The sequence below is a fragment of the Thunnus maccoyii genome, chromosome 15 (genome assembly GCF_910596095.1).
Source record: "Thunnus maccoyii chromosome 15, fThuMac1.1, whole genome shotgun sequence".
Classification (NCBI taxonomy): Eukaryota; Metazoa; Chordata; class Actinopteri; order Scombriformes; family Scombridae; genus Thunnus; species Thunnus maccoyii.
In genome coordinates, this window is record NC_056547.1 from 11,855,336 (window position 1) to 11,918,157 (window position 62,822).

General features: G+C 38.6%; 5 protein-coding genes across 6 annotated transcripts; 2 read left to right on the forward strand and 3 right to left on the reverse strand.

Moving 5' to 3' along the window:
* Window positions 1-2,754: 2,754 nt before the first annotated feature.
* cdcp1b (CUB domain containing protein 1b) lies at window positions 2,755-19,746 on the forward strand. The gene is made up of 13 exons (XM_042436214.1): window positions 2,755-3,091; window positions 5,556-5,780; window positions 6,679-7,020; window positions 7,501-7,716; window positions 8,404-8,754; window positions 9,748-9,963; window positions 10,982-11,338; window positions 11,911-12,270; window positions 13,618-13,815; window positions 13,913-14,269; window positions 16,819-17,172; window positions 17,263-17,344; window positions 18,817-19,746. Exons 1-13 carry the CDS (start codon window positions 3,031-3,033, stop codon window positions 19,328-19,330), a joined length of 3,633 nt encoding a protein of 1,210 aa, XP_042292148.1. The 5' UTR covers window positions 2,755-3,030; the 3' UTR covers window positions 19,331-19,746.
* A 1,012-nt stretch (window positions 19,747-20,758) lies between these two features.
* Window positions 20,759-22,445, reverse strand: LOC121913561 (tetranectin-like). The gene is made up of 3 exons (XM_042436215.1): window positions 22,313-22,445; window positions 21,996-22,097; window positions 20,759-21,229 (listed from the first exon to the last, which is right to left on the reverse strand). The coding sequence occupies exons 1-3, from the start codon at window positions 22,407-22,409 to the stop codon at window positions 20,823-20,825; spliced, it is 606 nt and encodes a 201-aa protein (XP_042292149.1). The 5' UTR covers window positions 22,410-22,445; the 3' UTR covers window positions 20,759-20,822.
* Window positions 22,446-24,133: 1,688 nt separating this feature from the next.
* Window positions 24,134-30,041, reverse strand: exosc7 (exosome component 7). Its single transcript, XM_042435965.1, has 9 exons — window positions 29,950-30,041; window positions 29,526-29,767; window positions 29,267-29,368; window positions 28,308-28,402; window positions 27,302-27,467; window positions 25,967-26,037; window positions 25,717-25,840; window positions 25,485-25,640; window positions 24,134-24,311 (listed from the first exon to the last, which is right to left on the reverse strand). The coding sequence occupies exons 2-9, from the start codon at window positions 29,580-29,582 to the stop codon at window positions 24,207-24,209; spliced, it is 876 nt and encodes a 291-aa protein (XP_042291899.1). The 5' UTR covers window positions 29,583-29,767; window positions 29,950-30,041; the 3' UTR covers window positions 24,134-24,206.
* A 1,007-nt stretch (window positions 30,042-31,048) lies between these two features.
* LOC121913286 (palmitoyltransferase ZDHHC3-like) lies at window positions 31,049-45,200 on the forward strand. Of its 2 annotated transcripts, none has more exons than XM_042435963.1 (7): window positions 31,049-31,956; window positions 37,880-38,211; window positions 39,224-39,348; window positions 40,306-40,402; window positions 40,652-40,733; window positions 40,961-41,091; window positions 42,546-45,200. In XM_042435963.1, the coding sequence occupies exons 2-7, from the start codon at window positions 37,909-37,911 to the stop codon at window positions 42,702-42,704; spliced, it is 897 nt and encodes a 298-aa protein (XP_042291897.1). In that variant the 5' UTR covers window positions 31,049-31,956; window positions 37,880-37,908; the 3' UTR covers window positions 42,705-45,200. The 2 variants fall into 2 exon arrangements, with proteins under 2 accessions (XP_042291897.1, XP_042291898.1); XM_042435964.1 differs by lacking the exon at window positions 31,049-31,956 and adding an exon at window positions 34,884-34,948.
* A 1,387-nt stretch (window positions 45,201-46,587) lies between these two features.
* LOC121912383 (transmembrane protein 42) lies at window positions 46,588-53,613 on the reverse strand. The gene is made up of 3 exons (XM_042434487.1): window positions 53,117-53,613; window positions 50,946-51,092; window positions 46,588-50,640 (listed from the first exon to the last, which is right to left on the reverse strand). The coding sequence occupies exons 1-3, from the start codon at window positions 53,291-53,293 to the stop codon at window positions 50,494-50,496; spliced, it is 471 nt and encodes a 156-aa protein (XP_042290421.1). The 5' UTR covers window positions 53,294-53,613; the 3' UTR covers window positions 46,588-50,493.
* Between the last annotated feature and the right edge of the window lie 9,209 nt (window positions 53,614-62,822).

Below are 62,822 nucleotides of genomic sequence, written 5' to 3' on the forward strand. Positions count from 1 at the left end.
TGTCTATGATTCCAGGAACATTTTTCGATAGAGATGCATGAAACAAATTACATTCATATGTGACTGTCCAATCGAAATCTGACCTGCTTTCAGTGGAGGGTTTCCCAAGTTTTTTTTTTCTGGCATGTGAACTAATAAGGGGAAGAAGATACAAACAGCTTCACATTGATAGAAATGTAGCTACAGCGGAACCCCCCCCACTAAAATGGGTTTCATTGAGTTTTAAGTTGAATAAAGGACACGTTTTAAGCATTGGCTATTAATCTCTGTAAACACAAAGTTCACTTTACTAGTCACTGGGAGCACTACTCAGCCTGTGAAAACTGCTGTACAATGTCCTCTGAGGCTCATGTCTGAAAAAAAATAGCCCCCAATGATGTCATAGTAATGTAATCAGGGTTATTTTAGCTTGAGACAGAAAGCCTGAGGGCGTAGAGTTTGAAAGACATCAACATTTACCAGGCAGAGAGGGTTTAATGAAAGGCACTATTGAGTTGTGTTTTGGGAAATGTAGCATCCAATGTTTTTGTAGTTTGACACGTATTAGGGATTAAAGCTGCATTAACAGCTGCATTTTTCTGTCCACTTGAGGGCAGCCAAAACAAAACATCTGAATGCAACACTGACATCTAATAATCTTTAAAGTTGATGTGGCAAACTTCTTAGCAAGCAGCTGCTTATTTGCACGGAGCAACATTATCATTCATTTGGAGTCGTGTTTCTGTCCTCCTAATGAATGTAGGTCATTCTCTCTCTTTTGGCTCTGTTTTTAGTCTCTATCAACTCCTGAGGGGAAATTTCTGGTTTTTAGCTGCTAAATGCTCCACTAATGTTCACCAGCTGGTCACTATTTGTGTCTGTTTGTTGTTTGGTGCTGAGCAGGTGGTTTACAGTGGGTTTTTTAGAGCTTTGCTCTTTGTTTTGATGAAAACAGCTGCCTGCTGTGACCAAAAACAATGCTATGAGAGCGGTAAGAGTCAATCAAAACAGTAAATACATTGTTAATAAAAAAAAATATTGATTATAGGTTCCTTTTTTAAAAAAAAAAAATCTGTCACACCAGCTTTATGGATGTGCAACACTAATTTGTTGAGGGACATCAGGTTTGATCCCCAGAACCAACAGTGTCCAGGATGAACAGATAAAATCAGTACAACCCTGGCATCAGCTGGTGTTATTTTATGCTTTATTACAATCATCAGTACTGCTCAAGAGTCCTGCATTACTGCCCTCATGTGGACTGTTCAGGCCCTTCATTTTAAAACTCATGACCCAGAATCAGACCCGCCCAAATAACAGTCAGAAATGAATTTCATATCTTGAGTAAACTGACTGTAATTCACTGTAAAACAACTCAGAAAGTCTGTACTTTGATCTGTATTATTATTTTTATCCTGGGTTTTTATTATTCTGTGAATTTGTGACGTGTAATCTTTCTTATTTTCTTAATTCATTGTCCACATTTCTATTGATCTCTCTCATTATTATTTAATGTGTAGAACTACAAGGAGATCATGAAAAAAAACTCAAAATGACTGAACACAGATATACTGTCCACCTATCCAACACCTCAACAGTCTACGGTTTTTATGCCAAGTAAGAGGTGATTGTCTGTTTTAAAAAAAAAAAACTCATTAACTCTCCTCACAACTTTCACAAAAGAAGCATTTGAAACTCTAGTCCTTGGTATGAAAACCAGCAGCCTCATGGCCGTCTGCAGCACATGTTTGTCTGTCCTGGCTGTACAGTAACATGGGAGGGGAGGGGAATTCTGACAGCTGCTGGTTCTTCACTGAGGTCCCTTGTTAGGAGACACTGAAGCTGTCTATAGTCACCATTACGCCCACACTGCATGCTGTCAGACTGGTTTCACACACACAAAAAAACCCTCATTGTCACTAGTATTTGACTGTATAGGTGTGTGTGTGAGTGCTTGAGTTTTGGGGATTAAAAAGACCTCACAAAGAGAGACAAGTGAGAACATTTTTCACTCTTTTAGCTGTATTAGTTTTGTATTAGGATTTGAGTTTCAGGTTTATATGAAAATGATTGTGTTGAAACTAGGCTAAGGGTTCAAGTAAGGTCAGAGCTATATAGTCTAGGATTCACTCACAAAATTCAGTTTGGATCAGATCAGATATTGGATCAATATATCATAAGCCTTCACAAACATAACACAGGTGTCAGTGTGTTTGTGTGTGTGTGTGTGTGTGCTCAGTGGTCTTGCCCTCAGGTATGTTTCTGTTCAGGAATGTCAGCGTCATGAGACATGTGGAGGCAGGAGGGAGCATCTGCAACACTGGGAGTGTTATTCACAGTATAGAGCCGCAACCAGGCATCAACCAGTTAGTCACATCCTAATAATCATTTTACAGCAGCGGACCATGCATGACCTGTGAACATATTGCCCATTTAATGTGTCATCACACATATTTCTTCAGAGACTTTGCCTTTGGTGCTCAATGATTGTGAATTTTAATGAATTTAACCAGCAATTTCTGTATTTTATCTCTATATTATTAGTACTATTTCATTAGGGACAAACAGTTTTGGCGGCATACATACTTTCCTGAATTCAACATCAATATTAGGCATTAAAACAGAAAGAAATCACTAATTCAATCTCTATCTACACCCTTCCCCTGCGTCATTTTGGAGATATACACCACGATGCCAACAATCCCTGGCATGTTCGGATGTTTATAAATAGGGCAACCATTGTGCCACACGAGGGAAGTCACACAAGGACTCCACGAAAATCCTATCAGAGCTGTGTTTTTTCGGCTCAAGGGTACAACGGCAGGGCCTGTCCCTCCTCACCCGTCAGGTTTGGACAGGTAACCGTAACCTGCCTGAGGTCCACGCCCTCCGCTGTGCCGCTGCGCACAGGTAGCGTGAAGCAGGAAGTGACTGTCAACGCCGTCGCTGATGTTGTAATGTGGATGTATTGAAAATGCAAAGACTGTGTGTTTGAGCTTCAGATTTTTAAAAACTTTTTTAAATAGGAAAATCCGCCCTTTAAAAGTGAACATGCGGCTCAAAACCTGCGCGCTTCTGGGACTTCTGTTTTTGACAACACTCGACTTATCAGGTAAGACAATCATGTCAGAAAAAAAACATATGTTCATGTATTGTTTAGTGAAGCTTTCTTTACTTGTTTTTCCTCTTACGTTGTTATTTTAGCAGGCTACACTTTCCAAAAAATGTATTTTATATGCCTATCACGAAACACCCTCATATTAAATCGTGGTTTCCTTTCAAATTTGCGCCAATTAAGTCCAACAAGAAGAAGTGCATGCTCTCTGGTGTGATAAAGCGTGCTCAGGCGAGACCTAATGTAAAGCTGCAGTGCTTTAAAGCGCTATGAAGCCTTAAAGTGAGCCGTGTTTAAAGTGCCGTGTCAATAAATGAAGAGATAATAGAGGACATTAAGGCAACATCACATATGATTGATCGACTTGACAGCGGAGATGAAAGGCTGAATCACATTTTCAGCCTGAGTGGAAGTGCAGCCCTGACTTCTAGACCTCCATTTTTCAAAGCTTTATGAGGCATTTATGGAGCTTCCTGGAGGCATGAATTCATCATAGCTTCATTAATGATTGACCAGCAATCTGCCGCTGAACTTTGAATTTGCTACTGACGTTTTATTAAGCAGAATCATTTTTTTCCACTGGCTTTATTTAATATTTTTGTTGGAGAAGTAATCAGCAGCATTATGAATGTATTCTCAGTAAGTGTTTGTGGAAATGAACATGTCAACTTCTCATTTGTCGCTAAATATCACTCTTTTGAACCCTGTGACACGCTTGTTTACTCTCACAAGAAGCCCTCTAGCCCCACATCTTTATGTAAATGCTGTAAATATTGTTCTGTGTTGCTTTCAAGTCCTCGCAAGTTCAGGTTGAGAATTCCTGGTTTGTTTATATCTGTTTGAACCCCTACAGCTTACACATCACACACACACATGCTCTTAAAACATTACAGTGTCTTTGCATCACTGCAGCAAGAAAACTGCCGTCAGAAACTGCAATGATATCTCAGACACCTCTTTTGAACATAACTCCTTCACTCCTAATCCTCTTTTGATGGAAATGGAGTGAAATTATAAAAGTTTTGTCTGACCAACAGCCCAAAACCCAAGAATATAACATGGAAGAGGGAAGAGCTGCAACTCCTCACATTTGAGAGGCTTCACTCAGCAAATATTTGATATTTTACCTTGAAAAAATGACTAAAAGTAATACTTGAGTATCAACATAGTTGATGATTCATTTTATGTCAGTCAATTACCTGCTTAATTGCTTCAGCAGTAGAAAAGACCATGTTTTAAGCCAGTCAGACCGTACTGGATCAGAACCACAATTTGTAGGTCAAGTGAAACCAAAGCTATGATGTAACTTTACATCATAGCTTGCTGATGTATAAAATGACAAACGAAACTGTTTTGTTTCCACCCACCGCATAAGATGTCTGATATCACAGATAAAACAGTCACTCATGCTTTTTAAAACTGGTTCACCTCTTTACTCGGCGCACAGATGACTCATTTTAAAGAGAGTTAAATGACTTTACTTTGGTCTGCCACCCCAGGACACGGAGATAAAGTAGGTGTGCCTGTTTGCTCAAATATCAACAGTAAACTGACTGAACATTTGTGTTCGTGTTTTGTTCCTTTTGTTGCTAAGTTGATGCTTTAAATTGTTAATTGTTAATTGATAATATTCTGCTTAATGTGGACAAACTTATGCCCAGTCGTATGATTTCTTCCTTCCCTCTGATGTTTTGATCAGAGCTGCAATGATTGATTAGTCGACTGACAGAATATTAACCATTTTGGTAACTATTTTGATAATTGATGAAGCGTTTCGGTCATTTTCTAAGTAAAAATGGTAAAAGTTAACTCGTTACAGCTTCACAAATGTGAGGATATGCCGCTTGTCATTGTAAACTGAAGATCTTTTATCTGACTGTAAAACATTTGAAAACTGGACATTATTATGAGCGATTACATCATTTTGTGCCATTTTGTAGACAAAACAATCAATGACTTGAGAAAATAACAGGCCGATTAACTGACAATAAAAATAATACATACAGCCAATACAAACAATATATTCATGAAGATTAATATTTTTGCTTCTAAGAGTGTGTGTCATTGCAATATCCAAAAACTTAATGTCCAAATATGGGAATGTGTCTAAGCATGCTCTTGCAAGCAGCTGATGTGCAGTTGAAACAGGACAACACATGTAATAATGGTCCTTTCTCTCATTTTGCATCACTTTGGCATTTTTTTTTTTTATTTAACACCAACCAAATCAAAAATCAGTTAGTTAGTTTACACGCTGAAAAGTTTCCATCTTTTAAAATTCAGTTGCACCAGATTCCACCACCCTGTCTGTAAAATGTCCTAAAAGTTAAAGTTCATTTCCAAGAAATTAGTATAAAATGAAGAGACCTGTAAGATAAAGCATTACCAAAATCAGATCTTTGGATCTCAGTTTGCGACATCTTTACGTTACTGACAGCAGAGACTCTCTGATCTGTTTCAGACTGCTTACAGACGACTCTCCGACCAGACAAAGGCTCGACGGTGACGGTGTCCACTGAGCTACCTCCAGATCAATGTGCTGTGTGTACGGTCAGCGGGGTTAATGACACAGAGACTTCCTGCCACTCCTCTGTTTCTCTGGTCCCTGAAGTGGAGGTCAAACTGCTGTTTAATTGCTCCCAGCCGATTGAGCAGGCTTACAAGGTCACAATAACTCGGACCATCGGTGAGTTTACACATGGCCTGATGATGTCTGCTTTTGTAAGATACATACAGTAAACCACTCTATTGTTTGGCTTAACAGAATCTATTGTTTTTAGTTTTAAAATATACTGTTGTTTGGCTCATGACAAAAAAAACTAATGTTCTTCATGGTGCCTTGCAGTGCCAGACCCTAAATAGTCAACAGCACTCAGCTCAAATTCAGTTCAAGTGCTTCAAACTCATTTTAAGTTGTTCAGGAATAGATTTTTTTTAAGGGAGCCAATCAAGAATCAACAACCAAGAATATGTGTAGTGCCCCCACTGGCTTTACTAAATTTAAAATGCCTGCAAAAAAAAAAAAAAAAAAAAAAATATTTTTGACTTTAAAGCCCTTGAGGAGCACTGCTTATTTGTGCACAATCCTGAACTCAAGCCCAAATAAGGGGAATTCTTGTGCAGATGCCTGAAAATGTCGTAATCGCAGTAAGATGGTTGCTATTCTTACATCCTTAAACAGAAGCACAAACATGATGAAAAATATATTTGCTCTTCTACACATATTTAATTTTTAATTACTCTTTCAGTGTTCTGTATTATACACGCTACTGTTACAAAATAAGCATCTATTGTCATGGTGATACTGGGATCATAAAATGGTTTACACAAAGAGAATAACAAGGCTTTGTGCTTTAAAAAGATGTATAGCTTGTCAAAGCTGAGTGAGGGTTAAACCAGATGCCATCCCGGCCCTCATTCAGGTCACTTCTTGTTTTAAATTTGCTTTTTCATCACATATGAACAAAACATGTGTTGAATTCCTGATGACTTTTAGGTTAAAGCAGTCAAATTCACGTCATATGCACCTTCCTTAACTCTTAAACCAATCTATGCATCTTTTCTTGTCTTTAATTGTAATCCAGAATGCACAAAGGACACCTGCAGCCCTGCAACAGTAGAAACTCAACCCTCCATCCTCACAGAGTTCACCAGAACCTTCAACTGGGAGCTGAAGGCACCTGAAAAGATCGTTGTGGGTCTGAACATCCTTGGAGAGGGACTGATAGAGACGACACAACCGTGTCCAGATGGATATCAGTATTCAGTGGCCACATCCAAAACGAACAGCAAGAGCCAGACTCAGTACTGTCGAGGTGGCTCTGTGACTCATTTAGACCTGCCCAATCAGGCTGAGGTGTCTCTGCGAGTTAAACCAAACACACAAGTGAAATCTGTGTTGTTTCAGGCCTCTGCTGGACCACTAAGTAAGAAAAAATAATGAATACAGACTCATATTTTTGTAGAAAACCCAGAGTGACACTGTTGATTTTAGGTGGAGCCTGTTGCACCAACTGTTAAGTTAAAACTTAGCCTACTTATTTTGTTGTTGTTTGTTTTGTTATATTTACATGTCACCAAATTATAAGAAGTTGTACCACTCAAACTAGTTCTTACATAGAGATTAGTTTTTAGAAATATTAACACCCGGTCACTGCCAGGTGTAACTATTACGTAGATAACTGGACTAACTTCATTAGCGTGCTCATATATGGCCCGTTTAGATTGATGAGTAGAAGAAGACACATCTGACCTGACTTTTGATTGAAATGCTGTTTACAAATAATAAAAACTGTAAATGAGAGCTGCAGTGAACATTGATTAATTGATTGGTTGATGTATTTACAAATACCTGATACAATCCTATTCTGGCTTCTCTCTCACTCTCTCCATTTTACCTTGTTTAGAGGGCCGAACGATGGTTATAACCGTTGATTCCACCACGACTGTGGTCATCACCAGGAGCCCGGAGGAACCCGAATGTGAGGTGTGCTCTCCTGATGGCTCCGCTCCCAACTGTAGCCCGACAGAAAAGACCCTGACAAATGTTGAAAGCCTTCCGCTGAATTTCAGCTGCCCAAAACCTCAAGATGTGTATAGTATGAAGATGAAGAAGACGATAGGTGAGGACTGTGGAGGCTATGTCTCAAAATGTACTTCAGTTGCCACCAGAATTTCGGATTTGTAATTTTGGATTAACTACACATTAAATGCTCCTGTATGGAGGATGAAAAATGACAAATCATCAACAAATAAATTAATAAATACTTAATAAGTGCAGAAATAGATGAATAAATAAAACCATAAATAAATGAATAAATAAGTATTTCAGTGAACTAAAACAAGTAAATAAATAAATACTTAAATGCATAACTAAATGAGTACATAAACGTTGGCAATTACTTGGGAAACAAATAAATGTCTTTTTACATTTTTACTATATACAGTCATTTATTTCTGTATTTCTACATTCTAATTTTTTTCCTAATTTTATTTATGTATTTTTTTCAAAAATACAGAAATAAGTAAAAATTTGAAATACAGAAATAAAGTAGAAAAGTGAAAATACAGAAATAAATTTTGATTTGTAGAAATGTAGAAATAAATTAAATATATGTATGTATTTGTGTCCCAATTAATTACACTTATTTATTTAGTAAGTTGATTTATTGATTTTATAGGTGCATAAGTCATATTTTGTCCTCCACAGCATGATGCTGGAGGTCTAGTCTCTTTATTTTTCTGTGAATACTTTCTCGAATACTCGTTAATTGTGTAAAATTCAAACATTTATCGTTTTCATTACTCAGAATGTACCAAGAGCTCCTGCACCCCTGCCGCAGGAGAAATTGATCCTGACCTCTTCAAGGACTTCAAAAGATCCCTAACATGGGACATTAGTGTCCCAGAGAGGACTGTCTTAACTTTGGACATCGCAGGTGATGGACTGAAGGAGATGTCTGCACCAGATCAATGCCAAGATGGCTACCAGTACTCAGTGAGGACAACTAAAAGTGACGGAACGGCCAAAACTAATAGCTACTGCAGAGGTGGGACAGTGTCTCATCTGAAAATGCTTGGAGTAACGACTGTGACTGTGGAGGTGCCCAAAGGAGAAGAACTGGACAAGACAATATTTACAGTCAAAGCATCACGAAGAGGCAAGTGCTCGATCCTACGTTTTGTTCACACAAGAAAGAAAGAGAAGTAACTGTTTTGTCTGTTTTTACAGAACAATGCATCAAAGACATATTCCTAAAAACTGATGCTATATCTGATGCTATAAATGACACAAATATTCCTAACAGTTTAATTTTTCACAGAAATGCAGCATTACCATTGGGTAACAAAGCAAAGTTTATGACTTGCTTAATTTTAGTTTTTAGTTTTATTTGACAAGGAATGCTCATTGATCAAGAGAAAAAAGAACTGTAAATGTTAGCTACAGTTAGCATAGAAAGCTAACTTTCATCTGTTGTCAATGGCCAGATTTTAAAACCTAAAAACAGAATAAAATACAAAATGCTAACATGCTGATGTTTAGTAGGTATGATGTTGACCATGTTTACCATCTTAGTTTAGCATGTCATTATTTTTCCAGGCATTTGGTCATGAACAATGACCTGATGATGGTGCTAGATGAAGATTTAAGGGATCACTAAAGTTATTCCACTTCACCCTGAGGGGAATATGAATTTCTGTGCCAACATTAATGGCAATCCACCCAATAGTTATTGAGACATTTCACTCAAAACCAGAAATGTCAACCTTTTTGTGGTGCTAGAGGAAAAGTCAGGGGATCACTGAAGTCATTAGGGTTCATCCTTTGGGAACCATGAATGTCTTTGCGAAATTCCATAGAAATTCATCCAATAGTTGATGAGATATTTCTTTCTCAACCAAAGTTGTGGACTGACTAACTGCTAGTGTGGCTAAAAAGTCACTTCTTCCACAAAAGATTTGTCCAGTTACCGTGACACATACCATTAACTAAAACAATCTCTGATGTTTGTGAAATTATGAAATTATCTATTGACATATATAATCTGTGTGATTGAGAATCTGTCTTTATACATTTTATTTGAGAAGTCTTTGTTGAGAAGTCTTGGCTCTTTGGTCTGACCAATATCTTATTGTACTACTTTTCTCTTTAGCTGGCAGAATGATGTCGGTAACCCCTGATCCAGCTACCATCATTATCATCAGCAGGGTGACCAGCGAGCCCGACTGCAGCGTGTGTGTGGGCAAAGAGCCCGACCAGAAATGCAATCCAAAACTGCTAATCCTGAAAGATCCTCGCAACACCTCGGTAGAGTTTACCTGTCCTCAGCCTCAGGATGTCTTCAGTGTGGAAATCAACAGAGAAATTGGTACAAGTATCTCAATACTGAGATTTAATTTTCACTTTTGTAAACATTTTTCTTCAGGTTTCTTACATAAAAGTAATTTTTAAAAGGAGTCCTATATAGTAAGCCACCTTGCAAGATGTAGTCCTTTGTATTAGCCACAAATTGGTGAAGGCAACATGATTCACTCAAACAGGAGTAAATAGTGTTTATGTTGGGAACTATTTTCAGACGTGGATTTTGTGCATTAATGAGTATTAACGTCAGCAGGATGGAGTATGTGGGATTGACTCATCTAAACTATGATGCACCTGCTTATCTTAATGAAAGGACATGTCACCCGGTGCAGCGGTGTGACTCACTGATGTGTTTTTAATAGCTTTTGGACAACAATGCAGGTTTGCAACACAGAGGAATAGTACATCAGGCTTTGGATACACAGACAATAGTTATTGGGAGGGTAAATTCATTGTTAGTTTGGGTATTTTCATGGGATTGATCAGAAAAATGCAGATTATCACCTTTAGATATCACTTATTCTTAAAGTACACAGTCCATATCGAACTGTAGGACTTACTCTCTCCAAGATAATTTGAGATGAACACTTACATTGATGCACATACTGACCCTTTTTGATTTGATAATTATCACCTTCGAAAACTGATTTCCTGATAACAGCTTATAGATACATTAATCTTTATTTGACTAACTCAGACAGGTGAAGCTTCATATTATCTTCAAATAAACTTTTAAAGATATTTTTGCTCACGAGAACTATGGATTTTGTCCTCCCATCACTTACATTGAAAGCACAGTTGGAAGGGATCTTCTAGTGATCAGTATGAACAGGAGGAATGATTACAGCAGGAAAAACCTATTTCAACGTTCATTTGGGCATCTGACTGTTGTTTCCAGACAGACTTGAAAAATTTTGAACCCGTCCTTTAAAAATGAAGTAGCTTGAATCTTTGTCAACACAAAACTTGAATCAGAAACTTAATCATAGTTGCTAATATGTCCATCTGTCTCTATAAATTTCCAGACTGCACAGAGACCTCCTGCTCTGGTAACATTGTTCAGGCCGAGTCCTCACTGTTCCCAGACTTCAACCGGACCTTCACCTGGGATCTCAAAGTTCTCTCCATTCGGTCCTTCCAGCTGGACTTCCCAGAAGCAGGAATGCAACAGATTCCCAATCAGGAGACCTGTCCAGATGAGCACACATACTCTCTTGTTACCTATCTGCGTACAGGGGTAGCAACCATTGGCACTTTTTGCAGAGGAGGCACTGTGACAACCGTCCAGGTGCGCTACAAGGGCCGTGTGTCTTTACAGGTGCCTGGAGACAGGAAGCTGGATCCTGTTGACTTTAAACTCAGTGTTGGGCCTGAAACCAGCAGTAAGTTAGTTAGTTTTTATTTATGTGAAGTACAAAACATTTTATCCACTCCATAGAAAATAAAATTGAACTGATTTTCTTTATTGGTGAGATGGTACTTTGAACAAATTCACATTTCTTCTTCCAGACTTATATACAGTCCAGTTTCAACATTAAGTGGTAAAATACCAGATCCTGACTGTGCACACAAAGATTTTCTGTATTATATTCATATTTTATCATCTAAATATACACACTTTTGGTTTAGTCCATATGTCAGTAGCTCACTGTTCTTGTCTCTCAGCAAACAAAGTTTCGCCTGACAAACAAATATTGATCTTTTCATTTGTGAAAATATCTCACTACATGCATAGTTTAAGGTTTTCAGTTATTATAACTGATAACTTTTATATTAAGAAATAAAAAGGAAATAAATTGTTGGGAACAATTTTGACTTCCAGGTATTGTTTTACAGGCTAAAAATGGCTGTTAGGTTCCTGTAACGAGTCTTTTGCATTTTAAAGATGATTTACATAAAATATAGATGACTTCCTTTGTTTCAAACCACAATAATCTCTCCTTGTTTTTTCCAGTGGTGGCCATAGTGAAAGTCAACCTACCCCGAGGTGTATCAGATACAGACTTCATCTCTCCCAACTATCCCGGTGATTTCCCTGATAAGCAGCAGATGCAGTGGAACTTCACAGTGCCCGGCATGCACAACTACTCAATGCGTTTTCTCGATCACACGGCCCCCGAATGCCTCAACAACGCAGTGGCGGTGGAGTACCAGAAAGAGAACAAGAAGGTGACCAAACTGAGCCTGACGGATCCTCAGCCGGCGCATCAGCAGGGCAGCTTCAAAATGGTGCTGAAGAATTGTGAAACCAACAGGACACTACAAGGACTCAACTTGAAATACAGTGTCTCTGTAATGAGGAGCGGTCATCCAGGTACAGTATAAAGTTATAGTAAATAAAAGTAACTTTGTCCATGTTCACATTCCCTTATTCTCTTGAACAGTTTCAAGCAGGCTAATTTTAGTTTTATTGATAAATATAAGCTTGTTAAGAAATTTGTAAAAATGTAGTTAGTGGTTAGTTAGTTGTAGAGAGTCCTAGCCCCAGTTTGTGCCTCTTGCGTAACGATACATTTGAGTCACAGCACCAGGTATCCAAGTTTTCAAAAATAAACATTTTCTAATCAATGATTGTTATATATTGATGTTTTTTTCTAGTATTTTCATACAAAATAACCATTAATGTCTTGCTTGTGTTTTGCAAAAAAACATTTCACACAGTCATTTCTGGTTACCTGAATTAAAGTTTCAACTTGAGAAACAATTCAAAAATCTTTTTTTTTATCGTGCAGCAATCAGACAATCAAACTTTATTTGTGTAGCCCCTTTCACACAGGTTAGTGCAATTCAAAGTGCTGATGACTGACAAGCCAATAATAAGACAGAACAAATGTAGACAGTATCAGAACCAGGACAGACAAGTCCTGCAACAGCAGTTACCTCGAGGCTGTTCGTGCCCTTAACTCTTAAATCATTAATGTGCTGCCTGTTTATTCCTGTCTGTGACACACTGTAAGGGTGCATATACAATGGTATACACCATAGCTGGTTGTGGTACTGATAGCTTCCCCACTGGCGTGTTCTTTTAATTATTTATTATTGTTACAACTACTTAAATTACTTTTATGTACTAAGGTGTTCATTGTATATGAGGGGAGGTACTTGTTGTTCTTGTTCGTTGAAACTACGTTGAAATGGCAAAGTATTGAAACCCTGAAACTCTAAAACAATTTGATACTAATGCACAAATCATGAAAATGTGATAAAAATAAAGTAGATTTAAAAACTATCATAATAATAAAATAGAATGAAATACAAATTAGATTTAAAACATAGATTAAAAAAAAAAAGATGAAAAACAAAGACAGAATAAGAGGGGAAAGAATCATATTGATAATTAAATAATAGCAGACACAATATTTTTTCAACCAAAGGATTAGAAGAGTCTTTCAGGATTATTGAAACACCTTCACAACAGCAGTAAGTGTTGTTAAACAAGCCCAAACTTCTGTAACTTCACTCCTAATAAGCCATGAACTTCAGATCAAATTTTTTTGCTTGTCCACCAGCCTGTGATGCGCAAAATTATACTGGCATAATACTGTATGTATTGTATGCAGAAATTAGATGAAAAGACAGTTTTGATTTCACAGTATGTATGATTTTAAAAAATAATTGTGTTATTTATAATATTATCCTCCATGTTGTATTTTCTTCTTAGTTCTGTGTACGGTGGATCTGACCAAACACCAAGGAGTGTCGCTGCAGATAGAGGCAGTGGGCGCTGATCCCTATTGTGAGATGAGCATTAACTCTAAGGTTGAAAAGAAGATAAACGTAGCTGCAGGCACTAAAGCCAGCCTCTCCTTCCTCGACTGTCCAAGTGAAGACTTGCGATTGACTGCAAGTAAAGTTATTGGTAAGATATTTACATTTTTTTTGCATGTTCATGAAAAGCTTTTTTTGTTGTTGTTGTAAACTCAATACCTCATTTTTTTTGTGCCTTTTGATAACAGGATGCCAAAATGTGGCTTCATGCTCTTCGACTCTCCTCAATGTGCCCAAGTTGGATTCCTGTCTACCGATGCCTCTCCACAGCTTCACCTGGCACGTCAACATCCCAATGGACAGCACAATTGATCTGATGTCGCCCACAGGGAGTCTTCAACAGTCCCTGCTCGGCCAGGAGTGCAACAGCTCTCTCTCCCTGCATGTGGAAGAGAGTGATGGGGTTTCTGTTGGAGATTTCTGCTCTGATGGAACGATCGAGAAACTTCAGGTGCACGCCAACATATCCATCACAGCTAAAGGCCGGGACTTCAGCAAGACGAAGGGGCCTTTTCTTAATGTCAGCTTTAGTCCAGAGATCCCAGGTAACACATGAATATGTCTTTTTTTTTAAGGCTTTAATAAATTTGAGTGGATTTCAGAGTGAGCTAAAGGGGAGGTAACACGGCAGAAGGGATAGTAGCATGAAAGAAAATCCACCCTAAAACCCTTCAAACTGTTAAAAAATGTGTAAATATCATTATCTGTTAGAAAAACAGCAATTTGTCTAATAGATATAATAGTTATAGTTGAATAGACCTATCTCACAGCAGACATTTTGACCTGTCAAACACAGGTGTAACTAATAACATTAGTTAATTGTTGCATTGCAGTGATTGCTGATAGTCAGAGTCAAAAAATTCATGAATCAGATCCATTAGGAACAAGTGATCTGATGCTAGCAAGGCTATCAAAATTCAGGTCAAATTTTTTTTCCGTTTCCAAACGGGGACATGAAAATGTTTGGGAACCATGATTAACTATTCCCGTGGAAAACAACCAGATGTCATGTCAAGATCAGAGTAGAAAAATGTCTCATGTCAAATAACAAGGGTTTCTTCCAGATTCACATTCTTTCCAGTATGCAAAACTCACACAAAGAAATTCCATAGTTGAAGCCAACAGTAGCCTTAAAGCAGCCCTATAACTGTGGTTGTCCGTGAGTGAGTGAGTGCCTGAGTGAGTGATGAAGTTTCACCATTGAAGTTTCGGCCATGTTGGGAGTTTCCCCATTGGCTGTTGCTCCTTCAAAATGAATTGGCATGAGATGATGGAATCAGAGGACAACAGCGTGATGCAGAGCGACTGTGTTTCCTCATCGACGCTCTCAGCTCTGGTGTTAAATGCAGTGAAGTCGGCTAAACTAAACAGACACATATCAGCGTCTCTATGTCTCCTTCTCTACCGTCCAGTGTGATTGACTCTCCGTTTGGCAACACTGTTGTCCGGAGAAACGCTCCATGCTGCGTTTGGATTTTATAACTGAACTAATAGCAAGACGCAAGCTTTTTATTTCTGGCAGCATGAGTCTTGCAGGTAAAACATGAGACTCATGTAGCTGTTACATCAGTTTAGTGTGGGGCTGCTGCTCTGCAGGTTTGCTTGATTTGACTGTAACTGCGGTAACCAGGTGGAGATAAGCCTCCCGAATTTGCACCCAAAATGCTATCAAAACTCTCATTTACAATTTCCACCACAGCCTTTATGATCATCGACTGGGAAAGAGACAGAAAAAAGGCACATAGAGCCATGAGGGAGAGCGCACAGTTAAAGCCTCCCAAATAACAGTCACCCTGACAAAACACCCAATGCAGTAAAAAACAAGAAACATCTACAGAGTGAAACAGATGAAAGAGCAGGAGGAGTTAACAGATATAATAGTTATAATTAGAATTAAAATAAGTTCTCTTTCAAATCAAACATCCCAAGATATGAGTGGAAAGTATTGTTCTTGCAACTGTATTTATAACTTTTTTTTTACTCAAACATAGCTAAACCATGTCATGTGATATGCAACTTCAGTACACTTTACAAGCAAATATTACTGGGACCACTACAGAAAATTTGCAGATGAACATTTAATATCCAGGAATTCACATTATAGACACCACCACTGACTATCCCTGTAACACATCAGCCACAATTTTGCACATTGACCATACACGGTCCAGCCATATACTAGGCTTTGACCTAGTCTTGTTATATTAACAATGGATCAGATGCTGTTGTGTGAAAAGAGTCACTCATGGTGATAACCCATCCCTTCAGCTCTACTCAGTGTTTTAAGGGTCTTTCAGCTCATTATTTGAGTTATACTTTACAGTTTCAGTTCAGTCTCTGTGCTCCCATCAACCTCATTTTCAGTAGGCAGATGTTTTCTGTGAAAAAACACTGATTAACCCACTGGTTACACTACCTGCCCAGCATCAAACAGCAGTCCAAGATAGGGACTAGCTGGTAAACACTGTGGAGCGTTTAGCTAAAGAGCTGAGAGGAGAGTGAATATCAGACCAGAAACATGACTCCAAATGAAGGTTAATGTTGCTCTGTATCTACTGTATGAGTTAATAAGTGACTGTTTGCTAACAAGTTTTCCACTTGACTCTTTAAAAGGTGATAATATTGTATGTCAATGGCATGTTTACAGTGTGTGCTGCTTCTCAGAAGTGGACAAAGAACCAATTAATACTGGTTTAACAGACCATAATGTTATTCAGCCACAAAAAATGAAAATGAGTTCTGACGAACTTTATTATCTGTCAGTTTTACTGTTGCAACTTTCTCCTCTCATGCAACAAGTTTAGACACATTCTCTGCATGTTTGTCATTCTGGGTCGTGAAGGAATTTGTACTGTGAACGAGGCAGACAAGGAAAATATTGATTGACATTGTAAGGGCATCAGAAGGTAGATTTCCTTCTTAAAAATGTTCATGCTGTAATCATGGTCAAATGGAGCACAGTCACTTTACTTTTAAAATCCACACAGGGGCACTATTGTTCCACAAATAATGGAGGCTCCTCTGTAGACCAGTTGAGATTTCTCACACACAGGATACAGTACTGAGACTTACGATTATTATCAACCTTTTTCAGAGACCATTATTTACAGAGTCACCCCTACGATGTCCTCCCCGACCCTGCTGGCCACCCCAAACTGGCCTCAAGGTATGAGGCCTTTCTCCACTGTATCCTGGATCGTCACTGTGCCGAGCATGTACCAGGCTCAGCTGCAGTTTGTCAATGTCAGCCAGCCCAAATGCAACGACAGGCATACCGCCATCAAGGTCAAGATGCTGGGGTACGAGGAGGAGATAATGAGCCGCAGGGAGGACGAGCAGGTGGAGGAGTTGTTGTTGCCACAGAGCTTCTATCTCAACATGTCCAACTGTATACCAGAAGAGGGAAAGTTTGGTGCAGTGACCAAAATCATCCTGGAGAAAAAGACCAGTAAGAAAGCACTTCTTTAGGCCTCTCATGTACACAAAAAATCATTACCAGAAATAAGTAAAGCAAGTCTTTTTTTTTTTGCTTCTACAGATTTCTTGGCCATCATCCTTGGGATAGCAGGAGTTATTCTTCTTTTGCTCATAGTGCTGGCTGCTGTGTGCATCATCACAAAGTGAGTACACCTGCAGAAAAACTGTCCACATCTAGGCCCATATTATCAAACCGTTAAATGTGAGATTTAAATGAAAGATAAAAATTACACAATTCTTAGCATTTTGGCACACTTAAAGGATAGGTTGACAATTTTTCAAGTCAAGTCTTAAAGAGGTCATATTATGACCCTCTCCCAGTTTAATATTTTCATTTTCATGGTCCATTTACAAACATTTGCATGTTTTTATGGTCAAAAAGCACAAAGTTACAGCTGTACAAGCCATGGATGCAGCCCCTCTGTCTCACTCAGCCTGAAATGGGCTGTTTTGCATCTGCCCCTCTCTTCTGATTGGCTGACTGTTTTCTGAGTGATGCACACCCAGACCAACCACAGGTAACGGATTGTAGCACACAGAGAGCAGAGGAGAGGAGAGAAACTAGCATGACCATAAATGACAGCAAAACATAGTGGAGACTCACACACTGAGCTGAAATGAAACCAATGCATGTAAATTAGGTAAATAACATAAATAAACATATTTTTTGTCTTTCAGGAGGGGCAGGCTGCCCCTCCCAGGCAGTGGTAGGGGAAACACTTGTGACATCACAACCTTACAAAGGGCCAAGCGACTTGTTTAAAGGCACAGTTTCTGAATAGGGGCCGTGTGCATTTCTTCATGGACTGAGCATTTTAATACTTTCACAGTATTTATATAGCACCTAGACCTGCTTTATAATCATAAAACAAATGGAAATCTCCCTTTACAGTATGTCCCCTTTAACACAATATTAAGGTGACCAAATGAATATTGAAACAGGTTTGTTTTTTTGTTTTTTTGCTGTAATCATTCCTCCTGCTCATACTGACCATTAGAAGATCCCTTCATAGTCCCTTCATAAATCCACAGTCTTCCTTCTGTGCAAAAATGTATTTAAAAGTTTATCTGAAGCTAATATGAAGCTTCAGCCATCCAAATGAGTCAAATCAAGCAGATATGTTTCAAGGTTTAGGTCTTTTTAGTTCCAAATTCCCTGTTTTTGTTATGATCCTTTCACTGTAGCTCATCAGGGACACAGTGGCCGGGTAAACACAAAGAGGGAATTTTAAACTGAAAAGACTGTAATTTTGAAAAATATAGACTTGATTTGACTAGTTTGGATGGCTTCAGCCTCATATTAGCTTTAGATAAACTTTTTAAAGACTTTTTTTTACACAAAATGGGGATTTTGTTCCCCATCACTGACATTGTAAGCATATTTGGAAGGGATCTTCTAATGGTCAATATGAACATTGCTGAATGATTACAGCAGCAAAACCCTCAAAAACCCTTTCAATGGTCATATGGGCACTGACCATTGTTTTAAGACAGACTTGAAAAATTATGAACTTATCCTTTTAAGATCAAAATTTTACTCTCAGCAGGTCTGTAACTTTGTGTTTTTTTTTCACTATTTCTCATTATTTGTCGTCTGCTTTATCTTTCCAAACAGGAAAAAGAAACAAGATCAAGCAAACATAGAGTCATCCATCTACATCGGCAAAGGGAGTATCTTCCGCCCAGGTGACAGACACTTCACCAAAGCCCGGTCTGACAATGAATCCCACGTCTACGCCTCCATAGATGAGTCGATGGTGTACGGTCACCTGCTGGGTGACTCCAGCTACGCCGACAGCGTGCAAGACCACTTCAAAAGCATGCCGGTGGACTCCTACCACACCTTCATGGGGCCCACTGATGGAGACCTGCCCGTAATCAAAGAACCAGATCCAGAGCCCGAGATGGACCAGTACAGGACGTTCCTGGACCCCTCTGAGACTTTCATCCCGTCGCGTCCACGCACCCCCATCGACCGGCAGGACAGCCTCGGCTTTCAGGACCGCAGGATGGTGGACAATGAGCTGTACACGTTCAAGAACACAGGGGACATCAACACGATCCGGCTCTCTGGTGCTGACTTGGAACCGCAACCACTGGTTGATGAGGTATCAGAGGAAACCTTGTAGGTCTATGAGGACTGAAGCTGCACAATGGACTGCTGTTACTTAATAACTCTCATTACAGCACCAAACATCCCCGGACGGTACTGATGTGAACTTCTGTGCTTCAGTGACACTCAGGGACTCTGAGTTCAATAAGTTTCTGAATGTGATCTCGACTTGTTTTTGTGAGAACTCATTTTTTAAAGCTTCAAGATTGTGTGAAGCTGTGAAATAGTTTTAAAAATATTTGATTTATTTGGTTTTATTAAATCTTTGCTCGTGTGGTATGCATTTCAGAGCAGGGAAACAGAAAAAATGTGTTTTTTAAAAATGTTTTTATATTGTTTTAGTCTTTTTTTTTGGGAAGAGATGTGTTTTTTTCTTCTCCTGTAGTGTAAATACAACTTAGTTTCTTTTGCAATAAATTCTAGGAAAATGTTTTTGGTGAGGGAAACAGTTTACTGCTTGAGGTAATGACTGTCGTCACACGCTAAAGCAGTGACATTTAATTTTCCCTCTTGAAACACTGACCTTTTGAATAGTGGATGGTGAAAAGATTTTCAACCACAGGAACTCAGGCCATGAAAAACAGTGTAACGGAGGGCGTGGAAGGACTGCAGAGTTGAGAACAGTAGCCAGTGTTTACCATGGAGAAGTGTTTTTACTGGAAAAAACATGCAGAAGCCAGGTTTACAAATTTGAATCACATTTCTTGCAACTGTGAGCAACACATTTCTGTTTTTGTCTTTTTCACCTGGCTTTTATTTTGATTGATTATTTAAGAAATAACAATAAGAGGAACAATGTTTTTTTTTAATAGTTTATTGATTTGTCAGGCTACATCAGGCTAGACATTATAGGAAACTACAAGACTAGCAAATTGAAATCTCATAAAATAATGCAGATTAAGGATGGAGTTAATATTGTAGAAAATGCAATATCACTCATCATTCAGGCTTCATGTGAGATTTGTCGTTAAAATACAGTAGTAGTGAAGGGACGCCTGAGTTTAAACCAGTGGATCTCAACCGGTGAGTCATGGGACTGCTGTGGATGTGTGGAATTAATGAAAAGTTACAACCAGTTTTTATATTTGTGAAAGGTGCCAGCACCCAGACACACATTTATTGCAGGAGTACTGGTATTTTGAAGTGTGAACATCAAATGTTTTTGATAATTGTTGGAATATCTTTTAGTTTTTAAAGAGAATATGGTTTGTTTTTTTTATAAAATGAAGGCAGAAGTCAATGGTAATCATCTACTCTTGCCTGGACTATGTTCTTCCTGGTTTTATTGTGACCACAAGGAATGTAGCAAATGACGTATCACCAGTTGAAAATAAAAACTGACTGTGAACTCAAGATCAGAAACTGGTCCCAATGCAGAACCAGCTGAGAACCACTGGCTTAAAAACTCCTTTCAGAAAAGCAGGCAAAGTGGGATTGCAGCAGGTGTACACATGCACACACAAAGCAATTGTAACCATGATGCAGAGTCTGTGATTAGATAAATGTGATCAAATAATGTTGAACTGGCAGACGGAGGGCCTCTCGTCACGGCAGTTCTCGTCAGACCACTTCCCGCGGGAGGCCCCAGAGAGGACGACACAGTTCTGGGACGCACCCCCGTCAGGCTGAGGGGACCGGTTATTGGAGGTGTCCCAGTTTTTGTATGAAATGCTGAAACCGGTTTGGTCCACCCAGGTGCCCTCAGTCATCATGTCATTGACCCCCAGCCAGATCTGCTCGCTTGGGCCGATGCTCTGGCGGATGTAGTCTCTGAGCTGGTCGTTCTCATCGCTGGATGTGGGCGTACTGAGGACGCCGCCCATAGCGTTACACTCTTCACTGGCAATGTGATAGCGCTTCTTCACAGGGTCAGCCAGGAAACACTTACCATGGATCTTGATGCCTTTCAAACAGACTAAAGAGGAAAATAAAAGGGAGCACATACTTATTTGACTGTAGTAAGTGCCAGTGCATTTTTTCCTTTCACTCTACAGGTATCATGTTATCTCTGAGGACTTTCCTTTGATGAAAAGCTGAATAAAAGCAGTCCTGTGATATTTTGATGACAGAACAGAAGCTCAAGTCCCACAGTGATCATGATCAACATAATAAAAAAATGTGCTTTTTATCTGCACTTAAGATTTCTTGATTTGCAGGAACAACTGGATATCATTTTGTGTTCTGCACAAAAGGTCAAGGATTTGCCATGTGTTTTCCAAATTAAATCCTGCAGTTTCAAACACATGCAACCCATATGTGTTTGTTTGTGAGAAGCATACCTTAGACTACTGACTCCAACTTGTCTACGTATTTGGTGTGCTAAACAACGTAGCTCATGTCACGCCATAATTAAATTCACTCAGCAAAAAACTACAACTGTAAATGATACTAAAAATGTTTTGTTTGTGTTTTCTATTCTTTTGGCTGTTTGTCTACAACAACAGAGTTACAGATTTATCGCTGGAAGGAATTTGGGTCCAGGAAGTTTACTGATTCAGGAGCTTAAATCTGGTCCAAATGTGCTTTCTTCAGTCTAAATCCTGACTGCAGCAGGTTTATATCACTACAAATCACAATTTCACAGTGGTCATGGTTACTTTTGGAACATAGAGCCTTGCTTAGAGGAATTATTTTCATTCCATTGTTAGTAAAAACACTCAAAAAAAAAAAATCAGGTTTACCTCTCTGCAGCGCCTGTTGTTCCTTCAGTAGGTTGAGCTCCTTGACAATATCATTGATCTGTTTTTTTAGATCCTCAATGGCAGCATCCTTTGTTGCAGTATCTGATTCCAACAGCACCAGAGACAAGGATATTCAAATCAGATGTGCAAAGTCAGTGATGGAACAACAACTAAAGAAAGTCTGGATTATTTCTTGTTTCAAGGAGACTTAAGGAGATGATGAATGAACCATGTTGTCAATAAAGTTAGGAAAATATAAATATGATATTTAAATAACCCTCCAGCAGTTTGTGATGAATCAGATTATTGCCATCTACCTTTTCTCACCACTTTCTTCTTTGGTGGATTCTGCTGAAGTGAGCAGTTCACCAGTAGTAGCACTCCCAGCAGCACACAAACGCCTTTGTACTCCATGGTCAGATTTGTCGAATGAGGCTGCTCCAACGTGGAGGCTCGCAATTTATCCGTCCCCCCCCACCCCCACCCCACCACGCCCCCACCCTCCTCCTCCTCTCATCCCTCACAACAGGGAAAAGTACTGAAGTCCACAACTGCCATTTGCAGGAATAACAATCCGACCTCAGGAGCCTGAGAGGATATGTCTCATCTGGCTCCAGACACTTCATGTGGAGGGCGAGTGCAAACCAGATCCAGGCCTGGATAGTGAGTGGAGACTGGAAAACAGGGCGAGACAGTGTGAACCTTCCTCTGGTCGTTGTTACATAACCACATGTAGCTTTCGTCAAAGTGTATAAAAAAGAAATAAACTGACTCATCTGTTGCATAAAAGCTCAAACAACTTAGTTACAGTTTATTTCTTGGCTTTAGAGTGCTTCAATCTTGAAAAAAGATGGAAAGTTGGCCAAAAGGTGTTTGAGACGTCCCTAAGTGTTGCCTCATTTGGAAAGATTTGAATATTTCCAGGTATATTTGGCTGTAGTGGGGCTATTGCTATACAACTGAAAACTCATCAATCAGAATCTGTGAAGTCTCTCTCTTAAATTATGTGTTTAGGAAGCTGCAAGACTATCTGTTACATTTTTTATTTCATTTTATAAATCATTCTCTGCAAAAGTTTTTTTGTTGCAAACTTTGCAAAAGTTTTTTTGTTGCAAACTCTGCAGTGAGAGCACGCTCCATAAATAGGAGTTTGTTTTGGACCTGCCTGCTCTCAGGCAGTACACACACAATAGTCAGAGAGAAGCGTGGAAACGATCCAGAGTCACATCTGGCCTTTCTGTAAGACTTCTGATTTTACACAATCCTCCACTGACACGTGGCAAGGACAAAAGGATGCAGAGACTTAACTTCTCATGTGCACTTGTGTTGTGACACAACAGCAGTAATTTGAGATCTGGTATCTCACCACAAGTTTTAAATTTCACATTTCCCCCACAAATAATGAACAACAGCAGTGGAGTAAATTTGAAACAAAAGCAGAAAGATACTTTTAAAACATCTGGTTTTATAATATTTCAGGTTAATTGCACAGAATATAGTTTCCAGCAACATTTTTTACAGACTTAAGAGACATTTATGAAACATAGTCTCCTTATAAAACATAAAATATAGTCTCAAATAGTACTAAAAACTGATAAAAATTATATCTGCACAGGATATAGTTTTAACATTGTGGACAATCAGACTAAAACTGAAACAATTAGTCAACAAATCAATAAGTTGGTTGACAGAAAATTAATTGGCAACTATTTACATAAGCGGTTAATCATTTAAGTAATTTTAGAAAATGTCAAAATTTGCCTTTGATGATAATAAACTGAATATATTGGGTTTAAACAGGAAAAAAACAAGCAATATGAATACGTGATGTGGATTTTTCATTATTTTCTGACATTTTACAGGCCAAACAATTAATTACTTAATCAAGACAACAATCTGAAGATGAACTGATACCTGATAATGACAATCATCTTTAGTTGCAGCAGACCATTGATTAATATTAACATGGTTTGTGATTCAAATGCAAGTCACTCTCTAAACTGCTATCTCCCTCAGGTTGAGTGCAACACCGATTTTGGTCAAATCAGATTTCCCACTCTCATGTTTCAGTACTAATTAAAACACTATAAAGATATAAAACTGTACCTAAATTGAAGCAAATAATAAAGACAAGCAGGTTGTACAAATTAAAAGTTTTATTAGAAAATTATGTTTACATGTACACACATACTGTAGATACAGTACTTGATCCTAACCAAGGAAGCCCACTTTCTGTCGTTTTGTTCCCAAACTTTCCTCCTGCTGCAACAGCTTCATGAGCGGCGCATGAAGGGCTTTCCCAACACGTTTACCTGCCTGGAGATAACAAAATATTAAAATAAAGTTTTACCACCTTTACAGCCTTATTTATACATTATCTTATACAAAACTCATTTATGGTTGGAATCTTTAAATGTGTATGTCCAAGAATCAGTGCAAAAATGTTGAGACTTTACAGCAAACAATAATAAAATATATACAGAATTATTACAGAAAGAAATATTTTTGACATATATGGTATTACCATATATACCAATTAATACCTAAAGGGCAGATTAAAAGGACATTTTGGAGTATAATCTTATTCACTTTCTCACAGAGAGTTAGATGAGAATAACAATACCATGCTTATATTTATCCATTAAATACTATATAACTCATCAGCTGATTAGCTTAGTTTACAGGGGGAAACAGCCACCCAGGCTGTCTGAAAGTAACAAAATCTGCCTGCTAGCTCCTCTAAAGCTCACTAATGAACATGTTATATCTAAGTGTTTTGTTCTGAAATACGTCTTGGTTTGGAGCAGATGACAGGCAATCAGCGGAGACTGCAGGAATTTACTGATCCGAGCCAAGAATTATTCTGGTACATGAACTCAGTATCACCACAAATTGTCATTTTTACACTTTGGTTTTTGTACAGATTAAACTAACGAGATATAATGTGTTAATTTGTGAACAGAGGAGTTGGTAAGAAGGTTTTGTCACCTTCAGATAAAGCCAGGCTTTCCACTGGTTTCCAGTCTTAGCTAACCGGCTGATGGCTGTAGCTTCATAGTGAACATACAGATATAAGAGCAGCATCAATCTTATCATCTAACTCTTTAGCAGACAGTGAATAATAATAATTCACACTTTAAAGATGAAATGACACAATGAATAAAGTTGACACTAAACACGCAATGCTTTCATTTAAAATGTACACATGATATATGGACAGTAGAACACATTATATACCGAGTTAACAGCAGTATATTCAAATGAACATCTACTAATATTTTAAAACTTCTATGAACTGTAGTAATGCAGCAGCAGTTTCATCCAGATCAGATTATAACCTGGTTATGGCTCAAAGTCAATTATCACTTTTTTTTTGTTGTTGTTGTTTTTTAAACCACAGAAACAGTTGCATATAAAAAATAAAGTAAAATCACATTATGCTAATACGTCAGCTGAGGCCAGATGGCCGAGGTGGAGGACTAGACTCACCTCCGTCATTTCAAAGATGCTCTCTGGGTCCAGGCTGCCTCCACCCACCTTCCTCATGCAGGTAACCGTGCCCTTGTGTGTGACAGAGATAATCAGGCTCGCCACAGAGCACGCCTTCTCCTGCAGAGTCGCGTCCACCACATGCCTGTGGCCCACCTGCCGGGAAACAAATGATGTCAGAGGATATGTTTCACTGTTTGTGTGATAAAAAGGTATCAGTGTGTGAGCTTACCTTGCACAACGTCACTATACAGGGAACGTTTTCTACATTGAGTCTCATACAGTCATAAGGGTCATCTGACAGCTCAATTTCTTTCCCCCCTTCGTCGTCAGCTGATATATGCACTTTAGGAATTCTGTTATTATGGGAATCAGAGAACAGCCTGTAAGCTTTCTAGGAATTTTTACTGAAATTTTTCCACATTTAGCAATACAATCATAAAAACATAATAAAACAAATATCAATAAGACCTGGTACTTACTTAGTGCTGAAGAGAGCTGCCTTGATAGCTATTGAAATGGCATCGTACAAGTTTCCATCACATTGTAGAAGCTGTGGAAACAAATCAGTGTGAGATTTTACCTCAGGGAAGACCATGGCATGAGTCACGACTACACTGACCTTCATATTTATGCTTCCTCTGAATAAGGTACACTTTGCCCAGCAGACATGGACCACCTCTATATGATTTATTCAGCAGCATTTACACTCACTGAGCACTTTATTAGCACCTACACCTGCTGTGCAATCTAATGCAATCCAACAGCTCTGCCATACTTTTACAAAACTTATACATTTTCGGTTTTTGTTGACATTGTCAGAAAGGTGATAATTCTACTTTATGTTTATTGAGGTCGTAGTGGGTGGTGGTGGTGTACTGGAGTACATTATATTGAAAAGTGTTCCTAACATTTTGTCCCCCTCATGTATGTTAATGGAGTTGACAAAATGTTAGGAACACTTTCCAATATAATGCAGAATTATCACCTTTCTGACAATGTCAACAAAAACTGAAAACATATAAACATATAAACTTTGTAAAAGTAGCTGTTGTACTGGATTGCATTAGATTGCACAGGTGTACCTAATAAAGTGCTTGGTGAGTGTATGTATACTAATGTTACACTAACTTTAAAAAACTGGTTTACTCATACATGTAGGAATATGCAGTTAATTTAAGTACAGCAGCCAAATAAACTAGACAAAGAGTCTACAGCTATGCTAGCTGCTCTGTGAGGCTGTACTTAGGCACAGTGGTGGTGCTTTGAGCTAAATGCTAATGCTCCCATGCTGATGTTAAGTAGGTATAATCATTACCACGGCTACTAACTTAGTTTAGTGTGTTAGCATGCTAACATCTGGTAATTAACTCTAAATACAACTACAGCTAAGGCAGATGGGAATGGTATTACTTTGGTATTTGATCATTAAACAAAATATTGGGACACATTTTGACCTGATGAGAGACATGTTCTCTCTCTCTCTGTGGGAGACATGAATGTGTGTACCACATTTCATGGCAATCCATCCAATAGTGTGATCCAACAAAAGTTGTTGTTGACAATTTAGTCAAAACCACAAAAGTAAACCTCATCATCTGGGAACCATAAACGTCTGTATATGGCAATCCATCCAATAGTTATCGAGATATCTCAGTATGGGCCAAAGTGGTGAACCAACCGACATTGCCATCCCTCGCATGGCTAAAAACTAAATGTTATTGAATTTTAATCTCACTTTTAATTACACATCTTATTGACCTTCGTCGATTTGAGCAAAATGCTGAATCTGACAGCTGAAACGCACAATCACTCACCAGCACATCCACATAGAGCACCCAGCAGTGTTCTCCAGGACTTATACAGAGGCTCTTCAAGTCCACACTGTGTTTGTTGTTAAAGACTTTATAGAGAGTGTTACTCAGCTCCGTCCCCAGCTCCTCGCCTCCTCGTCCCTCAAATTCAGGGGTCGCATTGGCAGAACTAGTGAAGGAAGGAGAAAACAAGATAATAAATGTGTTTTATACTTACTTGAGTCAGTCAGAAAGAGTTCAGAGAAAGTAAAGTTATAAAACAATATTTTAAGTGGTAAGTCCATAATCACTGAGATCTGTTAGGAATGCGACTCACAAAGAACAGATGATACAACACTACCTCCTAGTGGCAGGGTATCTATCGAAACACTGTCAAACACTGTTTACTACGGTGGCCCTGAGAGCTCAACACACTACAACTTAAGAAAACACATGTGAATAGAGAAAACAAGCAAATTAATAAAACATCTTCATTAATTTGACAACACATGTGCAGCATTTACAAAATGTGCTTTTTTACAACACATTACAGAAAGGCCCTGCAATTACATTAAACGATAACGAAAGCGTTTCCAGAAGTGATAAACAAGTCTGGACATGCTTGTTGTTGCCATGGTTTGTGATTCATGACATTACTCAAGTCAGCTATCCATCAATGATGTTGGAAAATGAGCTTAAAAAAAACTTATAGTAATGGTGTCCAAGCTTATAAGAATAAGACCCAAATTGTAAAAACCTAAAAAAGGAAAGCTTGTGACAATAAGTACCATACCTATTTGGAATGGGCAATATGGCTAAAAACCTTTATCACACTATTTGAAACTTTATATCACAATATCGATATGTCGTGAGATGTAATACATTTACAGGAAGACCAACTGAGACATTGCTAATAGACACTGATGCAAAAATCATATAAAATCCAGCATTAAAAAAATCTCTGATGGTAGACAAGTTTATATTGTCTCTGTATCATCACATTGCCCACTCACCAATCATTGATACCTACCAATCAACGAAGAACTCCAAATAGCCCTCTTTTGGCAACATGGGCTTTGGTTTTCCAAGGTCAGCTTTAATCCCAACTAGAACTGCTGTGTGTCCCTGAAAGACAGACAAAACAGAAAATACGAGTCAATCAATCATCCATCAATCCTGAGAAATTACACAGTGCAGTGGTGGAATTTTACAAGCATTTACACAAGTACTGTACTTCAGCACAATTTTGAGGTATTTATACTTTACTTGAGTATTTCCATTTGATGCTACTTTATACTATATCCAATACATTTATTTGACAGCTTACTTAACTTTTCAGATGAAGATTTGACACAACTGATAATATAACAAGCTCTTAAAATACAACACATTGTTAAAGATGAAACCAGTGGTTTCCAACCTTTTTGGCTTTTGATGTCTTACAAAAAGCAGTGTGTAGTCAGGGTCACATTTCAGATGTCTATGAGTCGTTAACAACTCCACCAAATAGTGATTTTCCCCCCTAAACGTCTCACATGGTTTCATTACAATAAATGTTCAAATGGTCCAATATTTCACCAAAAATCAAAGATTAGAGAAAAAGCCCAAAAACTGAAAACAGATTTGTGCATCAGAACTTTGTTTTTTCTTCTTTCCTCTCCCATTAATCATCTCACAACCCCTCTGATTTATCTGGTGACCCTTTGGAGGGGCCCCAACCCCTAGGTTGGGAACCACTGAACTAAACTAGCTAACTGTATATAAAGTAGCTTAAACTAGCTCCACCTCCAGCAGCTACAACAGTAACATGCTTCAGTATTAATAATAGAGTACATTGTGTTGCTTATATTTATGTAGGATTTTTTTTCGGGTATTTTTACTTAATTAAAGGATCTGAGTACTTCTTCCACCACTGCTCCAGTGTAACATGTTAAGTGTGGACAGGTTGATAATGGACTGAGGGTGCACATATAAAGAGGTTAATGTTACCAGTGTGACTTTGGCTGAACCGTCTGTGTTGGACACCACATCCGTCTCTATTTCCATGTGTCTGTAGTCCTCACAGCCTCTTCCGTCCACTCGCAAATCATCCTGATAACAACAAACATGTCAACACAGACTCACAGTCAGCAGCTGTATAAGGCAGCTAGCTTTCTGCCGTTACAGCATGTAAAATGCTGCCTGGACATTTATCGAAATCGTTTAACTAACAGAGGTCGTAGGCTGAAGAATGGCGGTTAAAACTTACCCGTATACCGTGTAAAATATACACTTTCTCAGCCTCGCTAACTTGTACTGTTGCCATAATGTAGAAGGTAGAAACCAACAGGAGTGGCGCGTGTGTGCGTCGCTCTTCTTCTACGCCATCAAAACACGACGGATAGAGAAATTTAGTTTACCCGCTTTGCTCACCGGGATGTCGCGATTGTCCCGAGAGGATAAACACCGCCCAACCGGTGCAGCCAGTCTCAAACACAGGCTGTGCTTTGCCTGTAAAAAAAACAAAGTGTAAATATATCGAAAACATACATTTTTAATTTTTAAAACAGTTTTCAAGACACGGTTTAGAGAGAAGTTTTCTCTGCGTGATACATTACATACACAAGTTTTCACGTGTTGTTGCTTAATTTATAGTAAAACATAATTCTTATTCTAAACACTCAAGTTTCCACCTGTAAAAGTCGTCTCTAACTTTCATATAACCTCCATTAAAGAGAGAAAGGGGGTTGTTTGATGTTGACAATGGGATTAACTGATAACTGAAACCAGATTTAATGCAGTATTCCGGACCAAGCGCAGCGCAACGTTGATATGTGAGTTTTTTTGCCCTAAACCAGGACTCTCAGGCTTCTGTGGCTGCATACAGGGCATTGAAAGTAGCAAGTGTAACTGACATTTGCTGTGATGAATGAATAACTGACTCAGAGAGCTCCAACCCAACCTGCAATCTGCACCACTAATTAACACCCTTTGACCATGAGTTAAACAGGATTTGTCATCATATGAAAAGATAGAACCCAACACTGATACCTAATTAGACCTGGAACTTCTATCCCATGATGCACTGGGCCTGAGGTTTACAGGGAAAATCGTCCGTTGGGATTCTGGACTTGATTTTTGATGAAAAGTGACACCCAAATGAGAGAATAAAAGAAGTGCTGATAGAGGAAAAAAAGTTTGTTATATTTTTGTCGCTCTTGTATGGACTAATCAGATAAATTACATAAAGACTCGCAGACATGCATGTCTTTAAAAAATATGAGCAGTTTTTGAAAGACTTGAAAAATTGTGAACCTATCTTTTCATATTTTCATACTCAATAACAAATTGTGTCTTGTGATTTACAAAACAAACAATGAGATTTTTTGGGAAACAGGTTAAAGGACCAGTGTGTAAGATTTAGTGGCATCTAGCTGAACAGGCTCGGCAGAAATGGAATATAATAAGTATCTTTTAATTAGTGTATAATCCCATGAAAATAAAAATTGTTGTGTTTTCGTTAACTCAGAGTGAGCCCTTTTTATCTACATAGGGAGCGGGTCCTCTTCCACAAAGTCCACCATGTTAAACCGCCATGTTTCAACAGAAACAAAATGAGACACTGGCTCCAGGGAGGACCTTTCGCGTTTTTCGTGTTTTTATTATAAGAGCTGGATATGGCTCCGCCACTCAGCCTTGAAGCCAATTTTTCTCAGTGGTCACTTGTGGTATTGCAGCAAAAAATACCCCCAGCCGCCCAAAAAGCATTTTCCCCATAGACCACCATTGTAAAAGGGATGTCTTAAAATTGTTGACAGGACACCTCGAACTGCACAAAAGGTCAATTATGAATCTTTCTTGGATGAATTTTTGATCCATGGAGATTTATATTTGTAATACTTTCCTCAAGCCGAGAAAAGTGATTTAAAATCATCACAATGTAAAGTCTATGGGCCGGCCAGAGAAACACCATCGCGCATATTCAGTGGGCCACACAACACGGAAGCAAAACTGGAAGCTAGAAACTTTTTTTGGCGTATGCACTAGGTGATCAATTCTTATTAGACTGAATGACCACCATTTTCATTCCAGTATCCAGCTTCATGAGGTGTATTCATTTTCTTTCACACTGGTTCTTTAAACTGTTAAATATATTGTGCATGGGGCAGCATTTTCGATCACATCCGTGTGTTTGATTAGTAAAACCTCGATTGGGAGCGGGCAGGGAGCCTGGGTGAAAGTGCTACCTGCGAGTCTGCGGTGAGGGCAGAAAAGACTCAGTGAAGCCGGGAAGATAGAGCAGATGTATAATAGACGGAGAGAGTATCAGACTTCCTGGTTGGCTCCGCGTTTTGTTGACACACTGCCCGCAGAGCTTTCTGGATCTGACAGAGAAGGAAGTAGGTAGGCAACGGCCTGCTATAGAGATCGGTCTCCAGCTGTAGTTAGCATATGAACGAGCGAATTAACACCCGGTCGAAACCGGGGCGTCGGCAGTGAAAGCGGGAGCTGAGCCGCGGAGCTGCGGGGAGCAGCTGACCGCACATCCGACACGTTAGCTTGGATTAAAACAGACGGAGTGGCGGAGGAGACACTCAGTCTCAGTGAGGTGTGTTTTAACTTAGCTTAGTTTTAACTTTAGCTCGAAACTACGTGAGGACTTCCAAGAAACTTTTGACGACAAGCCAAAGGAGTGCGAGGTACGTGGTCATAACCAGTTGACTTGTTACTGTTTTAACTAAATGTAGTGTAACGTTAAGAAACAGTGTGTTGCTTTTTTATCTGCTCTCAACTACTGGAGATCCTGATGTCTTGGTCCTGCTTCCAGAGTTGCTTCCTGGTTGGGTTTATAGCATTGACACTTGGGTTAAGCAATCAAAGTTATAAACCTATAATACCGTAATAAGTGTAATATACTGTATTGATTACCACAAGGCTATTCCCTGTATGCTTACCCATCTTCAGGGATTGTCAATTTAGCCTCAGAGCAGGTTCCTAGAAACTGCAAGGGAGTCCTGCTCAAGGGCACTTCAGCAGGATAAATGTGCACAAAGTTTTTAATTTAATAGTTTGCACCTATTAAGTTCTCCAGCATGTTTTGGTGTGTGCTGCTACCAATCAAGCTGTTTGATAATTCATGAAGCGTCATTTTTCAAGCAAAAATGTTAAATATTCACAGGTTCCAGTCTCTTAAATGTGAGTAATTGCTGCTTTTATTTGCCATATATGATAGTAAATTGAATATCTTTGGATTTTAGACTGTTGGTCAGACTTAAGCTTTATGAAGATGTCACCGTGGCCTCTCAGAAATCATAATGGACATTATTTGAAACATTTCATAAATGAAACGATTAATAATAAAAGAATTAAAGGTTACAGCCTTACACTATTTGCTGAGAAATTATTTTGTATTAGGGCTGCAACTAACGTTTTTATTATCGATTTAATCTGTTGATTACTTTCTCGATTAATCGATTAGTTGTTTGGTTCATAAAATGTCAGAAAATGGTGAAAAATGTCAGTTACTGTCACCCAGAACCCAAGGTGACATCTTTAAATTTCTTGTTTTGGTCCATAACCGTCCACACTACCTAAAGATAATCAGTTTACGATCAAAGAAGACCAAAAAAACAAAAACAGAAAATATTCAGATTTGAGAAGCTTGAACCAAAGTATTTAGAAATGACTGAAAACAATTAATCAATTATCAAAATATTTTGCGATTAATTTAATAATTGGCAACTAAGTGACTAATCAACTAATCGTTGCAGCTTTAATTATGTCTCTCAGCTCAAGTGAAATGAAGTTTTACTCAATTTACTGTAATACACCAACACAGGCTGACGTTTTTTTTAGTCCACAAAACTTTGTTTTGTAAGTTGCTAAATGAGATGTCATTGAAGGGAAATCACATTAGAGCGTTAATTAAATTTATCCCAACAGGAGGGCAAATTTATCTGCCTCTCATCTCTGCATCACATGTCGCCCCCCACGCTTCTCATCAGGCCTGCCCACAGAAGTGCCACTGCCACCATCACTCAGCCCTGTCAAGTACTGCATTCTCGCAGCAGGGTGTCAAACATACCCATAAATCATTAATTGAATATCTGACTATGTCGTGCATACGTTATGAGTTAGCTCACTGATGTAAATCTGGCATTTTCACCTACTGTATCTAACCTTACAGTACCGTGGAGACGTCATGAATGTTTCATCTACAGTAAGAAACACAAGAAAAGAGTACAGCAGCTCTCAACTGTTTGTCTGTTTTCTTTGTGTTCACACAATGGAAAGTAGGAGCTGTTCTGTAAAGTGTTTCTGTTACAATCAAGTCATTGTAAAATCAGCCATTCACTGAGAGAAATCTTTAGGCTCATTCTCCAGTTTACTACAAAAGACACCATTTACTGTGTTGACAGTTGTTAATGAACTCTGGTCTTGCAGTTAGTTTCACTCCAGGACTTTCATTACTTTATCGCCGCAGGTTCCTACAGTATCTTGTTCATAGTTTTTTTTTTAGGGGGAATCTAAATCTCTTTGTTTCTAATGGAGTGAATCATAAAAGCAGGGCTCCACGTGACAATTGCATTACTAGCTTGTATCATGCATCCTGTATCCCCCTCACTGAAACAAGTTTTACTGGAAACCACCACCCACTACTTGCATCAGATATATCACATAGTTTAGTTGGTTAGCAGTTACAGGATTTATCAACAGTTAGCTATTAGTCAGGCTATAGCCTTCGTTTGTAGCTTGACTAATAAAACCTGCTTCACAGGCCCCATTTCCAAGATCTTGAAGAAAGAAAACTTGTTATTTTGTTTTTTTGTTAATACAGTCAAGCTAACAGCCTTGATAAGATCACCTATGATAACATTTAGTCTGGTAGGATCACCTCGAGATTTTGACTTAAAAAAATTTGATACATGATATAACTAGGAATAATTGGCTAAAACAAACTAATTAGTCCCTCAAATCATTATTTGACTATTGTTATTAATGTATTAACATGTAAGCAGCATGCTCATGTTATAGCTGGTGTAGGTGGAGCTACTTTGAGCTACTGTTAGGTAGTTTTAATCTATAAAAAATATATGATTTGATCAAACTTACAGTCTGATCAGTACTGGATATATATATATGTATATATATATATAAACACACATAATAAACATTTTTGGTTTGAAGTAAACCCCTCAATTTTGCTATCAAAATTTTTACTGAGTGGGACATCTTAGAGTTGAAAAATAACATGTCTTTAGCATTTCTGCACCACAATTTCCTGTTATGTATTAGCTGACATAAACTCGAATACAGGCATATTGGCCCGGATTTCTCATCTACTTTGTATGTGAGACCTTAATCTACATACTATCTACTAATTATACTGTAGCTGTCAGATATACATAGTGGAATAAAAGTATTATAAAAGCAATAAAATGGAAATGCTGTGGAAGAAAATATGTTCAATATATGAATTTATGTTCATAAAGGAATGTTTTAATTAATGCCATGCCATGATGAATTAATCTAAAGGGCCTCTCTGGCCTTCACGGTCTCTCACGCAAGATGTTTTATGTTCTGGGCTCCAGGATATGAGAGAAGGTGGTAGCCTTGGATTGGTAATGAAGCTGTCCTCGTTATTTTGAATTCACTCTGACGCAGAGACGCCCACGTGTCTTCCCTTCCCAGGTGGCGTGATCTAAGCTGTCCTATTAGAATATCTGTTGTGCTTTATGTGTTAAGTTTTTGGTGCGACTATATCCATGTACATGCTGTGCCAAAGGCTTCCCTGATATCAGATACCTGTGTTGTAATAATCCTCTTACATTTAAGTTAGAATCAGCTGGAGCCTGTGCAGCTTTTTCATCTTTATTCATCATCAAAGTGTTGTTAGACAGTTATTGGACAAAGTACACGTTTTCTTCATCACCCAGGTTAAGTTCAAGCACCTCAAAATTGTTTGTAAGTGCGGTTCTTCAACCACTGGAGCCAAGACAGATGGTAGAGTATTCCCTGGCCTGTAGTGAAAGTGATAGCCGCAGTCGCAGCAGACCTCCTGCTTGACCTCCTGCTGTACCCGACTCCTGCTGTGTGATGACAGGCGTGGTGAAAAGGGCCAAGAGGCTCTGCAGCAGGGTTTGAGTTGGTCATACTGTGTTTTTCAAAATGCATTCAAGCCAGGAAGTAAATTTTTATCTTTCACTTGCTCTCAAAGCTGGATGGCTGGAATAGTTGCAGCCTCACCTAAATGATATGAGGCTGAGTGTACTATCTGAACCTGGGTTATTCACGTGATCAGTAAGATAGCAAGTCACGGCAGGTGTTGTGTGAGTTTTATCATCCTTTTTATTTCCATATTTGTTTGTCCTATCATAAAAAAGAAAAGCGATTGCTACATAATTTTAGAAGACATTCCTGTACAAATACACTTTATTTACACTGTATTCTGTTCTATTTTAAGTCCACGCAAGTTAGAAGACTACACCATAACCAAGTTTCCCACAGTGTCTTACAATGAAAGTGGGCCATCTTACCTGAACCAAAGAACTCTTCCACTAACATCATAAACAATACAAAGAATCTGCAGCATTGCTAGTAGATCTGCAAGGCTGTACTAAGGCGTGAAGTTGCATTTAACTAAACGCTAATGTAAGCATGCTAACATGCTTACATTTACAATGCTAACATGGCGATATTTTACAGGTATGATGTTTACCAACTTCACCATCTTAGTTTAGAGTTTTAGCATGCTAAAATTGCTAATAAGCATCGTCACAATGGTGCTAGATGAAAAGCTAAGTGATCATGTCATCCTGATGGCAATCAATCCATTAGTGAACTGCTGGTGGCGCTAGAAGAAAAGTCAGGGGATCGCCAAAGTCATTAGGATTCATCCTCTGGCAATCATGAATGTTTGTACAAAGTTTCATGGCAACCCATTGAATATTTATTGATATATTTCAGTCTGGACCACAGTAGTGGACCAACAATCCAGGCAGCCAACCAACCAGAAGGCAGTCCTGTGCAAATACATTTTATTTGTAATCTGTTTTAATGCATCAAAGTCCAACATATGGTAAATCACACCCTGAAGACCAAAAAGCATATGTCTTAATCAACTGAATTTAGTGTGACAGGCTGAGATGAAGTGGAAGAGGGGTGTGTATGATGGGAGGGTGGATGTCTTCAACAGGTTGATATACAGATGTAGAGTTGGAGGTCAGGTAGGGGTGGTGCTGTGTAGAAAAAGATGGGCTGTGGATTTGGCCTACAGAGAGGGATGCCGATCTGTAACGGACCGTGAGATGTTTTTGTTTAATCCAGCGATGATTTTTATTAATTTCCTCCCAAAAGTGCTGTAAGAACGCCATATCGTTTTCATTCTGATTAAATTTCTGTCCTTGGGGAAGCAGGCTTAACTGCCAGGATCACTTGGCCAAGCCCTAATTAATACAGACATAAAAGTGAGATTAGGCTATCACTCATTTAAGCCTAATGAATAGATTGAATCCTCAGGAATGACCAAGCAGTTCGATTTCACTCGCTATAACCTCGGGTTTTAGCGGGGAGAAGGGCTGCGGAGGTCCAGACATCCTCTTGGAATAAGCTGTTATCTGGATATAATAGTGAGGGCTCTTTTTTTTGGTTTTCTCACTTTTTGACCCCTTTGAAGTCGCGTCATCTTTGTCTGCGCTCACTCAGACCCCCTCAGAGCCATTCGCTTATTCATAATCCTCGTCTCGAAACGGAGCTGGACACACACACTCATCCCCGGTGCAGCTCAGGACAACTGTGTAGGCCGTTTGGTTGAAGAATTGTTTTGTTTTGTTCTTTTTTTAAGGTCGAAATGTGGTGAATTACAGTCTGTAAATCCAACAACAGCATCCTCTATTGTGAGAGGAATCTGGATGGATTGTTTGGCCTGTGGAGATTAGACCAGTCAGTGTTTGCTCCTCCATCAGTTAATTCCTCCTCCTGAGTATTGTCCTCGACCTCATTTGCAGATTCACCGTGTCTTATTTGCTCCTGTCTTTGTATTCCTCGAGGATGTTGTGCACTTATCAGTCTGTTTACACCGACTCTTAATTGTTGTGGGACAGCACTGCTACACTTTGATATTGCAGTGATGCAGACAGGACACTTATATAGAGCTGGAACGACGAGTCAATTAATCAATTAGTCGATTAACAGGAGTGTAATCAGCAACTCTTGATCACCAACTAATTTTCAGTATTCACTAATACTAATATTCACTAATTCTAGCTTCTCTTGGATGTGAGAATTGGCTGTTTTCCTCCTTTAATATGATAATAAATCTTTAATTTTATGGTTTTTAACTGTTGATTGGAAAAAATTAAACATTTAAAGATGTCAAGTAGGACAGTTTTTGCTGTTTTATGAAACTTAATAGACTAAACAATTCATCAATTAATCAATAAAATAATCAGCAGATAAATTAATTGTGAAAATAAGCATTAGTTGCAGCCTGAATCATACTTTCCATCACTTATACAACTCAAATCTGTCGTCTAATTCTCTAATTCCTCCTTTTCTTTCATTTTCTTCCCATCTCTCCGCTCCCCCTCCTTCCCTCCATCTGTCTCCCATCACACCTCGCAGCATGAGGTTGGAGCCACAGGTGTTGTAGGATGAAGAGCCCGGCGCACCGCACCAGGGACATCGAGCGGCAAGCTGGCTACCTGAAGCCCGAGCACTGTGCCCCTCCTCCGCCTCGCACCGGCTCTGACACCATGTGGTTTATCCGCGACGGCTGCGGCATCGTGTGCGGCATCATCACCTGGCTCCTGGTCTTCTACGCCGAGTTTGTGGTGGTGTTCGTCATGCTGCTCCCTGCCAAGAATGTGGTCTACAGCCTCTTCAACGGGGTGCTCTTTAACGGCTTGGCCTTCCTCGCCCTCGCTTCTCACGCCAAGGCGATGTGCACAGACCCGGTTAGTCAGTCAGACTCTGATGGATGTTTTCAGCTAATTAATGAACCACCTCCTCTCAGTGTGTTACAGAAGATTATCTTATAGGAAAAAACTGAATTGTATCAGTCAGCAACTATTTTCTAAGTAAAAATGCCAAAAATTCACTTGTTCCAGCTTCTCAAATGTGAAAAATTTTCTGGTTTTCTTCATCTTTTGTGATGATTAACTGAATAACTTTGGAATTCAGACTGTTTGTTGGACAAAACAAGCAATTTGAACAAGTCAGTTTGGGCTTTTGGAAGTTGTAATGGAATTTCCTCAATATTTTGTGACATTTTATAGACCTAATGATTAATTAACCATGACAATAACTGGGCAGAGCTTTTGATAATTAAAGTTAATTGTTCGTTTTCAAGAGGAAATGCCAAACATTCTCTGGTTCAAGCTTCTCAAATGTGAGGATTTGCTGCTTCTCTTTGTTTCATTTGAAAGTGAACTGAATGGTTTTGTGATTTGGAGTGTTTTTAATGATGTTACCTTGAGATTTAGGAAATAGTGGCAGGCATTTTTCACTGTTTTCTGACATTTTATTGACCAAATGTTTAATTGCTAAATCACAAAACTGCATATAAACTGTCTCTGAATAACAAAGATAAGGTAGAAATATGGTTTTTTTAGCTTTTGCAAAAGTAGGAGCTGAGAGCACTAAACCCAGATTTGTTCCTGCACTAATTTTACAATTTGATAACATACATGTTGTCATCATGAGATAATATAAAACAGTCTACAGATATTTAGGCTGTAATAATCATGGTAATTGTTTTATGGTTCTGTTTTGCAATCTGAGTGTTAAAACCAGATGATACATTTTTAATTGTGTTTGAATGTTTCTTGAAGTGAGGGCAAACTTCCGTCTATAAAGAGCCCCTGCAGCTAAATTAATGTAAAGGACACATTGTAAAACAAATAAAATCATAGAATAATTAATTGCATGCCTCGTAAACACACTTTTTTTTCCTCCCCACTCTCTCAGGGAGCCGTGCCCAAAGGGAACGCGACCAAAGAATTCATCGAAAGCCTCCAGCTCAAACCTGGACAGGTGGTGTACAAATGCCCCAAGTGCTGCAGCATCAAGCCTGACAGAGCTCACCACTGCAGGTACGGCACTCTGCGTATTATGTGTAGATTGTAAGGGAGATTACCGGTTTTTCATTGCAAGCACTGCAACTTTTAAGATGTGGGTCTGGGCGGGTTGAGCGTTCTGCTGAAGTCTGCACCTTACAGAGGAAAGTCCTGATGCGATCGTCCCGCTGGGGCTGTGTTTGTTCCTGCACTGGTTCTCCTGTGTGTGATTTTTTTTTTTTCTGTTTTGTTTTAGAGTAGCTTTGTAGCATTTCCCTGTAGACTTCACAACTCGATAATAAGGAGATCCCTCTGGGGCAGCTCTGTGGTTTCCCTGGGATCGCAAGGCATGAAAAGTGCAAAAACACTGCAGAGTAATTGAATCGTAAAGCCAGTGAGTCATTCTGTCTCAAAGGCAAAACAATGGGTGTCAATCAGAATGAAATAGATGCTTTACTTTTACTGAATATTATTGCTTTTTATGAGTCATCCTTTGTGGGTGTTTCAGATGATACACTGAGATGTTAGACTTGTCTCTAATGGCGCGTAAGAACAATTTACTACACACTGGATGACAGCTTTTTAAATATAGATTTCGTAGATCATGTAAGCAAAGCACACTGGTAGATTGAGTGTGACTTTATTCTTTGGCAGATGATGAATTATGAGATGTCAGGCCTTAACTTGAGTTGTCAACCAACTGCAGTTGTGTCACATAAATAACCCCAAACACAGTCTCAACACCACACAAACAGACGCCCTCCAGCCGCCATGATTGAGAGCAGTCTGGCTTTTCAGACTGTTACAATCTCTCACTTCTGTCAATGTCAAAGTTTGAGTGAATTACACTGCTAAAGGTGGGCTGACAGTATGTGTGTGTGTGTCTTTTTTATGTGAAATATACTCTTAAATATCAGCCTCACAAGGGCACAGTTTACCCATAATTTTTTTATTTACACCCCTCATCTATATAACGTATCTGTGTGTCCGCAGCGTGTGCAAACGCTGCATCAAAAAGATGGACCACCACTGTCCCTGGGTGAACAACTGCGTCGGAGAGAACAACCAGAAATACTTTGTGCTCTTCACAGTGAGTCTTTAACCTCCCGCCGCTACACAAAAATGATGTCATCGTTCACTTCGCAATGCTCATTAACGTATTATCTATTGTTCTTATACTTCAGATCTGTACTTGCCTCTTAGACTATGAATATCTCTATACAGATGCACACAAGCAATGAAAATATTTTTTTAATTTCATTATAACCTTGTTATACGATGACTATTATTATGAGTTAATAGTATGTTTTTAACATTAAATCTATGTTTGTTTCTTCAGATGTATATTGCACTAATATCCTTCCATGCGCTGGCCATGGTGGCCTTCCATTTTGTTTTCTGCTTTGAAGAAGACTGGACAAGTAAGTATTATTCTGTATTATAGTGACACTAGAGACTGTGAATTGGGAAGCACAAGCACTTGATCTGCAAAATAGGGCTGATTTTTTTGTAGATATTTCTACTAGTTATAGCCAGAATTTACCATTCTGTCATGTAAGAGCTGACCTTAGATATTCCCCAAGCTATAAGTTTACATAATAAACCTGTTGACATTTTTTCCCCCTCTTGTTCTGTCCTCCTTCATCAGAGTGCAGTAACTTCTCTCCACCAGCAACCGTCATCCTCCTCATCCTCCTGTGCTTTGAGGGGCTTCTCTTCCTGATCTTCACAGCAGTCATGTTTGGGACCCAGGTCCACTCCATCTGCACCGATGAGACGGTAAGTGAAATAACCGGTGTACACCTCGTACAAACTGATGTTGCACCAGTGTGATACATGTCGGTTGGATGTTTGGGTTTAAGCAGCAAGGTAGTTCAAAGAGTAGTGAGGGTTTCTTTTCAGTAGAGGATCAACATCCAAGCTTTCATGTTAGCAATTTTCTACCCTGCTGTAAGTTGTACTTGTTAAGTAAAACATGCTGTTTCTTGGAAGCTGCGGTGCACTGACCCAAACCTTTCCTACAGTGTGCTGCAATGTTCCTTCAGCCTTGCAAAGGACATTCCTCACTGAAACAGAACTCAGGCTTTTAGGTGTCTTTAGTTGTCTCTCAGCATGATGCAGTAACATTTTTCGGAACTATTTGGGACTGACTGACTGATGGGCATTTTATAAACCAGAATATGTTGCAGACATATGAACAGGATTTGAGAATACTTTTTCAAAAGCAAGTTTAAGTAACCAAACTTTATCTTATTACATTACATTCATTTGAAAGATGCTTTTGTCTAAAGCAACTTACAATAAGTGTATTCAGCCTCGACAAGAATTTATTGCCCTAAAGGTTTCGATAGTAGTGGACATATTGTTCTTCGTCAGTATGCCGCAAGATGAACTGAACAAAATGTTGTTGTCATTATGCAAAAAGGTCTGGACTCAAGTTGTGTACTCCATTGAAACTAAAACCATTACTGTGAAAAAACTACATCAATTCTGGGGTGCATTGATGGCACCGACCATAAATCACAATGTCCCCTTTTTATCTCTGGCCAGGGACATTTGTTGCATGTCGTTCCCCATCTGTCTCTACTATCCACTCTCTAATAAAGCACAAAATGCCCCAGAAAAACTTCAAAACCATCTATTCATAGCACAACAATGAGCAAAACCAGACTTAAGTTTGTATAGAAATTCTGACTTCCTAGAATAAGTTATAATGAGGAAGGTTAACAGCTCTAAATTCATACAGTCAGTTGAATGTAAATCAGAGCACAGATGTAAGTAGGGGCAGGTAATTCACTTATAGCCTCCAGATAGGTTGAGATTAGTGCAATTTTCTCATAACGCGTCCGCTCAAACCACCCACAAGGATGACTCACTGCGTTATAATATTCAGTACAAAGATCATCTATTTCAGTCTATTGCAATCTAATGGGGCCTGCAGTTCTGTGCCCCGTTAGTGCACCTTTATCTATGTGTTTGTGTGCTGTTCTTAGATATCAGGAAATGCTGAGAGTGAGTCACCAGATTAAAGCCTCTTAGAGAAAGACAAAAGAATGCAAGACACACTTAATTTTTAATCCCTTTTTAGTGGTTATTTTTTGTTTGTATAATACAATTTAAAGACACAGATTTACTGTATGTTCACAGTGTTTTTATTGGTATTTTATGTCATCAATACAATCAGAAATGGAGACTCGCATATTTTTCACATCCGTCATATCTTATCCTTGCAGGGTATCGAGCAGCTGAAAAAGGAGGAGAGAAGATGGGCCAAAAAGTCAAAATGGATGAATTTGAAGGTGGTGTTTGGACATCCGTTCTCTATAGCCTGGCTGAGCCCCTTTGCAACACCTGACCACGGCAAGGCAGATATATACCAGTACATAGTGTGAAAGCAGAAAAACAAAGCTCAGCTCTGCTGCTGTGGACACAGACTGATCGATCCTGGTCTGCCTTCTTATTTGGCTGGACCTCAATGAGCATGAACTCCTCTTAATCACTTCTACGTTTTCTTTCGTTCTTGAATAATTGATATTCCAGGGTGTTCTGTTATAAACTATTACGTCGTTAAAACACGTTTATTTTTTAAAACATTGTCACCTTTTCATTTTATTGTTTCCCTTCTTGGTGCTGACTGAGATTAGTGAGGTGTAGCTGTATAAAGAAGCTCTCCAGAAAAAAAAACACACACACAAACTAAGCAGCGATAACTTGACATGAAGCACTTAAGAGTTGACAAAACAACACCAGAGACTGAACTCTTGCTTCTCCAGATTAAAATTTCCTGCTGTACTTCTGATCATTTCCTGCTTCCAAGACTGAACAATGTGAAATCAAACTGGAAAGCAGTGCAGTCCGGGTGTCAACACGGTCCCCTGATTTCGTCTTCCTGTAAACATTGTTGTGATGCTGTCGCCTCTTCATTTGCTGTATTTTTTTTTTTTTTGTCATTGCGATAGTCTTTTGCTGAATGCTGTGGATGATTTGCCTTAGAACAATGCATTATTGGCATCTGCTAGAAAGTCATTTTGCCTTAATGCGACAGTCAGGGTGAAATAGGATCACACTGGTTAAACTATGTGAAATGAGTTTGTTTTATCCTTGATGCCAAGTAAGTGGATTTCTTCTGATGGACTTTGTGTCTGCAGTAAACCCCACCTATCTGGCACAAAGTTGAAAACAGTTTAAGTTTCTCTGTCGTCTAAAATGGCCATTAGCCAAGTCTCTACTCAAACCAGAGTGGGTTAGGGTTAGGGTTAGTCACTGTGAAGGACATTACAAACCTGTAGGATACAGAGCAGCAATAACCCTCTGGTGGCCAGTTAAAGTTATAATCCTTAAGATTTCAGTCTTGGTTGATTTGTTGCCACTTGTTACCACAGTCACTACACAACAGCAGGTCATAGGAAAAGGAGTTGGTCACCTTTCTAGGAGCTCACTGTGGCTGCTACTTCTTCTTCCAAAACTCCCTGCAATATTTAAGATGGATCTGCTTTCAAAAAAAAAATGCCTGAAAATGGCCTTTGTTTTATTTTGTACATGCTTCTTTGAAGAACAAACACGGTTAAGATTGACTTTTAGTGACAAATAACAGCGACAGTCAGAAATGGTGGGTTTGCACTAGCAGTAATTAAATACAGTGTTAAGAGAACAATTAGGCTGATATCAATGATTACATGCTGCTGTGAATCCATCAAGCTTAGGAAGGCAATTTGAATCTAGCGCGTGAATGGCGGACTCCACCGCTAACAATGTAAGCTACTGTATAGAGAGGTAATTACCAAATATAAACACATTGAGCAGCTATTGCTACCATAAATAATCTAAAAAAAAAAGGGATTTGATTTCTAGAAATGTTTCAGGATTACAACTTTAAAATCACACATTTGACAGCAGGTAAACAAAGTCTTGTTTCTATTCCAAGAAGCAGAACAGCTTGTACGATTATTGAAAGTGACTTCAGTTTAAGAATCCACCAGGCAGTTTATCCAGTGTCCTCCTTTTGATTGAGACCCATGTGCAGTAAATCTATCTCTGCTTGATAACCATTTCCATCACAGTCACCAGCTCAGATGGAAAGTCAGGGAATAAAGCAATACGCATTGCTCTCTCCGAATGCACTGACCCTAAGTGTAATTCACTCGCTCTAAATTGATGGAATTTGCCTGTGGATAATCCAGTTAGTCATAGATCGTAGTTATGAGCCTAACTGGAAGGGAGAAAAAGCCTTACAGGATAAAATGTTGATGAATATTTAGGCCAGTGGAAAATGTTCAATGAGGCCTGAAAGACCACGCAGAAGAGTCACATTTTAATTGTCACAGCTGCAGACAATACAAGGCCAACTCAGCGTAAAAAAGCAAATACAGAAAAGGTTTTCTGTGTATTGACTAACTGCCAATTTGACCTTAGTTAATAAGAATTTGATGCAAGTAGAAAATAATCCACTTCAAAGCATTTAACCCTAAAAATGCCTTTGCTCAAATGTGTTGAAAAGCCTTACTGTAGTTAAAAACATGCTTTTGAGTATGACGGGAGGACTTGAATGTACATGTTGCCAAATTGAGTGCTTTACAAAGGGAGGCAATAAAATAACCATTTCAGTTTCAATGAGTAGAGCATTGTTAAGAGTCAACAGAAATTTTTTGAATAGTTTTAAAATCACTGGAGTTTTTAAAAAAATGTCAAAATGTTACCATTGTATGGACAGGCAAAGGTTGCTATCCAGTTTACACACACAGTTCACCAGCTTTTTTCTTCTTTTCTTGAATTGTTCGATATGTTCTGTGTGGTCAGGTATGAATATTATTTGTACCACAAAATGTTTCTTTTTTATTGTTGTATTTGTTTAAAGGGGGATGAAATAAAACAGTCTCTATGTGATACAACATTTTATTTTTATTTACTCAGTTTCACAGTTTACTTTGTATTTTTGTAGATAACATTTGTGAGAAAATTGGACACTCCATTATTAATTCAGGGACGGAAAGAAGAAAAATTTAAATATTTGGTACTACTATGTCAAATAAAAAACACTTATAATGAACATTGCAGGAGCAAGCTCTGTAAAAAGTTTAACAGCAGATTTTGCCAGTTACCATTAAATTACAGTAAAATACAATTAATTATTTTACAAGAAAACTTAAGTAGAATTACAATTTTTTTTTATCATGAAAAACATCTTTAAAATGTAAAAAAAGCACAAATACAGTAGAATTTTATCATTTGAACGATCGCTGTCTTTTAAATTACAGCATAATTAACAATAACATTTCTTTAATTTTACTGCCCAACTTTAGTAGAATTAATCTTTCATTAGAAATCTCTAAATGTAATAAAATAAACCCTTTACCCCATATCCCTACATGTTGTAGATGGATTCATATATTTGGATAATTATATGACATTACAAAAGTATATTGTGATTTACAGTAAAGTACAGATTTCTTGAGGTAAAACTAATATTATTAAAAATGTAAATATGTAGATGTACACTCACATTATCCCCTTTTAAACCCCATTAACAATATGACACAATTTTCAGTTAGGGTTAATGGATATTTAACTCAGTTTATCAGTTTTTTGTGGCATTCTTTTATATTTATATGCGTCGAGATACAGACAAGAAGTTTATGATGAACATATTCAGTTGTCTTTGTAGAAGCTCTTATCTGCTGTGTAACTGGAGTACGATGTATCTCGTTGGCCTTTGAACTGATTTATCAATTTCAAGTTTCTTTTATTGTTACGTCTCATTACACAGGTATAACGGTAAAAATCTTAAGTTTCAGCTCCTCAACAATGCAGTAAAAGACAAAAACTGCAAGGTCGGTCAGGAGCCCAAAACGAGGCAGCCATACTCAACGATTCATTTTTCTATTTTTACCAGAGGTATTTAAAGAAAGAGGACTTGTGTAATGGTGCGTTAAGCTCACTATGTTAGTAGATGTGAACTAGCTAAAGGCAAACATTGCATCCAGGCCCATTAGCTACTGTAAGCACACTCTCCATTAGAAATTACTGTTACAATGCAGAGAAATGACACAGAGCGAAATGAGTTTAAAGTCCCTGTTTGCTGCAGGAAAACACAGCTTCTTATCTTTACCCACTTGAAAGCAGGTACACTGTAAATGCTGACTGTACTTTACATCTAATTCAATTGCTGCATGCAGAATGACTCAGAGAAGCTTTTCTGTTCAAAGTACAAAGCCGTGATGAAGACATACTGTTAATCTTCCCACAGACAATAATATAATAGAGTGATGGAGACAAGAATTGTGTTTGTCATATGAGATGTTTATTTAATAATTTATCAGTGTTTCTTCTCTCATTGGAGATGACAATTTACACATCCTAAGTGTTTCCTATTAACAGAATATATTTACACTTTTACAAATGTTTGTTTCACATAATCTATAAGACACATTATGAATGATTCTTATCATAGCAAACATGGTGTCTCCCTCAAGCTGCACAGTCTTGACCTGTAAGGGCAGTGATGCTGCTACACATTAAAAAGTTTAACGTAGTGTTAAATTAGTCAGTGCAGCAGCCTCCAGATTAAATTGATTACTGATCTGTCCACACTGTAGGAGCAGGAATACCAACAAACTAACGCAAAATCAAGCTCCCCTCATTAAATATTCCAAAGAAGATTGTTTTCCTTTAAGAAGCCCTGGTGCATTCAGTATACCAAGTGATCAAAACTTTATTGATTCAAAAGAGGTCTTGATAAATTTAGCTGTTTTCTTGCAGTGCAGCATTTTAACTTATCAATGTGACACACACGTCATAAGGTTAAGATCATATTTCAGTGGTTCTCTAATCTCCCTGTACAAACACATCTACAGTTTATGTGCACACATGTATAAATACATCACACTCAGGGTCATGCCTCTGTCACAGAGCTATAAATGTGGCTACTGCAAAGCACTGACTGGTTATATTACAGTGAGAGTGGATTCACAGGTAGATGGTTTACCCTCATATCATGCCGTTAACTGGAGAAAAGCAGGCACCTAAAAGTTTTCGGAATCAAAAGCAGGTTACAGATATAAAAGGTAGATTAAAAGAAGTTTACATTTTGGGAAATGCACTTATTCAATTTATTGCAGAGAGTTTGATGATAGGACTGATACCACTCGGATCTCTTCAATAAATATGAAGCAGTCAGTAGCCGGTTAGCTTAGCTTAGCATGAAGAGAAACAGCTAGCTTGGGTCAGTCTGAAGGTAACAAAATATGCCTACAAGCACCTCTTCAGTGTACTAATCAACATTATATATCTTGTTTGTTAAATCTGCACAAAAACAGGTGCAAAAATGATAATTTGCTGTTTTACAGGGGGACTATGTCTTGGCTGGGAGCAGTTGCTAGGGAACCAGCTGAGACTTGGCCAATAAAAAGTCTGGCACATAACTCCCCGTAAAACCGCATTTTTATGTTTTTTTACCTTGTTTTTTGTACAGATAAAACAAATGAGATATAACATTTTCATTAGTGAGCTTTACATGTGCTGGTAAGCTAACTGTTTTACCTCTAGATGGAGCCAGGCTAGCTGTTTCCCCCTGTTTCCAGTCTTTATGCAAAGCTATGCTAACTTTATCCTGCCTGTGCCTCCAGCTTAATCAATACTGTAGAAGTATGAGAGTGGTATCAATCTGCCAATCTTTGCAAGAAAGCAAATTAGTATATTCCCAAAAATACTGAACTATTCCTATAAGTAATGCACCACACCCAGGATCCAAAACATGGAGGCACAAACAACTGGATTCACTTTTTTTATGTCGCAGCGTGGGCTCCGAGTGATCTCCACTTTTGAAAAATCCTGCGTTGCGAGTACAGCCCTGCTACAAAACATCACTCAGCCAGCCTTTTAAATATGAGAGCTGTATAATCACATTGTCACTGCAGTCACATTAATAGGGATGCATGTAAATCACATGGTACAGAACCTGCACAGCAGCAGTTGGAAGGACATCTGATATATTTGTGCATTGCCGCTGTGGGATATTACAGACAGTTATTATAGCTACCGTTATGCATTTATATTATGATATGTATCCAAACAACAGCAACATGTGATCCTAGAATACCATTTAATAAAGCAACCTTTGATGTTTTCAAATCCCTGTATACAACAGTATACTTACTTAGCTGATGTATGCTAACAGAAATGTCCCTTTAGTAGCAAGTATTGCCATTTCATTTTCTATGCTCAATTATTAATGCTCAAAGCCCCTTTGCTCTTACACACATCACAGTGTTATGAGATTTAAAGGAAGTATAATGTTATTGCACTCTCATGGACAACTCCAGGGATGTAGAAGGAAGCTTTTAATGAAGCCATGTGTCTATCTAACCCAAGAGATGATTGCTGATGGACTGATATTGATAATGTGCAACAGAACAATATAAGATTGCAAATGCAGGGCACATAAAGCTCAACAGGCAATCAAGAGGCCACGAGATGGGTCTGATGCTGGAGAGGCAGTTTGGCCACTGAAGACACGAGATGATAAAATGAGGCAGCTCACAGGGGCATCACTTTGACATGAACTGATACTCCAGGATGCTTTGGTGTGAGTTATATGAGTTCAGGCCTTGGTAGGAACATGCACATATCTATCATGAAATTGAAGATCAGCTGCCTCTTCATCAAAACATGTGTCATGCTCATATCTTAAGGTTCAAGCTATCAAGAAAGGCAAATAATTAAAAAAAAAAGCAAGACCCAGGCAAACAGCAAGTTCTTACCGGGGGTGAGCCTTTCAGCGCTACATTAGTTTTATTACTTGTGAAAAATACGCTTTGTTAGCTAAGTGCTTCATTTAAAACATCACCTTGAGCATGCATAAAATTAAACATTAGTGTAGGATGTTTACAGTGAATGTCGTAGTAACTTAAGGAAATGTGAGCATTAAAAAAGCTTTGGTGATCCTACGGCTGCAATACATAATCCACTGGCAGATAAAGGTTGACATAGGTGATATTTGTTCATTGCTCATGAACAAAACCCACAAGACTGACTTCAGACCAGCCTGTTAATATGCACACAACCCTTCAAATTATACTCATGTTGGATATTAGGTGTCTCTCTCTTTAAATGGGTAATTGGAAATTTTGGGAAACCCTCTTATTCACTTTCTTGCTGAGAGTTAGAAGAAAACCCTGTTAACATGAAGCTGGAGCAAGGAGACAGCTTAGTTTAGCTTAGCATAAAGACTGGAAACAGGGGACTCTGTCCAAAGGTACCACAATTTGCACCTCTAAAGCTCACTAATGAACACGTTTGTGAATCTGCTGGTTGCCTGACAAGTCTCATTGCGCCTGGCCAAGAAATAGTCCAACACAGAACCATCAATTGTCATTTTTACTTACATTTTTTTACAGATCAAACAAAAAAGATATAATTTGTTAATGTGTAAGCTTTAGAGGTGGTGGTAGGCACATTTTTTTCTTTATGGTAAGCTAACCGGCTGCTAACGGTAGCTTAACATTTACCATGCTGACACGAGAGTGGTATCAATTTCCTCATCTAACTCTCAGCAAGAAAACAAATAGACCCAACTTATCAAACTATTCCTCTCTTCCCTTCTGTCCCATTGTTTCTGTTAGCTCATGAGTTGTGTTGGTGTTGGCTAAAAGTAACATAAAGCTGGTATTATTTTTGCTTCATTGTAAGCTTGTGAACAAAGATTATTTTAGAGCTTCTGAAAAGCCGAACCCAGGGCAGCCAGTAGCTTGTCTCCACTAGCCAGACTGAAGCTGTGCCATGGCCAGACTGGCTGAAAGCCAACATCTCCTCTGATTTTTAGAGCTTGACTAAACAAGGCAGCACCACAGCTGAGCCAACAGTGTTTTACAGCCTGCACTGCCACGAATTGCAACCTGAAGTTTAAATGTTCACTGATAATAAATTGATTTCAGAAGCATTTAGTCATAATAGTTAAATAATTTAAACAATTTATTCAGTAAAATGAGCATTATTAGCAACAAAATCAGATTTTTTCTTACTGTTTCAATGTTGTGCCTCAGTTACTATTAATTCAATAAATGTCTAAATCCAGTTTCAGATTTCATCAGTCTTTGGCTAAATGTAAAATCAGAGGAAATGCCGACCAAAACACATACCACAGCCAGATGGAGCCAAGCTGAACAGAGCTAGTGGAGACGAGACATATTATTCATCTTTCTTGGTGACTGCATTGTGTTGTCCATCCTGTGGAGAGACCCTCTGCAGTACTAACAGGCCAGAGAAAGTCAGGGAGATCCCAACCCACCACAGCGTTATCTGGGCTTCACCGAAGATCAGCTGGCCCAGGAAAGCCTGCAGGGGGAAAAATTATTGCATCATAACCTGCAAAGATGCTTTGATGGAAAATGTCAGTTCAACTTTGACAAGAAAATCCTCTAAAAGGCTAAATCACTGTTATTTCTGAATATAGTCCAACCTACTTTCTAAAATAAGGCAGTTGATACAAAGAAGAAAGTATGTGAGGTCACTCTAAAATTAACTTACACCTCACCACAGTCTAGTGGGAAGTAATTTGCTGAAAAGCCAAGTTGTTGACTACAAAGAAAAGATAAGTAAGTGCTTGTGTAGGAGGACCTTTGATTGAGGCTGCTACTTACGGAAGATATGAAGTTGGAGGCGGTGGTGGTCACAGTGGTTCGGGTGGAGGAAGAGGAATACCTGAGTGCTTTGGCAAGGAAGGTCCACATCACAGCATTGCAGGTGAAAAGCAGCCCGCCACACAGCAGCCTCAGAGGGATATGAAGCTAAAAAATAAAAAAAATAGAAGTTAATGACAGCTAATTGTTGTTTTATGGTTGCTTGATTGCTCAAAATGTGGATGTTTACCTGCATATCCTGTCTTAACTTTTTTGTCTTGTTTCAGGATAGAAGTAACAATATAAAATGTGACTTTCAGCTTGTTGTGAGGAACTGCAGCAAACGGTGGAAGAAGTATTCAGATTCTTTACTGAAGTACAAGTAGAAATACCACAATGTATAATTGACCCATTACAAATAAAAGTCCTGCAGTTAAAACTTTACTTAGGTAAAAGTACATAAGTATTATCAGCAAAATCTACTAAAAGTATCAAACGTAAAAGTACTCACATATGTTATTATATATACACCGTATTATTGTATTACTACTTACTGATATAGTAGTAATTGCTCCCATGTTAAGGTGAAAGCAGCGTTTTAGTTTTGTATTTGGTTAAAGTGGAGATAACTATTTCATGTATTATTGGATAACTCATCATCAACATCATAATTTATAAGCGGATCATAGGTTTTGTATGTAAAGTCTTAATCTTCAAAGTAACTCAGATAAACGTAGAGGAGTAATGTAGTAGAGTGGAGCAGAAGTGTAAAGTAGCATAAAATGGAAATACTCTAGGAGAACTACCTAAAATATGTATATAATATCTTATATGGAAAGATATTAGTATTTATCTTGGTTAGGAAGAATTTGTAAGCAACCCCCATGGTGGAAGGCATGAAATTAAATAAAAAATATACAAAAAAGGTAAGTAAAGGTTTGGTAAATGTACTCATTCCAGTTACATTCCACCATTGACTGCAGCCTGTCAGTTATATTGCTGCAGACATCTACACAGTATTTGCTCTTGCTTGACAGACTTGCTTTAGTGAATGTCTCATGATGACTCAGGCGTGAAGGAGTGAGGAGTTTATCTGAAGTTGAAAACTCTGCATTCATCTATAGTAGAGTGTGTCCGGTTTAGCCTGGTAAAGGAATTAAATAAATCATCACCAAAAGCTATGGTGTTCATAATCATCCCTGATACATCATTAACATAAAATTTTACATTATATAATTTGCAATATACTAGATCTGCAACAATTAGTCCATTAATCGATCAACAAGAAATAATCAATTAATTAGAATTAATTTTTAGTCATTTTTTAAGAAAAAAAAAGCCAAAATCCTCTCATTCCAGCTTTTAAATGTGAATATCTTCTAGATTCTTTAGTCTTCTATGATAGTAAACTGAATATCTGCACTTTGGGCTTTTTGAAACAGTGATCGACATTTTTCACCGTTTTCTGACATTATATCAACCAAACAACTAATCGATTAATCGACAGGTTTATTGATAATTAAAATAATCGTTAGTTGCTGCCCTACATTATACTGTGAAGGGTTCCTGTTATTTTGTCTATTCCCTGCACGTGTGAAATCCCAGCTGAAGTCTGATATGACGCACTGGCTGAATGCGATAACCTCCTGGTGCATATTAAGAGTCTGCCTTTGATTTGCATGCATCTGCAAACCTTGTGCTACTTGTGATATTTTGATTAGCCTTCAGATATGAAGTCACTGTACAGACCATTAATGCATTATAAGATCTTATTATACATCCATGGTGCAGACAGACAGCTGCCTGCAGATGTGCCTCTCTGACATCACTGTGTGACGTCTGCGGAGAGTGTGAAGGTCATAAAAGAAACATGACCCCCCCTTTAGAAACCTGGAAGCCTTCTTTAACGCAACCACGCTCACAAAATAACGCGATAACACACAGACACACGAGCTGCAATGTCATTCTGCTCTGCACGAGGACACGGCACGAGCTGCTGCATGGGCTCCCTCGTGTGATGCTGATGATGCTGATGATGCTGAGGGAGCTGGAGTCAGGGGAGGAGAGAACCCCCCCTAACATCCTCCGTGAGAAATCACCCCGCTTGGAGGCATGCACGTACGTCGGCGCTACATTATTAACAGCCACCCCCGCTGTTTTAATAATTAACTTCAACTATGGCGATGCCTCACCCGGTCACAGGCGGTAGTTTCGTCCGCTTGTCTAAATTTCCGCTGCTCGCCCCATGTCCGGAGTCCGGTTTCGCAGACTCCCTTCAGGTAGTCGGCTCCGAGAGACAGCTTGGCCGACGACGACGCCACGGCCCCGAGGAAACCCGCCAACAGTGCATAGAAAACTCCGGGGAACATCTTTGATGATGACAGTCGAGGCACATAATTTTCTACTCCATCTTTACATGTCTGCTGCTGCTGCTGCTGCTGGTCCGGGTTGAGCTGCCTGCATGGTTTTTGCTGCACTTTCTACAGACAGCCGTCCGGTGGCAGTCACACAACACATGGTCAACCCGGAGCAGCGCAGTGGTTGGACTAAAATACCCCTATTGCATTCTGGGAATTGCAGTTTTATAATTCCACAACCTTGACAGAGTCGAGGATGACTTCAGCAGCATTAAAGTGTCTCCCATAATGCTAGAATCATAATAAAAAGCATCTTACTGTGTTAATCAGATATTTTTATTTAAACCTTTTACCTCTTTAAATTTTGTTTACTGATGTTGTTAAAAATGTCAAAAAAAAACTGCCATAAAAATATGATATATTAATATTATTTTCCACTTTCACTGAGTGAAATCTTTTAGCCAACTTCAGTCCTGACTATCACTACCAAATATTCAGTAATATTAAGAATTTAACCCTTTAACCCCAAAAATTATGGTTTTAATGGGTTTCAATGGGACATTTTTGTCCATAAGGATCAGAGTGTCTTTATTTTGGCTACACAGTTTATTATAGACTTATTATAGAAGCTGAGGTTGAACTTCCAAAATTAAAAAAAACAACAAAAAAAAAACTACACCCTTTCAAAATGTATGCCATATGCATTAACACAGCCAAAATGATCCAATGAACCAAAAATATCCCCAGTGAGGCACAAGGGTTAAGAATTCGATCATTTAAAAAAGAAAACAACCACATTATAGTCCCTCCTCTTCTTCTTCTATGCTATAAATACAGGGTGGACTAGAGGACAATCAATGCTAATGTAATGTCTTTGAGTGTGGGCAGAAAGCTTCAGCTCAGGCAAAGTATGACTCCACTTGATCCAGACTGCTTGAACCGCAGGGATGGACCTCTGTTGCCTTCAGCATACTGATGAGCTGCAATATAGAGACTCATTACATTAAAACACACCGGTATAAGTGAAATGGTGTGTGGGTGTGAGTGTGCGTGTGTAGGCAGTAGATGGTTGGAGGACTTACTCACACGTATGCCCACATGATGCTCATTCCCCTTTTTCTGTGACCTTTATAGAGAAATGACTAGCCTGTCAGAGAGGTGGAACCAGAACAAGACTAAATTATTCTCCTAATTAGGCGCAGAAAGTGGAGTCAATGTCATGAATGCACAGGCCTCTAATGACTGTATTAATCAGAATGTTGTAATAAAGACAAGAGTCATCAGAGACAGACGTCCATATCTTCATCAGACTCGGCAGCTGAACATTTGTAGATGGAGGGACGTTGAAGACAGAGCGGTGACTCAAATACTTCACTTTCAAGTCGGTGCATAAATATGGAAATGTGATTTCTGCTTTTAAAAATGATTGATTGCATTAACTGAAAACTGGGTCTGCTGCCTTTTTAAGGTAAGAGGTAATAGTTTTGTAGAGAAAAAAAGGTTTACACTGGAAAGTAGTTAATATTAGATCAAATAATTATAGCTTCAGGTAATAATTCTGCCCTACAGAGGCAGAGAGCAACTACAGAAAAAGTAAGAAAGAGGGTTTAAAGTTTCAGCCTGTATAATAGGACAAATTACCTTCTTTTTATGCTTTTTAGGCTGATTATTTTCCTACAAAATCTGCATAGATTTTATAGGAAAAGATAGACTTTTGCTGCCATTTTGGTCATGAAACACAATGAGAGAATAATTATAAAATATATCTTTACAGTAGAAGTAGAGAAGAGCCATAAAGTCAACAAACTTGAGCCAGTAATGTCAGTTACACAGCAATATAAGCTGACGATATATCTAACGTTAGCAAACATAAGCTACTGGTCATAGTCAGGGGCGTCATGCAGCCAATATTTTTCAGGGGACACAGTTTTGCAATGCATAGGTTAAAGGTATACTATGCAGGATTTGTCAGTTGGTGTTTGTAAACACACAGCATTCAAAGTTGAACCCTCCACCGGAGTGAATGAGTAAGCGAGAGATAGAGATAGAGAGAGAGCAGCGTGGTCATGCATGTAAGCGAAAATAGAATTCAACAATGTCTAAAACTATCCAATCTCAAATATTTGAGACGGCATGAATGGGCACGACACCTGCAGTCATACCAGATCAAGCTAGGCTGTAACTCCAAAAACCACTATTGAACTGAGCAAAGGTTTGTTTTATTTATAGCTTACGAATGAAACTATGTATTTGTAAGAATGAGATTGTTATTTTGTCTTTACATATAGTCTCACTTTAAGGTTTCAAACAAGGTTGCACGTCATTTACCATCGCTCTCTCCTCTCACTGTCAAATCTCCAATAAAGGCATGATTTGTCCAAAATACTTAAAATGTACATATTTCAGTCTACTTTGGGACAATCCTCAGGGAATACAACCGGGAAGTATCTGTAAACAACAACATGAGTTCTTTCAGGCATCTTGTTAATTGGAACTAATTTGTTTTGGGAAAAAAATACTTTATCTTGATTATGTGTATTGGGATCATAGACTGTATTGGATGTATCTGTCTAAAAAAAAACTCAGCTTCTTGTCTTAACTCTATTTTGACCAAATATGTAGGTATTGTATTTTGCTTTGTATGGTGCAGATTCTCAATCTTGAAGGTGAACTCTTCATTTTCTCAGCCGGGCCAAATCTGAACCTAAATTTGTTTTCCCGACCAGTAGATGTCTCTAATGTGCTGAGGAATACATCCACATCAACCGCAACCTGCTGCTGTGGATGTAAATCACTGACTTGCAACCTGTGTACATTTATTTCTGTCATGTGGATTGAGGCAACAATTAGTTTGAAATACAGCCTGTTTTTACAGCTGATATTTTCACAACTTGTTACCACAACTCAATATTACCTTTCCCATCTTGACATTTGTGGACAATAAAATGTTAATTAGCGCATAAAGAAGCTATTATGGTATCATTACTGCTTTGAATGCATCATCATCATGTCAAGTTAAGTTATAAAGTGATTTTAACTAAGACCGTGATCACAAAGTGCCTTAAGGTAATAATAAGAGGCACAAAAACAGATTATGGAAAGGTAATAACACTTTAAAACAAATTAGCCAGAAGCTTGTGGGTTTGTGTTTGTGTGTGTGAAGGGTGTACATGTATTATATGTTGCAACGCCACCTGTGCACATCCCCACACACATGTGGAGAGGAGAATATAAGAGTAGTGAGCTATGACAGAGCACAAGAGAAGCAAGAGGGGTGTCATTTCTGTCACAGTGTCCTCTGTTCTGATCACACTGAAACAAGCTTCAGGGGAATGACCGTCCTCAGTCTGTCACATTTTGACACCGTCATCTTTCCGGAGTGTCTGCTTAGCGAGGAAACTCTGAAATCGAGTGGAGTCATTAGCTGTTATCTTCTCGCTCGGAGATTCAAGCCCGAAGCTCCTCTGACAAACATGAGTGTCAAGTTAGAGCGCTAATTGGGGTCTTTCTGCTCCTGTTCAATTGAGCGATAATTGAGCCCACAGAGGGCATAGTGACACTTTTAATGAAGGACTGTCACTGCACTTCCTGTATCTTTGTCCACCTTTTGTGCTTTTGGTCCTGTAAGGTGGCTTAATAAGAAAAGAAATACTTCCCTCAAAGTGTAGTGTTCATTAGTTTAATGACTATAACTATGACCTTTAACTCAGCTGGTGATTGCTTGCAGACAAAAATAGATTTTGATGAATGAAAAGGAAGGTTTAGTCAGTAAAATGTTGCAAAATGGATTTTTCTTTCACATTTTTGCACATTTACCTTTTGGTTTTGACTATACATAAATTTAAATAATCACACTTGAATGCTGAGGTCCTTCATTTTATGTGAATTCCAGTAAAACACAGTAACTACCTTTTTTAAAAAACACATAATTTAGATAACTTAAAAAGGATTTTATTTTTTTTTTGCTGGAGAGTACTTTGAACTAGTATGAAATTAAATATGAAAGTGTAGCGATGTTCTGACCTTCAGAGTGGTGACTAGCTGAGGGATCCTCACACACAAAAACTCAGAATATGAATAGTGCAGTCTCCATGTTAATCTCTAAAGCTTTATTCTGTGGTCGCCTCGATGAATATGCATGGCGTCATCTTTCAACCCAGCATGGAAAGAGGCAGCAAGCAGAGCGGTATAGTCAAATATTCACTCACAGGCACATGCTCTTGAACTATGAAATCCCCTTCTCCTGCGCTTAGCGTCTCCCTCCTGTTTCCTTTCTTTCTGTGTTTGACACAAACACACACACACATACACACACTCTCTCTGCTGACCTTGTCAGTGTACAGAGTCAATAGCCCCCCTCCAGTCCATTAAGTAGTTATTGGCGAGGTTGCTGGTCTTTGTGAATAATGCAGGCTGTTGTACAAACATATGCGCACTTTTGGCAAGTCAAGCATATGCAGATTGAACTCCCTCATAAATGATATAAAATGAAATACAATTATACCCATAAAGCCTAACATCACAAGATTCTTTTAAAGATTACATTACAGTAAAATCAAAGTCCGACAGAGTAAGTTCCATGTCAAGGCTACATGTAAAATAAAACGTCTTTCCTGAGACCAATAAAGGGAGCAAGACATTTTATGGAGCCATCCTGGCGGGCATCAGAGTTTGCAATGGGCAGATAAAATGTTCCCAAAACAAACAGACTCTAGATAATCTCAGTTCCTGTGGTTGTCAGGAACAATTAAACCAGGTGAAATGCTAATCTGAACCAGCTGTTCTTTCCAAATGCAGCATCAGTGTAACGAAAAACAAACCAAGGTCAGTCGTGTCTCTCAGTTACATTTTGGTTTTGGTTTAGTCCAGAGGGGGAGATATATGTGGATTATGTGAGTGTATTTGTTGTTTTTTGTATACAAAGTGATGGGTAGTGTGTGACAGTGTAGCAGTCCGCACTCTGCAGATAGCTATCTGTCAAGGAGGACAAGGACAGACAAGCTCACACAGCCAAACACGATATGATCGCTGATGAAAAACACCCATCCATATTCAAATTCTGACAGGTTCATAAATGGAACCTGCTACTCAGGAGTTTTTTCCAGTAACCTTTCAAAATGCAAACTGACTAAGCAATGAATGTTTTTTTTTTTACATATTGTATCAAGGAACAAAACTTTCTGTCCTGCCACTCTCTACAGTCCGGTCCCTTTACATGCCATGATCCACTAAAAGCTATAAAATATTACGTTGTGGAAATTGAGAGCGTCAGAACTAAGAGATGAGAACCTGTGCTGATAGAGGACTTCTTTGTATTACTTTATCTTTAAAACTGAGTCCCTGGCCTTTTCTGTCCTGAGCCTTGCAATCAATCATCAATTATTTTCTGAAAGGCCATCAGACACCTAAATGCCAAATGTGCTGGACACCACCAAGTTTTGCTGCACCACACTGAAATATTCTAGTTCCAAAATACTATAACTATGACCTCATCTTAGCACATTTTATGTCCAAAAGTACTTGAACGTTACACCCCTATGTGATTATTGAACTTATGCTTCCAAACCCATTGGCATTAACCTGCTACTACAACAGCCTCCACTCTACTGGGAAGACTTTCCACAAGATTTTGGAAGCTAGCTGCAGAGATTTACTCCCATTCAGCAACAACAGCATTAGTGAGGTCTGCCACTGATGTCGAAGGAATGGGAACATACAGTGCTCACATCATCTGACAACTCAGGAAGATTGTGTGGTAACTGAATTGGTCGTGTGAGGGTTTAAACTACTGTGCATTGACAAAATTACATCATATCCAGTAAATCTGGGTTTAGTTATACTGTATATATTTATGTGTGTGTATACTTGTTTGCAAACTCACTTGCCTCAAATTGCCCCTTAAAGTATTTTGAATTGGATTAAAGCTACTTAAGGCTAAAAAAAAGCAGAAAACTTGATATTAAGAGGTTAATTTTCAAATGACACTGAAGTATTTCCACTGTGGATTGACAAAGTTCTAAAACATGTGGGCTTAAATGTATAGTTTATAGCTCATATACTACAAAATGTAATGGCATCAAGCTACAAACAAGGCTGCAATTCTCAGCTCCTGAAAAGCAGACATTTTGGAGATTTGAGGCTTTAAAGTATCTCCTTCTAGGCTGTAATAGTGTTGGTGCTGAGAGCTGACTGGTAGTGGAAGATGATGAGGGCCGGCCTCGGGCAGTCACAGCTGCCATAAATCTGACTGGGCTGACGCGGAGCTTTAACGCAGGAGATTGGTGTGATGTCAGTGTAGCCGGAGTAAAGAATCGAATCACAGCTCAGGGGAATGAGTTCTTTCATGTTTTACAGTGCTGAGGTGAGGAAACACCTATTTCTCTGCCGGTGCCTCTTGCAGCAGCTTGTTTGGTTTTGGCAGAGTGATGGTGATGGTGACTGTGGCAGTGATGATTCAAGTTGTTTTAAAGTGCTTACAACTGGACAATAGCGGTGAAGAATGATGAAACAGAAGGAGATAATTAGGAGGAGGAGATGATGGTTTTAAACAGTGTGATGATACTGCAGAGTTTGCAGAGGAAAATATGCACACTCAATTCCTTTACGCTAGAAAAGGTGTATGATAAATTCTATTTCTATAATTTATACACATTTTTAATTGAAACTTAATAACAAAGACCTCAGAGTCAAACTGGCATAACCTCTCATAATGAAATGCAGCTGACCCGAGCTTGACTCTCAGCACAAGCTTTTAACAAACCATTGACTCTCTGTTGCCCAGGGATTTTTTTTTAAAACTCTCTCGTATTGATCACTGCTTTGTGGCTGCCTCAGCTGACAAGCGGCAGGAATCTATCCGTGCTCTGTTAAGTGTCCTGTGGAGATTCATCGAAGCATACCTTCGATTGCTCAGCGCAATTTTGGTCTCTTCTTAATAGCCTGCAACGCTCCTCAGTCTGGTCTTCATTAATGTGTCCTTTTCATCCTGGTTGTCATGGTTGTGTGCATGTGGTTGTGTATGCATAGGTTATACAATACCCGGATGAAAAATATACCAATATATTGTACTAACATTGTCTTCTATGATGTGATTTTTTTTTTTTTGGTTGTCAAGCATATCTCCTACCTCGTCTGCTTCTTTAAAAAAAATATTCTTTGTTCATTTGATTACATTTTCTAGTTTTCATTCCTATTTTCAAATATTTCTTAAGTCAAACCTTGAAAGCATGTCTCCATCTTATTATAAAGGTTGGTGCACTGTGAAAATGAAAGGACACAAGGGACTTAATCCTTCTGTCCCTTAAAAAATCTGATTGTTTTCTATAAATATATAAAAATGTAAAATAAACCAAACCAAACAAAAAAGTTTGTTGCTAATGCACATTGTCATCAGTTCATTCCTTTTTTTTTTTTTTAGCATATCTATGGCCAGTTTAACATTTGCTGTTGGGCCACTGTTGCTTTTAAGTTCCCATCAAACACAGCGCACATTATAGATGGCACCTGATTATATTTTGCAAAAAAACAACTAGTACCTTTATACAGGAACATCTGGTCCAGGTTTTCTGTATGCCAGTTTGTTTGGTAATTTGATGACACGCAACTTTATTTAGAAAAATGCACCATGTGAACACAATATATTCTAAAACTAGAAATAGCACCTCATGGTTGTATGCCTCTGCCAACCAGTCAAGTTGCAGTTTACATCCATGTCTGTCCAGACTCATACAATATGTATATAGTGAAGACTTTGAAGGAATGTAATAAAAGGTATTAAGTTTACCATAACAGTGAATAATTTCCAGTGAGAAACATGCTGTCTTCACTTATAGACACTTATTTTTACAGAGGAGTACAGAGGACTGATAGAGAGCTTCGTCACATGGTGCAACGATAATTGCCTGAAGCTCAATATCAGCAAAACCAAATTGCTTGTGGTGGACTACCATAGGAGCAGGAAGCCTGCTGTCCTGGTTATCATGCTGGGAGAGGATGTAAAGAGGGTGGACTCATACAAGTACTTCAGGAAAGAGGCTACAAATTCTAAAACATGGACGCTTCACAAACATCCTCAACCTGGCAGCACAGGAGAGCTATACAATCACCACAGTTTCAAGATGGAGACCCAAGATTAATGTCACCAATTCAGTATCTGACCAAATGTGAAATATGGTCACAATCTCCCCTTCTGTTCCTGAGTTATGGTGGCGAATAATGGCCAGAAAAGTGTTTTTCCACAGTGAAGTTGACCTTTGACCCTTTGGATACAAAACGTCATCACTTCATTATTTTATCCTATTAGACATTTGTGTAAAACTTTGTCATAATTAGTGTTTGAATTCTTTGAGTTATGGCCAAAAACGTGTTTTGTGAGGTCAGAGTGACCTTGACCTTTGACCTTTGACCATCAAATTCTGATCAGTTCATCCTTGAGTTCAAATGGATGTTTGTCCCAAATTTGAAGGAATTCCCTCAAGGCGTTCCTGAGATATTGCGTTCATGAGAATGGGGCAGACAGACAACCCGAAAACATAATGCCTCCAGCCACGGCTGTCGCTGGCACAGAGGCATGAAAATAAAGTTGTGTGTCTACAAGACAGGGCCACTATATTATTTAATAGTGCAGGATCCACTTAGTGCCTAAAGTCCAACTGAAATTAGATTCAACTACAGCATACATATCTGTCACATGACGTTTCCGGTCAACGAATATTTGCTGCGTTTCCCATTCAGTTCTATTGAAGCCTGTCAGAAGGACAAATTTAAGTGTGCGTTTCCTGTTTCGGTGCGATGTCCAGCTGACTCTGATGGTTTCGTTGGTCAGAGTTCGCCTTTGTTCAACTCTGAGCGGACGAGTGTGCATGGTCGACCAGTAGAAACACTGCTGCACTGTGTTTGGCAATGGAGATGTTATTATTCTAGTGTGGTTTGTCACCATTTTTAATGCATTATTACACTACTGGACTACAAAATGTAACTTCACTTTTATACACTGGTTACAGTTTGTGACCAATATTTATTTACCTGCATCAGAAACATTACATTGTGTCCTTTTTTGGAACAGAGTGTGGGGAAATTTTGGTGAATGGAAACATCATATGGGACTGCACCCTTAATCTATTGTCTTGTGTTCTCCTTTGAGAAAAAAACAGAAACAAAAAGGGAGAAATTTATATTTTAAATTCTTTGATTTTATGATGATGCCCCCTAGTTTTACATTATTTTGATCAATTACTGTTGTCCACATATATGTGGCTGGAGTCCTCGAATAAAACGATAACAGTCGCACTGAGCCTAATAGCATCCTGCTACACAACACAAGAGCCACAGACTCTGAACAACAACCCACATTAGCTTTCCTGCTAAACTCTCCTTCTTATCTATGTCTTGTTCTGCACCTTATCTTGTTGAACGAAACATTCACAGGGGAAAAGTGCACTGCTAATGTCAGTTAGCAGACTACATAGCTTATAAGCACATTAAACAGCCTGCCAGCTATCAAACAAGCCTCTGACAGACAAAAATTAGCATTTCTGACATA

What these genes read in the sequence shown, in the direction of transcription:
- cdcp1b (XM_042436214.1), top strand. Translation starts at nt 3,031, where the DNA reads ATGCGGCTCAAAACCTGCGCGCTTCTGGGACTTCTGTTTTTGACAACA. An exon ending in TGTTGGGCCTGAAACCAGCA is followed by an intron (nt 11,339 to 11,910) that starts GTAAGTTAGTTA and finishes TGTTTTTTCCAG; the next exon opens with TGGTGGCCATAGTGAAAGTC. An exon ending in AATGAGGAGCGGTCATCCAG is followed by an intron (nt 12,271 to 13,617) that starts GTACAGTATAAA and finishes TTTTCTTCTTAG; the next exon opens with TTCTGTGTACGGTGGATCTG.
- LOC121913561 (XM_042436215.1), bottom strand. Translation starts at nt 22,409, where the DNA reads ATGGAGTACAAAGGCGTTTGTGTGCTGCTGGGAGTGCTACTACTGGTG. An exon ending in GAAGAAAGTGGTGAGAAAAG is followed by an intron (nt 22,098 to 22,312) that starts GTAGATGGCAAT and finishes TGTTGGAATCAG; the next exon opens with ATACTGCAACAAAGGATGCT. An exon ending in ACAACAGGCGCTGCAGAGAG is followed by an intron (nt 21,230 to 21,995) that starts GTAAACCTGATT and finishes TTTCCTCTTTAG; the next exon opens with TCTGTTTGAAAGGCATCAAG.
- exosc7 (XM_042435965.1), bottom strand. Translation starts at nt 29,582, where the DNA reads ATGGCAACAGTACAAGTTAGCGAGGCTGAGAAAGTGTATATTTTACAC. An exon ending in GTTCAGCCAAAGTCACACTG is followed by an intron (nt 28,403 to 29,266) that starts GTAACATTAACC and finishes TCTGTCTTTCAG; the next exon opens with GGACACACAGCAGTTCTAGT. An exon ending in GCATCTTTGAAATGACGGAG is followed by an intron (nt 24,312 to 25,484) that starts GTGAGTCTAGTC and finishes TGTTATCTCCAG; the next exon opens with GCAGGTAAACGTGTTGGGAA.
- LOC121913286 (XM_042435963.1), top strand. Translation starts at nt 37,909, where the DNA reads ATGAAGAGCCCGGCGCACCGCACCAGGGACATCGAGCGGCAAGCTGGC. An exon ending in CTTTGAAGAAGACTGGACAA is followed by an intron (nt 40,734 to 40,960) that starts GTAAGTATTATT and finishes CTCCTTCATCAG; the next exon opens with AGTGCAGTAACTTCTCTCCA. An exon ending in CCATCTGCACCGATGAGACG is followed by an intron (nt 41,092 to 42,545) that starts GTAAGTGAAATA and finishes TTATCCTTGCAG; the next exon opens with GGTATCGAGCAGCTGAAAAA.
- LOC121912383 (XM_042434487.1), bottom strand. Translation starts at nt 53,293, where the DNA reads ATGTTCCCCGGAGTTTTCTATGCACTGTTGGCGGGTTTCCTCGGGGCC. An exon ending in AAACTACCGCCTGTGACCGG is followed by an intron (nt 51,093 to 53,116) that starts GTGAGGCATCGC and finishes TTTATTTTTTAG; the next exon opens with CTTCATATCCCTCTGAGGCT. An exon ending in CCTCCAACTTCATATCTTCC is followed by an intron (nt 50,641 to 50,945) that starts GTAAGTAGCAGC and finishes TTCCCCCTGCAG; the next exon opens with GCTTTCCTGGGCCAGCTGAT.